This window comes from Physcomitrium patens, chromosome 6 (genome assembly GCF_059467195.1).
Source record: "Physcomitrium patens ecotype Gransden chromosome 6, ASM5946719v1, whole genome shotgun sequence".
NCBI lineage: Eukaryota > Viridiplantae > Streptophyta > Bryopsida > Funariales > Funariaceae > Physcomitrium > Physcomitrium patens.
This window is the reverse complement of record NC_143415.1, coordinates 2,518,707-2,590,795: the sequence shown is the minus strand read 5'-3', so window position 1 is coordinate 2,590,795 and position 72,089 is coordinate 2,518,707. Positions and strand designations below refer to the sequence as shown.

At 35.5% G+C, this 72,089-nt stretch overlaps 4 protein-coding genes across 7 annotated transcripts; 3 read left to right on the top strand and 1 right to left on the bottom strand.

Annotated features, from left to right (window-relative positions):
* Positions 1–35,853: 35,853 nt before the first annotated feature.
* Positions 35,854–38,779, top strand: LOC112283344 (peroxygenase). The gene is made up of 5 exons (XM_024521931.3): positions 35,854–37,070; positions 37,422–37,571; positions 37,841–37,926; positions 38,124–38,218; positions 38,341–38,779. The coding sequence occupies exons 1-5, from the start codon at positions 36,785–36,787 to the stop codon at positions 38,624–38,626; spliced, it is 903 nt and encodes a 300-aa protein (XP_024377699.1). The 5' UTR covers positions 35,854–36,784; the 3' UTR covers positions 38,627–38,779.
* A 1,528-nt stretch (positions 38,780–40,307) lies between these two features.
* On the top strand, positions 40,308–42,426 carry LOC112284115 (uncharacterized). Of its 2 annotated transcripts, none has more exons than XM_024523692.3 (4): positions 40,308–40,626; positions 40,832–41,139; positions 41,392–41,833; positions 42,158–42,426. In XM_024523692.3, exons 1-4 carry the CDS (start codon positions 40,499–40,501, stop codon positions 42,195–42,197), a joined length of 918 nt encoding a protein of 305 aa, XP_024379460.3. In that variant the 5' UTR covers positions 40,308–40,498; the 3' UTR covers positions 42,198–42,426. The 2 variants fall into 2 exon arrangements, with proteins under 2 accessions (XP_024379460.3, XP_090107040.1); XM_090250914.1 differs by lacking the exon at positions 42,158–42,426 and adding an exon at positions 42,047–42,098.
* LOC112284116 (uncharacterized) lies at positions 42,387–44,445 on the bottom strand. Its single transcript, XM_024523693.3, has 5 exons — positions 44,289–44,445; positions 43,967–44,112; positions 43,528–43,696; positions 43,087–43,267; positions 42,387–42,944 (listed from the first exon to the last, which is right to left on the bottom strand). The coding sequence occupies exons 1-5, from the start codon at positions 44,402–44,404 to the stop codon at positions 42,714–42,716; spliced, it is 843 nt and encodes a 280-aa protein (XP_024379461.1). The 5' UTR covers positions 44,405–44,445; the 3' UTR covers positions 42,387–42,713.
* Positions 44,446–49,512: 5,067 nt separating this feature from the next.
* LOC112283801 (ABC transporter G family member 28) lies at positions 49,513–56,973 on the top strand. Of its 3 annotated transcripts, none has more exons than XR_016503202.1 (13): positions 49,513–51,418; positions 51,575–51,657; positions 51,777–52,037; positions 52,204–52,267; positions 52,414–52,560; positions 52,810–52,844; positions 52,981–53,057; positions 53,221–54,104; positions 54,278–54,989; positions 55,190–55,338; positions 55,499–55,788; positions 55,917–56,047; positions 56,240–56,973. XR_016503202.1 is itself a non-coding variant. In XM_024522979.3 (13 exons), the coding sequence occupies exons 1-13, from the start codon at positions 51,039–51,041 to the stop codon at positions 56,403–56,405; spliced, it is 3,444 nt and encodes a 1,147-aa protein (XP_024378747.1). In that variant the 5' UTR covers positions 49,513–51,038; the 3' UTR covers positions 56,406–56,973. The 3 variants fall into 3 exon arrangements, 2 of the variants coding, with proteins under 2 accessions (XP_024378747.1, XP_090107039.1); XM_024522979.3 differs by having other exon boundaries at positions 54,278–55,054; XM_090250913.1 differs by having other exon boundaries at positions 49,626–51,270; positions 54,278–55,054.
* Positions 56,974–72,089: the final 15,116 nt, after the last annotated feature.

Sequence of the window (72,089 nt, the reverse complement as noted above, 5' to 3'; positions counted from 1 at the left end):
TACCATGAATCTTCAAATACTCATCAAAATGCCTTGACAAATACTCACCTCCATTGTCTGTATGCAACATCTTGATCTTGCACTCACATTGCTTCTCCACAAGTGCCTTAAATTCCTTAAACTTTGAAAAGCATTCACTCTTGGATTTAAGGATGAAAATCCACACCTTCCTTGAAAAGTCATCAATAAATGTAACAAAGTACCTTGATCCTGCCATTGATGGTGTCCTCATAGGTCCACAACCATCAGAATACACAATCTCCAACAATTTGGTTGCACGTGTTGCAACTCCACTTGGAAATGAAGCTCTTTGTTGTTTGCCTTGAATACAACCTTCACAAGTAAGATTTGTGCATGAATGACCAAGATCTAAGCCACTAACCATGGATTGGAGCTCCTTCATACTTTTGGCGTTTAGATGATCAAGGCGTCGATGCCAAATGCCAAACTTGTCTTGATCTTGTGGAAATTCAGCAAATGCCGCCACTTCAACTCCATTCACCTTCTTACAATTGATGAAGTAAAGATTGCCATCTCTAAAGCCTTTCAAAAGATTATCTCCATCCATTGTTTTCACAAAGCATCCATTCATATCAAATTGCACCTTACAACCATGAGAAACAAGTTTACTTACCAAAAGAAGGTTCTTCTTCATCTTTGGCACATGTAACACTTCTTTCAATCTGATCTTCTTCCTTTGATTCTTCACAACAATCTCCACCACAATGGAGCCAATTCCAATGGCTTGCACCATGCCATTATCTCCTAACCATACTTTTGTTGTTAGAATAGTCTCATAAGTATCAAATGAACACTTGTTTGGAGTCATGTGCTTGGTAGCACCCGAATCAATGATCCATTTGGATGGCAGCCATAGACGTGCCTTCATTTGCCATGAATGCATAATCATGTCCACCAACTTCATCACATGCATTGTTAGCATTTTCTCTATTTTCTTTCTTGGCCTTGTAGCAATTTCGTACAAAATGACCTGGTTTTCAACAAATGAAGCAAGTTCTTGCATTGCTTCTCACATTGTCACGTTGGTTGGAATAGGTACCTTTGCCTTGTCTTGAGAAGAGAGCTGAATCTTCACATTGATGCTCCTTCTCTTTCCTTTTAGTTACTTCATGTACAAGTCTTGATGTCACATAGTCCATTGTAAGCTCCTTCAACCTCAAAGACTCCAATGCCACAATGAGGTAGTTGTAGGACTCGGGAAGACTCATGAGTAGAGTCATGACAATGTCACCATCCTCTAAAGGCTTATCAACAATTGCTAATTGATTTGCAAGAGCCTTTACCTTATTAACATGTGCCATGAGGTCTTCACCTTCTTCCATCTTACAAGTGAAGAATTTCCTTCTTGTGAAGAGGATGTTGGACAAGTTCTTGCTCTCATATATGTTGCAAAGTGTCTTCCATGCTTCCGCTGGTCCTTTGCAATGGATAATGTGAGAAAAGTTGGCTTCATCCAAATTTGTGGCAATCATGCCAAAAGCCTTCTTTTCACGTCTTTTGAAGTTCTTGTGGTCCTTAGGGCTTGCATCTATGCTTGGAGGGTCTTCACTCTCATCTACAATATCCCAAAGGTCCAAAGACGCCAACAAAAGCTCCATTTTGACCTTCCAATGGTAGAAATTGTTCCCTCTAAACTTCTCAATCACTCTCAAACCTTCACCCTCACTAGAAGCCATGTCTAAGGAGGAGTGTATCAAAAAATATTGAAAAAAGGAGTCTCTAAAAGCTTAAAATCACCAAACGAAGTTTGCACTAGCAGAATCTCAGAATGCCCTGTTATGAACAAAAGAGTGGTATCTCACTGGAAACACTTTCAACTCAACTTGTGAAGCTTTCTTCAAGTAATTGCACCCTCATGGAACTCACAATCACTCGTCTTAATCACTTTCTCATCAAAACACTCAAGGATAATGAAGAAACTTCACCAACTCAAAAGACACTATCAAGGTCTTTCTACAAAGTCTTAACCTCACAAAGCAAGGAGATAAGAACCCACAAAGCAATGTTAGAGATGTACAAGCTTAATACCAATAGGCTCCTTATACCAAAAAACCTAACATCAACAAATACCATAAGATCTAATCCACACAAAAGCAACAAAGAGAAAATGACTTCAACTTACTTGAATAGCACAACAAAGAGTGTGTGGGCCCATAACCTGTTGAGAAAAAGAACACTATAAGCATAACACAAGTAAGTAGAAATCAGCAAGGTTGCACATAAGAGAAGTGTGGAATGAGATGGTTCTCTCTTCCAACTCTCATTACTTATACGTGATGGTTGCTGCCCTAAAAGGACTTCTTCCACCATTTGACTTTTACACATATGCTCCTTGGATCCTTTGGCTCATACCACGAGGGTATCCAAGGATGCTATGGCATCTTGCATACCACGAGGGTATCCAAGGATGCTATGGCATCTTGCATACCACGAGGGTATCCTATGCCATATACTAATTACTCTTACCTAGTTCTTTGGATATTCCCTAGGACACACTTTATCCTCTTGACTTTGACTCTTTGTCCTTAACCGCATCTTAAGTCCATAGGATGCTTTTTCTATATGCCAAGAGTCAAGCCTTTGACCATTAGCAACTTACCTAAGGTAATATCTTTTACGACATAACTTATTTTACTTTAACTATTATCTATTCATCTGTATCTTTTACCTCAACAGAGGGAAGCATCAAGGAGCAAAAAGACTTCAAAAGACAAGAGAAGAAGGCTTTTGGCATAATTGCCACCAATTTAGATGAAAGCAACTTTGCTCATGTCATTTCTTGCAAACGAGCTGCAGATGCATGGAAGACTCTTTGCAATGTCTATGAAAGTAGGAATCTCTCCAATGTGCTATGGTCAAGGCAAAAGTTCTTCACCGTGAAGATGGAAGAAGGTGAAGATCTCATGGCTCATGTAAATAAGGTAAAGGCACTTGCAAACCAACTTGCTGTTATTGACAAGCCTTTACATGAAGAGGATGTTGTGATGACATTGCTCTCAAGCCTTCCAGACTCCTATTCCTCCCTCATTGTGGCATTAGAGTCCATTTCAAGGAAAGACCTCACTTTGGACTATGTAACGGCAAGACTAGCCCATGAAGTGACCAAAAGAAAGCAAAAGGAGTCTATTGGGGAGCAATCAGCACTATTTACAAGACCAAGTAAGGCAAGTGCCCCTTTTCAACGTTATCCTCCTAAAACTTGTTACATTTGTGGAAAACCAGGCCATTTTGCTAGAAATTGTTTTAAGGCAAAGAGAGGAGAAAGAGAGAATGCCAACAATGCTTTTCATGATCATGGAGGTGAAAACTTTGCATTCATGGCAAAACAAACTCCTTCCATGTTTGATATGAGCAAATGGATTATGGATTCTGAATGTACTAAACACATGACTCCATAGAAGTGTTCATTTAACACTTATGAACCAATTCAAGCAACCAAGGTTTAGTTAGGTGATAATTGTATGGTACAAGCCATTGGAATAGGCACCATTGTAGTGGAGGTGGTGGTGAAGGGCATAAGTAAGAGAATCACTCTCAAAGATGTGTTGCATGTACCAAAGATGAAGAATAACCTCCTTTTGGTGAGTAAACTTGTAACTAATGGGTACAAATTGCAATTTAATATGAATGGATATTTTGTGAGAACCATGGAAGGCAAAGAAGTAGCAAAAGGGACTAGGAATGGCAATCTCTATATTATCAATTGCAAGAGGATCAATGGAGTGGAGGTTGCTGCTTTTGTTGAATTTCCATCAAATGAAGAGAAGATGGGCATTTGGCATCAAAGACTTGGGCATTTGAAAGCCAAAAGCATGAAGGGGCTTCAATCCAAGGTAAATGGCATAGACCTTGGCCATTCTACCATGAATCTTACTTATGAGGGATGCATTCAAGGCAAACAACATAGAACACCATTTCCTAGTGGAGTTGCTGAAAGAACAAACCAATTGCTCGAGCTTGTCCATTCCGATGTTTGTAGACCCATGAGGATACCATCTTTGAGTGGTAGTAAAAAGTGGGAGAATTGTCTAAGTGGGAGTAGTGGTGTGTTTGTGGACACATCTTCAATTCCAGCAAACAAACAATGAGATGAAGAAGAGCATTCTCAAAGTGAAGAAGAAGAGGAAGGTGCCATGATAGAAGAGCCCAATACTATGAAGACTTCAATTCCAGCAAGATACAACAAGGACCATGAAGAGAATGAAGATGAAGAATACCAACCAATGAGTAAGAGAAAGCACTCCATGAGCCATACAAGGCAGCAAGAGGTGCAAGAAGGCTCATCTTCTTTGCATGAAAGAAGATATCCAACACGTGAGAGAAGACCACAAGGTGAATGGTGGAAGGACCACATCTTTCCACAACAATTGCATGTAAGTGGGTGCTTAGAACCAAGAGAGATGCAAACGATTGAAGGTCAACAATAGGCTATGTATTCTTTGTTTGAGAGGGAGCCATATCTTCGAATTGCAAGACACAACTAAACATTGCAAGGTCCACAATAGGGGCGGAGTATTTGGCAGCAAGTCATAAAGCAATGGAGGCAATTTGGTATAGGTTGTTATTGGAAGATATTGGACTGGTGCAATTGGAGGCTACTCGATTGAGGTGTGACAATCAAGGATGTCTTGCTTTTGCAAAGAATCCAAAGCATCATGCAAGAACTAAGTACATTGATATTCAGCATCATTTCATAAGAGAGAATATAGAGATGGAGGTTATTGATATGATGTATTGTAAAACCAAAGACATGTTGGCTGATTTGTTGACAAAAGCCTTAGTTAGAAAAAGACACAACAAGTTGAGTAAGGCCTTAGGATTGATAGCTAATTGATCAATAGCAAAGTGGAAGTGTTGAGAAAAGTACTCTTTAAGTAATTGCTAATGGTCAATAGAGTACAAGTGTTGTTAGGGATATCCCATAAGGTTAGGTGCTGGTCTATAGTGCATTAGAGTACAAGGGGAGGGCTGGTCCTAAGAGATATCCCATATCGATTGTAGCACTTGGTACCTTGGTACTAGTATATAAGGAAAGGGTTGGCATGGGAAGAATTATGTCATACCACACTCTATTTGTTAAAGTGCAACCTTGCTGGTCCTAACTTACTTGTGTGGAGTATGCTTTCTATGTTTCAACAGGTTATGGGCCCACATTCTCTTACCAAGTAAATTGTTTGGCTTGTATGCATCCTTCACATGCAAGTTGTTTTGCATTATGGCTTGTATTTTCAAGATCTAAGCCACTTAGCATGGTCTTGAGCTCTTTCATGTTCTTCACATTCAAATGGCCAAGGCAATGATGCCATATATTCAATTTGTCTTCGTTTGATGTAAACTCGGCAAATGCAACAACCTCCATTCCATTCACCTTCTTACAAATGAGGTAGTACAAATTTCCATCTTTCAAGCCTTTGAAGACCTTGTCTCTATTCAATGATCTTACAAAACATCCATTCATGTCAAATTGAACTTTAAAACCTTCCATTACAAGTTTATTCATCGAAAGAAGGTTTTGCTTCATCTTAGGCAAATGAAGGACATTTTTGAGTTTGATCCGATTGGTATGTCCATTCACAACCACCTCCAACATAATAGAGCTAATTCTAATGGCTTCACATGTACTACTATCTGTCAACACCATGTTTGATGGTGGAATAGCTTCATTAGTATCAAATGAACACTTATAAGGTATCATATACTTAGAACAACCTGAATCCACAATCCATCTTAACATGGCAGCCATAGAAGTCCCATTTGTTGCCGTAAAAGCATAATCTTGTCCTCCAAACTCGTCTTGTATACTATTTGCATTCTCCTTCTTCATCATTTTGCCTTTGTAGCAATTTCGAGCAAAATGGCCTATTTTGCAACAAATGAAGCAAGATTTGACATTACCTCGTTGATTTGGATAGTTGCCTTTGCCTTGACGTGAATACAATGCTGAAACTCCACTTTGGGGCTCCTTTTCTTTCTACTTGGTTACTTCATGGACAAGTCTTTGTCCTCACATAGTCCATTTTAAGTTCTTTTACCTTGATGGACTCCAATGCCAGAATAAGGTAGTTGTAGGATTCGGAAAGGCTCATTAGCAAGGTCATGACAATATCACTTTCTTCTAAAGGCTTGTCAACAGTTATAGTTAGTTTGCAAGAGCCTTTACCTTGTTAACATGAGCCATGAGGTCTTTACCTTCTTCCATCTTGCAAGTGAAGAACTTCTTCCTTAAAAAAATAATGTTGGATAAGTTTTTGCTCTCATAGATGTTGGAAAGAGTCTTCCATACTTCTACTGGTCCTTTGCAAGAGATAATGTGAGAGAAGTTGGCTTCATCCACATTTGTTGTAATCAACTCAAAAGCCTTCTTTTCATGATGTTTGAACGCTTTCTCCTTCATATCAGCATCTTTGCTTGAAGCCTCTTCACTTTCATCTACAATATCCCAAAGATCCAAAGATGCCAACAAAAGCTCCATTTTGACCTTCCAATGGTAGAAATTTTCACCTCTAAACTTCTCAATAACTCTTAAGCCTTCACCTTCACTTGAAGCCATGTCTAGGGCAGAGTTGTACCAACAGAGGTTGTAAGAAGAAGTCCTAATGCTCTTAAAATCAACAAAATAAAAAACTTTATCTTTTTATTATTAGCAACATACTATGCTTAAACTTTATGTGATTGTAACTAAGCAAGTACTTGCTGTTCTTCAACAAAGACTATGATAAGTGGCTTAGATCTTGGCAATATAAGCCATATTTCAAAACAACTTGCATGTAAAGGATGCATACAAGGCAAATAATAAAAGGGCCTTATTTCTAAAAAGTGTAGCCATACGTACTACCAAGTTGCTGGAGATTGTCCATTTGGATGTATGTAGATCTATGAAGAATACAAGTATCTGAGGATCAAGATATTTTCTTACTTTCATTGATGATTATTTAAGAAAAATTTGGATCTACATTCTTAAAGCCAAGAGTGAATGCTTTTTGAGGTTAAAAGAGTTTAAAGCACTTGTTGAGAAATAAAGTGAATGCAAGATCAAGGTGCTGCGTACGAATAATGGAGGTGAGTATATATCTAAGCAATTTGATGTTTATTTAAAGAATGAAGGATTTTCTAGACAAACCACAACTCTATACACTCCACAACAAAATGATTATGCTGAAAGGGCAAATCAAACCATTGTAGAGATGGTAAGGACCATGCTTCATGCTCAAAACCTTGGCTATGAGTTTTGGGCAGAAGCTGTGGTGAATGTAGTGTATATAAGAAATAGGTGTCCAATAAGTACTCTTGCATCAATGACACCACAAGAAGCTTGAAGAAGAAGACAACCTTACATTTGCCATATGAGGACCTTTGATTGCATTGCATATGCAAAAACACCAGATTGTATGAGGTCTAAACTTGATGCAAAAGGTACAAAGTGTGTGTTTCTTGGTTATTCTTAAGGTACTAAGGCAAATAGGCTAATGATCTTGGAAACCAATAAGATCCTCAAAAGTCAAGATGTTGAATTTTCAGAGCACTAGAATACTTGTGAGTACTTGGAAATGTGTCCAAGTGGGAGTGATGGTGTGTTTTTGGATACATCATTGAATTCAGCAAAGAAACAAGAAGATGAAGATAATGAAGATGATAAAGATGAAAAGCCAAAGAAGGTTGAAAAGATGAAGGCTCCTACAGTTGATAAGATATACAACAAAAGAAATGAAGATGTTAAAGATTGGAATGATGATAATGATAAAGAATACTAACCATTGAGTGAAAAACGATAAGTTTTAAGAGTTGAAAAAGAACAAAGAGTGCAAGAAGGTGAATGTTCTTCTATAAGTGAAAGGAAATATCTTTTGAGAGAAAGAAGTCAACCTGGCGAGTGGTCGAAGGATCACATCTTTTTTCAAGTAAGTGAAGAACATGCAAATGTTGCTCTTCTTACTAATCCATTATCTTTGTGTGATGCTATGAAATGTAAAGATGCAATCAAGTGGGAGAAGGCTATAGAAGAAAAATTCCAATCTCTTATGGACAAAGGTACATGGGAATTGGTACCTTTTCCAGCAAATCGATCTAATGATGGTTGTAAGTGGGTGTTTAGAACTAAAAGAGATGCAATGGGTGTGGTGTTGAAGCACAAATAAAGATTAGTTGCAAAAGAGTACTCAGAAGTTGTTGGAAATAATTTCAATGAAACTTATGCACCCATTGCCAAATTCACCTCCATTAGGATCATTGTAGCAATTGGGGTAGCAATGGATTTCGAAATACACCAAATGGATGTGAAGACGGCCTTTTTGAATCAAAAATTATAAAAACACATCTACATGGACCAACTTCAAGGATTTGTACAACAAGGCAAAGAAAATCTTGTGTACAAATTGAAGAAATTGTTGTATGGATTGAAACAATCACCAAGAGCATGGTACCAACAAATTGACACCTTCTTTGTCAATGAAGAGTTTGGGAGAGGTGACGCTGATCATCCATTATATGTGATGTAATCTAGAGAGTTTTTGCTGATTGTAATCCTTTATGTGGATGATTTCATCATCTTGGCTAACAATATAGAAAAGATGGATTGGATGAAGGCCTAATTAGAGAAGGAATATGAAAGAGTGATTTGGGAGAGTTGCACTATTACGTGTGAGTAGAATTTGTAAGAGATCTTGTTAACAAGAGTATTATACTGAGCCAAAGCAAGTACATTGAAGAAGTATTAAAATATTTTTTCATCTAAGAGTGCAACTCCATTGGAATACCCTTGGAGGTGAATTTGAAGTTGATGAAGGTCACGGATGAGGAGTTTGTACAAGTTGAAGGTGAGATGCAAAGTATTTCATACAAAGCAATAGTAGGCTCAATCATATATGCAATGGTTATTAAGAAAACAAGTACTTAGAAGTCACAACACTTAGCATCAGCAAGGTTGCATACAAAGAAAGTATAGAGTAAGATGTCTCTCACTTCCAACACCTATTACTTATAGGTGGTAGTTGTTGTCCTAAAAGACAATGTCCACTCTTTGACTTTTACACACATGGTCCTAAGATCCTTTTGGCATCTAACAAGTCCCAAGGGTATTCTATGTCCAATACTAATTATTCTTACCTCTTACACACATGCTCTTAGGATCCTTTGGCATCTCACCAACTACGAGGGTATCCTTTGACATACACTAACGAGTCATAATTAATTAGGGGATATTCCCTTGTTAATACTTTATCCTTTTGACTTTGACTCTTGAACCATGACTTTGTCTTATATCCGTTGAATGCCTTTACCATATACCAAGAGTTAAACCTTTGACCAATAGTAACTACCTAAGGTAATATCCTATAGAAGATAATATTTTCTACATTTACTTTAACACTCCCACTTTGCTATTGGTCAAATGTCTTTTAAGCCTAATACCTTTATCAACATGTGGTGTCTATCCTTTACTAATGCCTTTGTCAACAAATCAGCAAGCATGTCCTTCGTTGCACAATACTTAATATCAATCACTTCCATTTCAATCTTCTCTCTTATAAAGTGATGTTGAATGTCAATGTGCTTGGTCCTTGAATGATGCTTTGAATTCTTTGCAAATGCAAGACATCCTTGATTGTCATACTTCATTGGAGTTACTTCCATTTGTACATCTTCAATGTCCTCTAAAAGTTGTCATAACCATATTACCTTCATTGCACCATGGCTTGTTGCCATACACTCCGCATCCATTGTTGACCTTGCAAAAGTTGGTTGTCTCTTGCAGTTCCATGAAATTGCTCCTATTCCAACAAAGAATACATATCCCGTTGTTGACCTTCTATCATTTGTATTTCCAGTCCAATCCGCATTACAATAACCATGCAAACTAATGTTATCACCTCCAAGGCATAATTTGAAGTTCAAAGTGCCTTTTAATACCTCATGATTCTTTTGATGGTTGTCCAATGGATTGGTCTAGCCTTTGACATGTGTTGACTCACAACACTCACTGCATATGCAAGATCTACCCTTGTGCCAACCATTGCATAAATAAGTGAGCCTACTACAACCTTGTATGGAACACCTTGCATTTGACCTTCAATTTTAGCAAACTCTTCATCTGTGAGCTTCATCAACTTCAAGTTTGCCTCCAATGGAGTTCTAATAGGCTTACACTCCTCCATATTGAATCGTTTTAATATTTCTTCAATGTATTTGCTTTGGCTCATTGTAATGGTCTTCTTAGCATGATCACTTACAAACTCCACTCCTAAACAATAATGAAGCTCTCCCAAATCACTCATTTCATACTCTTTTTCTAACTTTGCCTTCAACCAATCCATCATCTTCAATGTATTGGTTAAGATGATCAAATCATCAACATAGAGGATGACAATCAATATGAATTCATTTAATTGCATCACATATAAGGAATGATCAGCCTCACTCCTAACAAATCCTTCACTCACAAAGAATGTATCAATGTGTTGGTACCATGCCCTTAGTGATTGCTTTAGCCCTTACAAAGATTTTTTCAACTTACAAATAAGATGTTGTTTGCCTTCTTCAACAAATCCTTGAGGTTGATCCATGTAGATGTCTTCTTTCAAACTTCCATTTAAGAAAGCTATCTTCACATCCATTTGATGCATCTCCAAATCCAATCCTGCCCCAACTGCCACAATGAATCTAATAATAGTGAATTTGGCCACGAAAGCAAATGTCTTATTGAAATCTACACCAGCAACTTGTGAGTAGCCTTTAGCAACCAATCTAGACTTGTATCTCATTATATTACCCATTGCATCTCTTTTGGTTGTAAACACCCACTTACAACCAATTGAAGATCGATTTGGTGGAAGTAGATCAATTCCAGTATTCCATTGTCCATGAGTGATTTGTATTCTTCTTCTATAGTATTCTCCCACTTCAATGCATCGATGGATTTTATTGCAATACATAAACTCAACGGATCAGTAAGAAATATAATATTGGCATGTTCTTCACTTACTTGAGGAAAGATGTGGTCCTTCCACCATTCACAACATGGTTTTCTTTCTCTCAAAGAATATCTCCTTTTATTTGAAGGAGACCCTTCTTCTTGCATTCCATCCTTCTTTTTCCTCAATACTTGTCTTTTCTCACTCAAAGGTTGATATTTTTCATCATCATCATCATCTTCAATATCTTCATTGTCTTCATTGTTGGTTCTACTAATTAAAGGCATACTATCATTTACCTTCTTTGGCTCTTGATCTTGACTTCTATTTCTTCCATCCTCATTGTTATCATCAAACTTCTTCTTCTTCTTTCTTTGTTGAACTTGAAGATGTGTCCATAAACACACCTTTACTCCTACTTGGACACTCTTTTAAGTGCTCAAAAGCACTCTTATGCTCCAAAAATTCTACATCACGACTTTTGATGATCTTCTTGATTACTAAACACATTAGTCTATATGCTTTGGTACCTTCACAATTTCTAACAAATATTCATTTTGTACTTTTTGCATCAAGTTTTGACCTCATATAATCTAGTACCTTTGCATAAGCAATGCATCCAAAAATCATCATGTATGAAATACAAGGATTCTTTCCACTCCAAGCTTTTTGTGGAGTCATTGTATAAGTATACTTATACGGCACCTATTCCTTTGTTGTGAAGTGTAAGGAGTAGAGGTTTGTCTTGCAATATCTTGAATCTTCATAAATCCATCAAAATACCTAGATATGTATTCTCCTCCATTATCCGTTCTCAATACTTTGATCTTACACTCACATTATTTCTCTACAAGAGCCTTAAATTCCTTACACTTTGAGAAACATTCACTCTTAGCTTTAAAGATGTAAATCCATACCTTTGTTGAGAAATCATCAATAAATGTAATAAAGTTCCTTGCTCCTCTAATTGATGGTGTTTTCATTGGTCCACAAACATCTGAGTGCACAATCTCCAACAATTTTGTTGCACATGTTCCAACTCCACTTGAAAATGAAGCCTTTTGTTGTTTTCCTTGTATACATCTTTCACAAGCAAGTGTCATGGCATTGTGGCTGAATTGACCATGATTCAAGCCACTTACCATGGATTGGAGCTCCTTCATGCATTTGGCATTCAAATGACCAAGTCTTTGATGCCAAATTCCAAACTTGTCTTGATCTTGTGGAAAATCAGCAAATGCTGCCACTTCAACTCCATTCACCTTTTTGCAATTGATGAAGTAGAGATTTCCATCTCTAAGACCTTTGGCAACATGTTGGCCATCCAATGTCTTGACAAAACATCCATTCATGTCAAATTGAACCTTATAAACATGTGATACAAGTTTGCTCACCGAAAAGAGGTTCTTCTTCATTTTTGGCACATCTAGGACTTCTTTCAATCTGATCCTCTTCATTTGGTCCTTCACAACAATCTCTACTACAATGGAGCCAACTCTAATGGCTTGTACCATGCCATTATCTCCCAACCACACTTTTGTTGCTGGAATTTCTTCAAAAGTGTCAAATGAACACTTGTATGGTGTCATATACATAGAAGCACCTAATCTATAATCCACTTTGACATGGCAACCATGGAGGCTCCTTACTTTGCCATGAAAGGATACTCATCTCCACCAAAACTATTACTAGCATTGTTTGCATTCTCCCTCTATCCTCTCAACTTCACATATAAGACTTCTAACAAGTCTTATACTCTATCTGAACCTCTTGTATAAGCTTTGCCACTCTTCAATCATCTCTCTTTTCTCACAAAATACTTCTAATTCCACAAAAAAAAAATCTTATGAAAATAGAATAATCTCTTAAGAAGTTAAGTATATGAAATCACAAAGTTAGAACATCAATGATAAATTTCAGTAAAGAAATATAACACTAGAGTTCTAAAACATCATTATATGGAGTTTAACATCAACAAAGCCTTTGAGTGCACTTAACAATAAATAAGAGCAAAATTACATCAACAACTAGATGCATAAGAAGGATTAAAAGATAACAAATTCAAACTACAGCAATAACCATAAGATCTACTCCTTACAACAAGAAAGACTTTAAAGTATTTCAAAACTCACAAATAAAGGAGAATGGGCCCATAACCTATTAAAAAAATAAGTACTTAGAAGACACAACACTTAGCATCAGCAAGGTTGCACACAAAGAGAGTATGGAATAAGATATCTCTCACTTCCAACACCTATTATTTATAGGTGGTAGTTGCTGCCCTAAAAAACAACGTCCATTCTTTGACTTTTACACACATGGCCCTAGGATCCTTTTGACATCTCATGAGTCCCAAGAGTATCCTATGTCCAATTCTAATTACTCTTATGTCTTATAGACATGCTCTTAGGATCCTTTGGCATTTCATGAACTACGAGGGTATCCTATGATACACACTAATAACTCATACTTAGTCTTGGGATATTTCCTTATTAATACTTTATCCTTTTGACTTTGACTCTTGGTGCATGACTTCGTCTTATATCCATTGGATGCCCTTACCATATACCAAGAGTCAAACCTTTCACCACTAATAACTTATCTAAGGTAATATCCTATACAAGGTAAAATTTTCTACTTTTAGTTTAACAGATAATGTGAAGGTACCAAAGCAAATAGGCTTTTGTGTTTAGAAACCAAAAAGATCATTAAAAGTCGTGATGTAGAATTTTTGGAGCATAAGAGTGCTTTTGAGCACTTAAAAGAGTATCCAAGTGAGAGTAAAGGTGTGTTTGTGGACACATCTTCAAGTTTAGCAAAGAAAAAAGAAGAAGAAGATGATGATGACAATGAGGATGGAGGAAATAGAAGTCAAGATCAAGTGCCAAATAAGGTAAATCATAGTGTGCCTTCAATTGCTAGAACCAACAATAAAGACAATGAAGATATTGAAGGTGATGATGATGATGAAGAATATCAATCTTTGAGTGAGAAAAGACAAGTATTGAGGAAGAAGAAGGATGGAATGCAAGAAGAAGGGTCTTCTTCAAATGAAAGGAGATATTCTTTGAGAGAAAGAAAACCACGTGGTGAATGGTGGAAGGACCACATCTTTCCTCAAGTAAGTGAAGAACATGCCAATATTGTATTTCTTACTGATCTGTTGAATTTATGTGATGCAATGAAGTCCACGGATGCATTGAAGTAGGAGAATGCTATAGAAGAAGAATTCATATCACTCATGGACAATGGAACATGGGAATTGACTCAACTTCCACCAAATCAATCTTTAATTGGTTGTAAGTGGGTGTTTAGAATCAAAAGGGATGCAATGGGCAATATTATGAGATATAAGTCTAGATTGGTTGCTAAAGGCTACTCACAAGTTGCTGGTATAGATTTCAATGAAACAATTGCTTCCGTGGACAAATTCACCACTATTAGAACCATTGTGACAATTGGAGCAGCAATGGATTTGGAGATGCATCAAATGGATGTGAAGACGGCTTTCTTGAATGGAAGTTTGAAAGAAGACATCTACATGGATCAATCTCAAGGATTTGTTGAAGAAGGCAAACAATACCTTCTTTGTAAGTTGAAGAAATCCTTGTATGGGCTAAAGCAATCACCAAGGGCATGGTACCAATGCATTGAACATTCTTAATGAGTGAAGGATTTGTAGGGAGTCAAGCTGATCATTCCTTATATGTGATACAATCAAATGAATTCATATTGATTGTCATCCTCTATGTTGATGATTTGATCATCTTAACCATTACATTGAAGATGATGGATTGGTTGAAGGCAAAGTTAGAAAAAGAGTATGAAATGAGTGATTTGGGAGAGCTTCATTATTGTTTAGGAGTGGAGTTTGTTAGTGATCATGCTAAGAAGACCATTACAATGAGCCAAAGCAAGTACATTGAAGAAGTATTGAAACGATTCAACATGGAGGAGTATAAGCCTATTGAAACTCCATTGGAGGCAAACTTGAAGTTGATGAAGCTCACAGATGAAGAGTTTGCTGAAGTTGAAGGTCAAATGCAAGGTGTTCCATACAAGGCACCAGTAGGCTCACTTATGTATGCAATGGTTGGCACAAGGATGGATCTTGCATATGCGGTGAGTGTTGTGAGTCAATACATGTCAAGGGCTTGATCAATCCATTGGACAACCATCAAAAGGATTATGAGGTACTTAAAAGGTACTTTGAACTTCAAATTATGCCTTGGAAGTGATAACATTAGTTTGCATGGTTATTGTGATGCAGATAGGGCTACAGATGCAAATGATAGAAGGTCAACAATGGAGTATGTATTCTTTGTTGGAGTGGGAGAAATTTCATGGAATTGTAAGAGACAACTAACAATTTCAAGGTCAACAATGGAGGCGGAGTATATGGCAAGAAGCTATGGTGCAATAGAGGCAATATGGTTAAGACAACTTTTGGAGGACATTGAAGATGTGCAAATGGAAGCAACTCTTATGAAGTTTGACAATCAAGGATGTCTTGCATTTACAAAGAATCCAATGTATCATTCAAGGACCAAGCACATTAACATCCAACATCACTTTATAAGAGAGAAGATTGAAATGGGAGTGATTGATATGAAGTATTATACAACGGAGGACATGCTTGCTGATTTGTTCACAAAGGCATTAGTAAAAGATATACACCACATTTTGACAAAGGCATTAGGCTTAAAAGGCATTTGACCAATAGCAAAGTGAGAGTATTAAAGTAAAAGTAAAAAATATTATCTTGTATAGGATTTACCTTAAGTAAGTTACTAGTGGTCAAAGGTTTAACTCTTGGTATATGATAAGGGCATTCAATGGATATAGGACGAAGTTATGGATCAAGAGTGAAAGTCAAAAGGATAAAGTATTAATAAGGAAATATTCACTCTTTGTTTTACGAATGTACATCTAAATTTTTCTTGAAGAATCATCAATGAAAGTGAGAAAATACCTTGATCCTTCAAATTGAACTTTAAAACCTTCCATTACAAGTTTATTCACCGAAAGATGGTTTTGCTTCATTTTAGGCACAAGAAGGACGTTTTTGAGTTTGATCCTATTGGTTTTTCCATTCACAACCACCTCCACCATAATAGAGCCAAATCCAATGGCTTCACATGTACTACTATCCACAAATATCATATTTGATATTAGAATAGCCTCATAAGTATCAAATGAATACTTGTAAAGTGTCATATGCTTGAAACAACCTGAATCCACAATCCATCTTGACATGGCAGCTATAGAGGTCCCATTTGTTGCCGTGAATACATAATCTTGTCCTCTAAACTCATCTTATATACTATTTATATTTTCTTTCTCTTTTTTTTGTCTTTATAGTAATTTTGAGCAAAATGGCCTACTTTGCTATAAATGAAGTAAGATTTGATATTACCTCGTTGATTTGAATAATTGCCCTTGCTTTAACATGAATAGAGTGCTAAATCTTTACTTTGAGGCTTCTTTTCTTTCTTCTTGGTTACTTCATGAGCAAGTCTTGCTATCACATAGTCCATTGTAAGCTCTTTTAGCTTGATGGACTCCAATGCCACAATAAAATAGTTGTAGGATTTGAAAAGGCTCGTCAATAAAGTCATGATAATATCACTTTCTTCTAAAGGCTTGTCAACAATTACTAGTTGGTTTGCAAGAAACTTTTCTTTATTGACATGAGGCATGAGGTCTTCACCTTCTTCCATCTTGCAAGTAAAGGACTTCTTCTTTGTATATAGATGATGTTGAATAAGTTCTTGCTCTCATAAATGTTGTAAAGAGTCATTTATGCTTCCGCTAATACTTTGTAAGAGATAATGTGGGAGAAGTTGGTTTCATCTACATTGATTGTAATCAATGCAAAAGACTTCTTTTTATAATATTTGAACTCCTTCTTCTCCTTTATATGAGCATCTATGCTTGGAGCCACTTCACTTTTATCTACAATATTCCAAAGATCTAATGATGCCAATAAAAGCTCTATTTTTACCTTCTAATGGTGAAATTTTTACCTCTAAACTTTTTAATAATTCTCAATCCTTCATCATCACTTGAAGCCATGTCTAAAGAAGAGTTGTATCAAAAATAATTGTAAGAAGAAGTCTTAATGCTCTCAAAATCAACAAGAAGGTTTTGCTGTCTTAGAATCACAAAATCCTTCTTTGTAAACAAACAAGTATTTTTACTACCAAAAATACTCTCAACTTCACTTCTAAGACTTTTTAAAAATTTAAGGACCTATCTAAGTGTCTCAAATCTGATTTGCGACTCTAATATATCTCTCATGCTCACAAATCACCTCTATACACCATAAGAGGTCTTTTAAGCACAATCAACAATTTTAGGACATGAAACTATAAAGTTGGATCATCAAAGATCTATCTCAGTAGTAGCACAATGCAAGTGTTCTATAACTTTGCCTTAAGGTGAAAAACCAAATATCAACACCAAAATTCTCTTAACCACAAGTAAGAACAAACCAAGATCTACATCTGAATCTGAAAGTTAGGTACTTCTAAATCCTAACATCAGCATTAACAACTTGATCTACTCCACACTTACACAACCACTTCAAAGAACTTCAAAAAATACTCATGCAAATGTGAGTGGGTCCATAATCTATTGAAGAAAAAAAATCTAAAAGCTTCAAACACTTACCATTAACAAGATTTGTATATAAAGAGAAGTGTCGAGAAAGAAATTTCTTACTTCCAACACTCTTTACTTATAGGTGGAGTTTACATGCCAAGTACATGGAGTTCATCTAGAGGCTCCTTCATCCTTCTAATTAGATCTAGATTCATCTTAACCTAGCTGCCAACATAGTAATTTCTTTTAATTTTTTTCTACCTTTTGACTATTAGCAACTTACTACGATTAATCTTCATGTAGTGGTAACTAAGTATAAACTTGCTAATCTTCAACAACAATGACTCAAAAAATTATTTCAATATTGACATATTTTGAAAAGAATGGTATATTAAAGATGAATTATAATGAATAATAATACATGATTTATATAGCAAATAAAATATTCTTTTACAGCTATCAAGTGAGTCAAAGTTGAAAAAAAATACATTAAGTAATTGCGGAGCTATGACCAATCTAATTTAGAATAGTATTAAAATAATTTTTTGAGTGTCGTGTTTAATTTTTAGATTCTATCAATTACTTAATATAACAGTAGCTTATCATCATCAAATTTACTATGACAATATTATTACTAATCTAATGATAATATTAAAACTTATTAGTAGCTATAAAAGTACTATTAATAATCACAATTCTTGACATAGACATATTCCAAATTACCACATTCTATGACCTTCTAGAATCTTTTTTAAATTTTTAGAATCTTTTAGATATTTATAGAATCTTCTACAATCTTTTAGAAAGTTTTATAAGCTTCTAGAAGCCTCTTTAGACTTTTAAAATCTTCTTTAGACTTCTAAAAACTTTCATAGAAAGTACCATAGACTTCTGTAACTTTCATTATAATATAAATAAAAGTCTTTGAAACCACTTTTGCTATCAATTTCATTCTTTGTCTTTAATCTTGACATATTTTTTTGTCATATTCTTGTGTCATTGATAATTTTTTGAACAACTATGATGTCCATTTCTTATTCTTTCTAAGACAACATCACCTTTGCTCTTCTTTATTTCAAAAATCTTATGGCCAAATTACTTCTGAACTTGGTTGTAATAAAGATACTATCTCTAAGCTAATAAAAAAGATTACTTTTAATAAGGAAAACCTTAAACTAAGCAAATCTAAGAAGCTTAGTGTAGTAGATGAAAGAAAAATCATTTGTCAAATCAATACTAGAAAGACTAAAATTTTTGTTGAGGTTGCTAAAAACCTTAATAATATTATCAATAATCTTTTATCAATCCAAATCATTCAAAATATTTTCAAGAAATGGGATATGAAAGTCGTAGTAAAGAAAAAAAAACCACTACTATCTACATTCTATTGGAAAATGCTTAGATTTTACTCTGAAGTACAAAGAATGGACTATGGACGATTCAAAGAGGATTATTTAGTCAGATGAGACAAAAATCAACAGATTTGGAATAAATGGTAGAAAATGGATGTAAAAACAAAAGAGTGAGTCTTTCCTTAACAAAAAGATCCAAAAAATAGTTAAGCATGGAAGTGAAAATATAATGGTATATAATTGTATGAAATAGAATGGGATTAGGAAGATGGCAAAGGTTGAGGGGAGGATGGATGCTAAGCAATTTATAAAAATTCTTAAAAAAAACTTACTTCCTAATATTAAAGAATCTAGCATTTTTGAGAAAAAAGTGATTTTTCATCAAGATAACGATCCCAAGCATATTTCAAAATTAACATAGAAGTCATTTGATTATCATGGAATTAAAGTAATAGATTGATCTACTCAATCTCTTGATTTTAATTCTATTCAACATCTTTGGAAGCACCTCAAATGACAACTCAACACTTAGAAGATAATACAAAAAAGAGTTTGAAAATTATGAAAAATAATAGTTACAAATTAAATAATATTGAAGCAGTTTTGTACCAAAAATTAATAGAAAGTATGCTTAGGAAATTAAAAGCAATTATTAAGGCTGAAGAAGGTCCTATAAAGTATTGATATGTAATTTGATATCATACTCAAAAATATGTTTCAATACTATTTCAAATTCGATTGATCATAGCTCTACAATTATCTAATGGATTTTTTCAACCCAGATTCATTTGGTAGCTATAAAAGAATACTTTATTTGCTATACAAACTATAAGTCATTATTCACTATAATTTATCTATAATATGCCATTTTTTTCAAAATATGTCAATATTCAAACAATTTTTTGAATCATTGTAGATTGATGTAATAGAAACCAAAAAAATCATTAAGAATTATAATGAAGATTTTTTGGAGCATAAAAGTGCTTGTGAATACTTAGAGATGTATCCAAGTGAGAATAATGGTATGTTTGTAGAGACATCTCAAATTCCAACAAAAAAAAATAAAAAAAAATGATGACAATGAAGATGGTAAAGATATAAGTGAAGTTGACAAGTCAAAGAAGGTAGATCAAAATATGTCTATAATTACTAAAATTAGTAATGAATATAATAAAGATGTTAAAAATAATGATGATGATAAAGATTATCAAATATTTAATATGAAAAGATAAGATTAAAGAAAGAAGAAGGTTGCAAGAGACCTTAGAGTGTAAGAAGATGAATTTTTATGAAATAAAAAAAGATATCTTTTGAAAAATAGAAAAGAACTTGATAATTGGTAGATGAATCATATCTTTTTTCAAGTTAGTAAAGAACATGCTAATATTACACTCTTTGCTAATCTATTAAATTGATATGATGCAATAAAGTCCACAAATGCTATGAAGTAAAAAATTACAAAGAAGTAGAGTACAAATCTTTCATGGATAATGGAATTTAAGAATTGATTCAACTTATACCAAATAGATCTTCAATTGGTTGTAAGAGGGTTTAAAAAATCAAGAAAGATGCAAAAGATAATATTATAAGGTATAAGGCTAGATTGATTAACAAAGCCTTTTCACAAGTTTTTGGTGTTAATTTCAATGAGGCATTTATTCCCATGGCTAAATTCAATACCATTAGAATCATTGTTGCAATTGAGGTAGTAATAGACTTGGAGATGCATCAAATAGATGTGAAGATGGCTTTCTCAAATAGAAGATTGAAAGAAGACATTTATATGGATCAATTTTAAATATTTATTGAAGAAGGTGTGAGTCACTAAATTCACTCAATTGAGTATTTAGTACAGAAAATGGATTCATTGTATTTAAAATCATAGGTTTTATGAGTTAGTAGTAGAATTTTTAGGAAAAAATAAAAAATATATTATTCATAGTAGATATGTATATATGAGTCACATAAATTGATCATAATTGGTGGATTAATTAAAAACATAGTTTTAAATCATTTAATTATACAAATATTAAGATCAGAGAATGTTTTTGACGTTCCAAGTATTTTTATAATTTAGAAGTATTTATAAGTTGTAAAAGTCTTATTAGAAGGAAATTTATGAAAATAGAATCTTATTAAATCCTGGAGGCAATTATCTTAGTTAATTTAGTATTTTTTTATTATTAAATATTAAGAGTTAATTATTGAGACCAATGTCTTTATTGGCTTTTTATCTAAATGTATTACTTATAAAATCCTATCAATGATTATTTAGTAGTTAGAAAAAGCATGAAAAAGAACTTCATGACTTTTTAATTAATTATATAAAAGATAGGATTTTTAGTAGATTTAAATTGATTTTATTACTATAAAAATTAATAAGATAGGAAAATATATCTTTATATAGATATTAGTATTATAGAAATATTACAAGATTTAATTAAAATAAACTTAAATTTTATTTAGAATTTTTTATGAATTTTTAGAGAAAATTTTAAGACTTTGGTAAAATTAAATTTTACCATCTTGATATTTATGAATACCATAGTGAAAAAAAATATGAAAAAAAAAAAAATAGATTTACTAGTAAAAAATAGGAGGACCAACAGCTAGTATAGTCCTTGTAGAAAGAGAAGTGCACAATTTCCATATGGGTAAGTAGCACCTTGGGTATACATAAGAAGATAAGACTAAGGCATCAAGGCCTCTTTAGACAACCAATATATACTACTTACGATCCTTGGTGAGACTCAAACTGTTGATTTCTTAAACAAGTTATCTTTGAAATAAAAATTATTCACTTAACTTTTTTATTATTTATATTCTATTTTTAATCTATCATAACTTACTCATAGTAACTTAGAATTGTATGATTTTTATGTAATTATAAAGATAAAAAAATATATCTATCTAAAAATATTTTTTAATTTTTTAATTTTATTTTTTTAGATTAAAATCCAATAAACAGACTGTGACTTAGTTTTGGGTGTTGTAATTACTTGATCTCATTTCTTTCACTTGTATTGTGGTTGTTCCTCTTTGGTCTTTTGCCAATTACTTACTTAACTTCACACCACCAATTACAAGCAACTCTTAATTGAAGTCATCTTATAATTGGGATTGAAGAGTGAAATTTAAACTCATAAAAATCTAGGGTAGAATTTATTAAGACAAATTTCCATGATGAATAGGTTTTTTGTAATTAACGTTAGATGATGGCTAAGGGAAGTAGTCTTCATGGTATATATATATATATATATATAAGATAAAACAAGATATATATATATATATATATATAAATAAATAAAAGGATCAAAAGAGTGGAAGGAAGAAGGAGAAAAAGAAGAAGAGAGATCAAAAGAAGTAGAAAGAAGAAGAATGATGAAAGAAAAGAAAAAACAAAGAAGGAGAAAGGAGTAGAGAAAGAAGACAGAACAGAAGAAGAAAAGAAGGAAGAAAAAAGAAAAAAAGGAATTAAAAAATTTAAAAGGTGATCATGGTGGCGAGAGGCTGCCACTGAATGGCGGCAGCCTCCTCGTTGATAGGTCAGGCCGCCGGATCCCTGTCTCTCATTTTTTTTCTCCTACTCTTTCATTTTTTTGGGGTGGTGGGGTGGAGAGCTCCGATCGCTCTGGAATTTCTTCCGGAGCGTGGTTTTTCTTCTGTATGTGTCAGCGAGACTGATCTGTTATCCCTTCATTCTATCAAGGCGCTGTGGTGCAGCACCTTGTTTATTCCGATGATCAATATTCTAGCACAAGGATTTTTTGTTCCCCTTCTCTGCGATTGGAACTACCTCTACAAGATCAGTCCGCTGGAGTTGGTGGTGTCGACGGAATGTTGTTCAGGTGTCGGCGGCCCTGCTGGGGAGTTTGGTTACACAGCAGCGACGGTGGTGAAGTCAACCACCCTAGCTTGACTCAAAGCAGTCCAAATTAGATCACTATTGCAGTGGTGTTGCAGTGCTACGGTGAGAGATCGAGGGGGCTCTAAGTGGCCAAGAAGCTGTTGTCGCTGGATGCGTGGACGCCGTAGTCCGTTCAAACAATTTTTTGTGCTCCATGTTCCGTGGAGGTGCTGTGGTGTCGCACCTTCCTTTGTTTTGTTGTGATCGGGACAGGGCTCCGAGAATTCCGAGAAGCTCCGAAGGTGGTGTAGCTGCTGTGTGCAACAATGTGCTAGGGTGAGCCGCTGGTTGTGCTTCTTCTTGTCGACGGCTTTGTAGTGAGTGTCATATTCAATTTCCACAACCTCTAGGCATCCGAGATCGAAGGATTGTACATTGCGGTGGTGTCCCAAGTTTGTCTTAAATGTAGTAGTGTTTTTTCGGAGGTTCTTGTACTGCAACAGTTGCTGTGGTACTAGGGTTGCCCTTCTTCGCTTGTTGTGCTGTAGTGGAAGTAGGAGTTGTTTATTTTTTTTTGACGACAAAAAAGCTAGTGTCAAGAGGCAGCGTTGTCGTCGTGATTGGGCTGCAATGCAGCCTTAGTTTCCTTGGTGTCGAGGCCTGGAGCTTCGGCAGTTTTGTTATGTTTGTTTTCCTCGGTTGCTGCGAGGGATCTAGTAGTGTCTTTCCACTTTTCTACTTCGGTTGGGTTTTGGAGGTCCGAGATTTCGGCGTGGCTGTAGTCGCTGGAATTCACATTGATTACCTTGCAGTCGGTGTAGTGGTTATCAACCATTTCATGGTTGTTGGAGTTGGCGGTCTAGACCATCCTCCTCTTTTGTTGTTGATCGCGGTACCTGCGCTGGCAAAAGAAAAAGGGAGGTTGCAGTGGCAATCTACGGGCAAAACTCGTTGTCTCCAACTTCGTCGTGCCCTTGATCTTTGGCTGCAGTGTCGTCAATTCTATACTCCTGGTATTATTAACGTTGACGATGGCTGCGACGATAGCATGGAAGCACTCTGATTTCATCCAGTTCCTCAACGGCAACGCGGTTGGTAAATTGTGACCCATTCCTGGTAGCGACGTGTGATTGCGGATCCCCTCACCTAGTTCTTGATGATCGGAATTGGATGAAGTTGAAGGATATTTTTGTGCGACGCTCCGAGTTGCTATGCTGCTTCCAATAGCGATTTTCAATCAAGTCATAGCTACACCAGGGAAGCTAAACACAAGACTGGGGGGCGGTTCTAGTGCGAGACAGGTAGTGGTTCTAGTGGCGAATACAAGGAGTGGAGGCTGCTGTTTTTTTTAATCCGACGTTGACTCTTCACCAAGCTCTTGTTGAGCAATTTCTATTTTTCCATTCAAAGATTCTATGGTTAGTGAAGCTGGTTGGAAGAACTTTTGCAAGGCAGTGCCTTGCTACTACCAGAGAAGGAGCATCAGGAGTGGACAACAACATCCAAGCGGAATCAAATACACTTAACATTTTCACGTAAGAATTGGATTCTTTGGAATGACATCCAGTAGGATGATGTTAGAGTTAGACAATGATGTTAATTTTGAATTGGATGAATTAAGGTTGGATGAATAATATTTTGGATAATATTTCTTAGATGAGAAATTACAAATCATAAGTTATTCTTGGATGATAAATTATTAATGGAGGAATATTAATTAAAATAACAAATCAATAATAATAAATAGTAAACACAATAAAAATAAAATAAAACAAACCAAATAAAAAAGAATTAAATTAAAAGTACAAAAAAGCTTTTTTGGTATGTATTTGAAAAAAAATTATTATTATAAGTATAAATCAATAGTAGAAGTTGGGATTGACTACTCAAGTATTAAAACTATTAGGGAGTGATTTAATTAGGAATTAGATAAGAGCTACAACTTATGGAAGTTGTATAATTCATTCACTTGTTGTGAACTAGAATAAACTTCCAACTAATAGAGGTATATTTTAGCTCACAGAAGGCAAATAAAACTTTGTTTGTAAATTGAAAAAATCTTTGTTTGAGTTCAAGCAATTATTAAGGATCTAGCATCAATATATTGACAATTTTTTTTTGAATGGAAGATTTGAAAGAAGTAACGGAGATCATTCTATATATGTGATGCAACTAAGTGAATTTATATTGATTATCATCGTTTATGTAGATTATTTAATCATCTATATCGATACATTAAGAAAAATAGATTGATTGAAGAGAAAGTTCAAAAAAAAGTATGAGATGAGTGATTTGAGAGAACTTCCTTATTTTTTAGGAATAGAACTTATGAGAGGTTGTACTATGAAGACTAGTACAATGAGCAAAATGAAATACATTGAAGAAGTATTGAAACAATTCAACATACAAGAATGTAAGTCTATAAGTATACTTTTGGAAGTTAATTTGAAGTTGATGAAACTTATCAATGAAGAATTTGTTAAAATTGAAGGTCAAATATAAAACATTCCATATAAGTCAATAGTGAACTCATTTGTGTATGCAATAGTTGACATAGGGGTGGATCTTGCATATGCAATGAGTGTTGTGAGCCAACACATGTCAAAGGCTCAACTAATCCATTGTGCAACCATCAAAAAGATCATGAGATACCTAAAAGGTACTTTACATTTCAAATTATGCTTTGGAAGTAATAATATTATTTTGCATGGTTATTATGATAGAGATTGGATTAAAGATGCAAATGATAGAAGATCAATAATGAGATATATTTTTTTTATTGGAGTGGGAGCTATTTTGTGGAATTGTAAGAGACAATCAACAATTGCAAGATCAACAATGGAGGCAAAGTATATGGTGACAAGCCATGGTATAATAGAGGCAATATGGCTAAATCAACTTTTGAAGAACATTGAAATAATACAAATGAAAGCAACTTCAATAGAGTGTAACAATAAAGGATGTCTTGCATTTGCAAAGAATCTAAAGCATTATTCAAGGACCAAGTACATTAACATTCAACATCACTTTGTAAAAGAAAAAATTAAAATAGGAGTGATTGCTATGAAGTATTGTATAATAGAAGACATATTTATTGATTTATTTATAAAGGTATTAATAAATGATAGACATGACATATTGACAAAGGCATTAAAATTGAAAGCCTTTGATTAATAACAAAGTGACAGTATTATAATAAACAAATAAAAATAAAAGTAGAATAAGTTACATTATAAAAGATATTACTTTAAATAAGTTGCTAATGATGAAAAGATTGGCTTTTGATATATAAGAAGGCCAAGAAATAAAATAGATGAACAAAAAATGAATCTTAGTGATATAAAAAAATATGCTAAAAGTATATTTTTATAATAGATAAGATAGTTATAGATAGTCTTGATAGATTATTGGATGGATGTATTCATCAAAAGATGGAAGTTGTCTCTTAGAACAACAGCCACTATTTATACGTAATAGATGTTAGAAATCAAAGAAATTATATTCTATACTCTTTTTGTAAGCAACCTTGCTAGTGTTATGTATTACTGACTTCAAAGTTCTTTTTCTTCAATACTTGTTTTATACTTTTATGTACTTAATTTCCTAATAATTTTTTTTATAATAATAAGAAAATAATTATGAGATTAAAAATATTTTTGTAAGAGGTGAGAGTGATTAAATTATAAAATCACTAATTTATTCAAAAAGAAGGTATTTTGGATTTTTTGATGTAATAATATCTTTTTGTTTATTTAAAAAGTTTTATCTTTTTATTTTCTTTTTATTTTTTTTAATATACATCTTCATTAGATATGGCTTTTAGTGAAAGTAAGAACTTAAGAGTAATTGAAAAATTTAAAAGTGACAATTTCTACCATTAGAAGAAAAAAATAGAGCTTTTCTTGGCTTCATTGGATTTTTGATGATGATGAGGAGTATCAACTATTAAATATGAAGAGACAAGTTTTAAGAAAGAAAATATTTGTAAGAAATCTTAGAATGTAAGAAGTTGAATCTTCATTAAGTGAAAAGAGATATCATTTGAAAAATAAAAAACAACTTGGTGATTAGGAGATGAATCATATCGTTCTTGAATTAAGTGAAGAACATATCAATATTACACTCCTTCTCGATCTATTGAATTTGTGTCATGCTAAGAAGTCCACAAATGCTATGAAGTGGAAGAATGCTATGGAAAAGACTACAAATAGTTTATGGACAATGGAACATTAGAGATGACTCAACTTCCATTAAATCAATCTTCAATTGGTTGTTAGTCGGTGTTTAATACTAAGAAAGATGCAATAGATAATATTGTAATATAAAATGCTAGATTGATTGCCAAACGCTACTTATGAATCATTAGTGTTGATTTCAATAAAATATTTGCTCTTGGGACAAAATCCAATACCATTAAAACTATTGTGATGCTTAAATAGATGTGAAGACAATATTTTTAAGTAAAAGGTTAAAAGAAGACATTTTCATAGATCAACACTAAAGATTTATTGAAGAAGACAAATGACATCTTATTTTTAAGTTGAAAAAATCCTTATATGAGGTTAAGCAATTACCTAAAGCATGGTATTAATATATTAACACATTTTTTATAAATAAAAGATTTGAAAAGAGTTAAGTTTGATATTCTATGTATTTAATATAATCAAATGAATTTATATTAATTGTCATCTTTTATGTTAACAATTTCATCAACTTAATCAATATCTTGAAGATGATAGATTGATTGATGATAAATTTAGAAAAAAAATATGTGATGAGTGATTTGGAAGAGCTTTATTATTATTAAAAATGGAATTTATAAGAAATTGTGCTAAAAAGACCATTACAATAAGCTAAAACAAGTATATTGAAGAGGTATTGGAACAATTCAAGATGGAAGAGTATAATCCTATTAGAATACTTTTGGAGATCAATTTGAAGTTGATGAAGCTCACAGATGAAGAATTTGCTGAAGTTGAAGGTCAAATACAAGATGTTTCATATGAGGTAATAATGGACTCACTTATATATATGGAATAATTAGCACAAGGATAGATCTTACACATGCAATAAATGTTGTGAGCCACCACATGTCAAATATTAGACTAATCTATTTTGCAACCATTAAAAGAATCATGAAGTATTTAAAAGGCATTTTACACTTCAAGTTGTACCTTGGAGGTAATAATATTATTTTGCATGGTTATTGTAATGCAGATTGAGTTGGAGATGCAAATGATAGAAGATCAATAATTAAATACATATTACATATATAAAAAATGAACTATTTTATTGAATTACAAGAGATAAATAATAATTATAAGATCAATAATGAAAGTAGAATATATGGCAAAAAGCTATGGTATAATAGAGGTAGTATGGCTAAAACAACTTTTGGAGGACATTGAAGTAGTACAAATAGAAGAAATTCTAATAAAATGTGACAAATAAAGATATGTTGTATTTGTAAATAATTCAAAGCATCATTCAAAGATCAAATAAATTGACATTTAATATCACTTTATATAAAAAAATATTGAAATAGAAGTAATTGATATGAAGAATTGTGCAACAAAAGACATGCTTTTTGATTTATTGATAAAAACATTAATAAAAAATAGACATCACATGTTAACAAAATCATTAGGATCAAAGGCCTTTGATCGATAGAAAAATAGAGATATTAAAGTAAATAAATAAAAATAAAAATAAAATAAGTTACCTTATAGAAGAAATTATCTTGGGTAAGTTTCTATTGGTGAATAAGTTGGCTCTTAGTATGTGAAAAGGCCTACAGATAAGATAGATGAATGGACAAAGGATCTTAAGATTTTTGAACATATGCAAAAGATATGTCTTTGTAGTAGATAAGATATCAATAGAGAGTCTTAGTAGAATGTTAGATAGATGTATTTATCAAAGGATGGAAGTTATTTATTAGGATACTAGGTGTAACCTATATATAATACATAATGGAAATAAGAGTTATCTTATTCCATACTTTTTTTGTGAGCAACCTTAGTAATGTTATATGTTTTAATTCAAAGTTCTTTTTTTTCAATACTTCTTACATATCAAGACATATCTTTTGACTATTAATAATTTATCTAAGATAGTATTTTCTATAAAATAACTTATTCTACTTTCATTTTTATTTACTTACTTTAATATTCTTATGCTTTAAATATTCTACATCATGATTCTTGATGATGTATTTGGTATCTAAATACATTAGTCTATATGCTTTGATTCTTTTATAATATTAAATAAATACATATTTTTTTATCTTTTTTATCTAATTTTGACCTCATATAATTTGATATTATTATATAAGAAATAAATCAAAATATCCTAATATGTAAAAAAAAAAAAAAAAAAAATTGCTACTCCAAGCTTCTAATGGAGTTATTAATTTAAATATATTTTTTATGATTTTTTCTTGTATTTATACCTAAGGTTTTATCTAAGAAGTATTTTTCTTATCATTTCTATAATAATGTGATTTATTCTTTCAGCAATTCCATTTTATTGTGGAATACAAGAAATAAAGGTTTTTCTTACAATGCCTTGAATCTTCAAAAATTTATTAAAATACTTTGATATATATATATATATATATATATATTCATGTCCATTCTACGTGCACAATAATTCTATCTTCTACTTATATTACTTCTTTGCAAGTATCTTAAATTCTTTAAACCCTAAAAAAATATTCATTTTTGGCTTTAAAGTTGTAAATCCATTCTTTTCTTGAAATATCATCAATAAATGTGATAAAGTACCTTGCTCTTCTAATTGATTGCATCTTTATTGGTCTAGAAACATCATAATGTATAATTTCTAATAATTTGCTACCTTCTTTTGCAACTCTATTTGAAAATGAAGCTTTTTGTTTTTTATTTTATATATAATCTTTAGAAGTAAGTGTCATGGCATTGTAACTAAATTAACTAAGATCCAATCTACTTACCATGGATTGAAGCTCCTTCATGCTTTTGATATTTAAATAACCAAGTTGTTGATACCAAATTCCAAACTTATTTTGATCTTGTAAAAATTCAATAAATGTCGTCACTTTAATTCAATTAATCTTTTTATAATTGATGAAATAGAGGTTGCCATTTCTAAAGCCTTTGACAACATCTTATCTATCTAATGTCTTCACAAAATACTCATTCATGTCAAATTGAACCTTACAACCATGTGATACAAGTTTGCTCAATAAAAAGAGGTTCTTCTTTATCTTTGGCACATATAAGACTTTCTTCTTGATGTGATCTTTCACAAAAATCTCCACTAAAATTGACCTAATTTCAATGGCTTGTGCCATGCTATTGTCTTCCAATCAAATTTTTGTTGCTAGATTTATTACATAAGTATCAAATGATCATTCGTATGATATCATGAACTCACTAGCATTAAAATCTATAATCCACTTAGATATGGTAACCATGGAGGCTCTTTTACTTACCATAAAAGCATTGTCATTTCTACCAAAGTTATTACAATCATTATTTGCATTCTCTTTATTTTATTTCTTAGCTTTGTAGTAATTTTTTATAAAATGACTTGATTTTCTATAAATATAGTAATTTTTTATAATATTTTTTAAATTATTACTTTGATAAAAATAATTTATTTTACCTTATCTTGAATCATTAATTTGAAGCTGCTTCTCTTTCTTCTTTGTCACTTCATGCATAAGTCTTGTCTTAACATAATTCAATCTATGTTCTTTCATCTTAATGGACTCTAATACTACAATCAAGTAGTTATAAGACTCTAAAGGGCTCATGAGCAATATCAAGATAATGTCATTATTATCAATTATCTTGTCAACACTTATCAGTTGGTTTGTAAGTACTTTTATCTTATTGATATGAATGACAAGGTCTTCTCTTTCTTCCATCATTATTTTTAAGAACTTCTTTTTTATCCATAGAATATTAGAAAGGTTTCTACTCTCATAAATGTTATAAAGAATCTTCCATATTTTTGCTTGTCTATTGCAAGTAATTATGTGTGAAAAATTGGCATCATTAAGATTCATAGCAATCACCTCAAAAGCATCCTTTTCATGACATTTATATTCTTTCTTCATATTGACATTAGCATTATAGCTTAGAGGTTCTTTTCTTTCACCAAGAATGTTCCAAAGGTCTAATGAAGTCAACAAAAACTTCATATATTTCTTTCAATTATAGAAGTTTTCACCTCTAAACTTCTCAATCATTCTTAAGCCCTTATCTTCACTTGAAGCTATGTCTAAGAATTAAAAAATATGAGATATAATTTTCAAAATCAAAATAAATATGTTCTTACATTAGAAATCAAAAATACCCTCTTTGTGAATATACTAGTAATTTTATCCTTTAATCACTTTCATCTTTATTTTTTAGACTTCTTACAAATATTATATTCTATCTAAACCTCTTTTATAAGCTTTGCTACTCTTTATTCACTTATAAACTCATAAAATACTACTTATTATTATAAAAGGTCTTTTAAGAACTTTAGAACATAAAAGCACAATGTTAGTATACCATTAATGTTACTTAGCAAAGAAACACAATATTAATGTTCTAAAATATCATTCTAAGATATCTAATAACTACCTAAACCATGTATAAACTTAACAACATATAAAAGCAATACTACATTTACAACTAGATGCAAAAATAGGATTATGAAATATCAAACATTAACATCACCTATAATCATAATATCTATTCTTCACAACAATTAAGACTTTAAAGAACTTTCAACTCTCAAGCAAAAGTGAGTATACTTATAATGTATTGAAGAAAGACAACTTTGAAGTCACAACTCATAGCATCTAGAAGGTTACATACATAGAGAGTATGGAGTAAGATAACTCTTACTTCTAACACCCACTACTTTTTGGTGGTAATTGCTGCCCTTAATGACAACTTCTATCTTTTGATGATTACATCCATCCAAAGATATATTAAGTATATCTTTTGATATCTTATTAATTACAAAGATATACCTTTAGCATATTGTTTATGTTTCTAGGATCTTTTATCAAAGATATATATAGCATATACTTTATACTTTATCTAATTATATACTTTATACTCTTATCTAATTATTGGATATTTTTTAGTTGATTCTTTATCTTCTTCACTTTATCTCTTAATCTTTGACTTAGTCTTTTATTCATATGATGGGCTTTTCGCATACCAAAACTCAATTCTTTGATGATTAGTACCTTACATAAGATATATCTTCTATAAGGTAAGTTATTCTACTTTCACTTTTACTTATTTATTTGGATAAGAATTTATTTGGAAATTTTTCAATTCTTAGTATATATGGATGTGAAAGTTGAGAGATTCTTTTGTCTTAACAATGCATGTCTTGTGGTCTAGTTTGTCTGTCTAGTCATGTTTTTGTTCTTATATTGTGTTGCTTCGTAATAATATTCTTATATTTTGTTATTTTTTTTAGGCTTGTGCAAGTTCTTTCAATTCATTTGTAATAGTGAATAACACAGAAGAATGAACCTTGTGAAGATAGACAAACACATATACACACAGAGTGAGGACAAATTAGATCGTATTCGTAGGAGTGCTGCAGAGGAGCCGAAACGCCATGAGGCAGCAGCCGCTAGTCGACAAGAGCAGCAAAATGATGTCATTTTTGCTCTGCAGGTTCTTGCATTCCGGAACTCTTAGCACATCCGTGGGTATTTTGTGATTAGTAACACAGGTTAAAAACGCTGATCATGTCCTGATTGGGAATGTTAATACGTCGTATGAGCTTTATGTAGTCTGTACGATCCAGTGACGCATGATTTTCACCTCATGTACCCGGAAGTGTTCGCCTACTCTGATGAGTTGGATTGCTTCAAGGTCCTGCCAAACAGACAATCGCTTGATTATTTCCTCAACCACTTAGCGTTAGATTTGGGCAGCTGAGGTAAACTTAGGCAGACATGCAGAGAGTTGAGATATGAGAAGGTATGCTATGTTGATGATTCTTGGTGTTGAAAGTACTTTTCTACCAAGGAACCACTGTTCATCCTAGGGATTGTTTCATGCAAACTATGGAGTGCGACATAAAAAGGTCTCATTCTTTTACTTCAATGTTGAACAATACTCTTCACCAACAGTATATTTGATAGGATTCCGCACCTTCCATTTTCTAGTTGTGTGCCTCCGACTTTATCACTGGTAATTTGCAAAAGTGCTTTCCAAAGCATGTGCTAGTGATTGAGGAAATAATCAAGCGTTTGTCTGTTTGGCAGGGTCTTGAAGCAATCCAACTCATCAGAGTAGGCGAAAACTTCCAGCCTGCACATCCGAAGATAAAGACATCACGTGAACGACTGGTATCTTGTGGAGAAGGGATACTTGAAGACCGAGTGGCAGAGAGGGAAATATTTGAACAACCATAATCAATTGCAGTTCCTATACTTTTTTCATCGGCCTAAATGAGATTGCGCTTGGTCTCAATCTATACGCTCTTACAAGTATAAGCCAATTCCCAATCTGTGCCTAAGACCCTGGGCAGAAGCAACCATCATGAATGGTTGGTCAAGTTTGAAACAAACTCATAGCTGACAGAACAGCACTTAAATTGGCCGCACTATCTGGAGATGAAGATACTTGAAGTTCAAACAAACCAAAATAGAGTAAAAACATTTGATTAGAAAGCCATTTGAAAACCTGAATTTGTAGAATTTTTCGTAGCCATTGTCTTGCCTCAACATGAGAGAAAATACGCTACCCCAGATCCCGGAGGACAAAGCCTACAGCAATAAAGAGCTATTGCTTAGGAATACAAGCTCTTTGGACCTGTGACAACATGTAAGGAAGGTAGTAGTCATAACAATGAGGCAACCTGGTTTGTGATGTACCCAAAGTGGCATGCAGATGACAGTTAAATTTCTAGCAGGTTGTGTAAGATTGCATGACATTGAGGTGGCATCCTGGTTTGTGACATACCCAAAATGGCTTACAAACCAATGTTGAATTTCTAGCAAATTGTGTTAGCTGCAAGCTCTACTGTTGTTGACACTTGCCTTTCAATTCTTGTATAAAATTAAAATCGAGGAGAATCCATCTCTACATATATACCCAAAGACACTATGTGTAGTAGATATTTATTTTATTCAAGAATTTGGATATTTCAATTTTTTTTTAATATACTTGCTTATCTTAGTAACTCAAGGGTAATGAAGGCCAAAGTGAAGGCACATTATTTATAAACAAAGTAACAAACATTAAATGTATTAGAAAAAGAAGAATAATGTGACTCCCACTATTGTCAAGATTCAAACTTGGAGTCTTCTTTGCCACTTCTACAATCCACTCTAGCTCTAGATGTACTCCCTAAATTTAGAAATAGATGTGCAAGAAAAAGTTATCTCCCTTATCCATTGTGTTTCAAGCAGAGGGAATATGTGTGAGCCAGGATCTTCTCCCCAAAAGTGCTTCTATGGATGATAATCCATAGATTAGTATTGATCTATGGGGTCCAATTTAGAATTAGTTCTATTGAAATGCAATATGAGTAGAATTTTTTTTTTTTCATGTTTGAAAAAAAGTTAAAAAAAAAACAAAAAAAAAACAAAAAAAACAAAAAAAAACATTGCCAAAATTCTTTGGTATCAAGAGTTGCAAGTAACTGAGTGACAATTTTTTTTAAATGTAAGTAAGATGGCTTAGTTTCATCCTTGCTTTCCTCTATTGCTTTGCTTCTTTTCATTTTCTTTGCTTATTTTCCTATTTTTTGTTATTGCAATAAAAAATTGCCTTAATGAATGCTGAGAAAAATGACTATTTCTCATTTGTGCTGCTTCTGCAAATGACCTTGTGGCCTTTAACCAATCCACCCTAACCCTAGCAGGTGCTAAAGAAACATAGTTGCTTGATAAAGCAATTTACACTTATCACTGTATCAACATTAAACCTGCTTCATGATTATGTTGGTTTGGAGAGACACTCAATGGGTAATCAAATTCACATGTGGTGTTAGGTTGTTGATTTGATCTAGACCACCTGCATGAAAATCACAATTAATTTGACAATGCTTGTAAGGCTATTTTAATGTGCAGTAATAATCACAAGACAATCACCATCATCATCATTTTTTATTCCTCTAGTCCACTGGGTATAACACAGACTGGAAGTTGATGTTTAGATGTTGGAACAGAAGTCACATGGAATGGGCCAATAATCACCATGCTCCTCCATGTTCAAAACATAGGACAAGTGTAGGGTTAAGGATGGTTGTGGTGATGGCGACAATGATAGTAATGGTGCAGTTAATAATGAAACCTGCCCTTATAATAAAAAAATGTGTGTGGTGGGTGATCTGGTAAGGAGTGCTACAGTGAAGAGCACCAGCAGCAGAAGAAGGAGGAAGTGGTGGTGGTGGTCCTGCAACAACCAGAGACTCCAATCTTCTTTCCCAGGTGTCAAGCCTGCATGTCCCTGGATCTTAGTGAGTAGGGAGCATGGCAGCTAATTTGGGTGGCAGCAGTGGTGGGGGTGGAATGTCCCTGCTGAAGTGCTACCCTCCTCCAAAGCAAGCAACCAAGCAACCAAGCATGGGGTAGATGTTGGGGGAGGGGGGGGGGGGGTGCATTCCATGCATGGCAGGTTTGACAGTAGCAGCAGCAACAGCAATTGGTGGCTGTGGTCCTGCAGCTCATAGAGACTCCAATATTCACAAGATGGCAGGCCTGCATGTGTTGGGCTCCCCTGCCTTTCTTTTTCAGTCTCCTTTTCATATTTGTTAATGCAGGGTTCCCTCCCTCCCTTCATTTCTTCCCTTCTAATGCAGAAGTACCTATTTGTAGCCCCTGCTTTTTCTCTACTGCTTAATTCCACTTAACCATTTCAGGGCCTGTGGATGGGTTGCTTCCTTGTATTCACTTGTAACATGCAGCCAGAGAAGACATGACAACACAAACCTATTCCTTGTGAAGATAATGCATACATGTACTCTAACCTTGAAACCCAATGCTAATAAGTACTTACATCTTTAAACTCTGTTATTATCATTGAGATGTAAGAGTTCAAAGAATGCATGAGAAGTAACTGAGGTCTGCTCACTCAACTTGTGTGTAATGCTTAAGTCTTCTCCTCCGGGCCAACAAGGAATGATGATATACGGGATAAAATAATGGAAACAAAATGCACATGTAGGATGAAAGGCGATGCAGAGTCTAATGGGGGAAGCAAGCAAGCGAGTAGGAGAGAAGTCAGAGAGAGAGCGAGAGCGAGGGCGAGAGAACGAGAGAATGAAAGCAAGAGGAGGGTGGGGGAGGAGCATGCACCAAAGCGCAATGCGGAGAGTTCGTGAGTTACCTTTTTTTGCTATTCGGTGCCTCATTTGTTTCCTCGTACATTCCAAGAGCGTTGCAGGGGTAGTCCCTTTCAAACTCACCACTCTCTCCATGTGCAGCCTCCTCCGCCAATGCTACCAGGAACGTCTACAACACTATATATACTGCTAGAAAAGGGAACGTTTAGAAAAAGAAATATAGACAAAGGAGAAAAATAAGATGCAGTCTTCTGCATGAGCGTGGTCCCAACAACATCAACATCCATATCAACAACAAATGCAGCGGCAGCATCATCATCAGCAGCACACTTCCTCATCTTTCCTTGCTTCAATGTGTAATAGTTTCTTCAGTACAAGTCACAGATATCAAATTAGGAAATCCTCCAAGGAGAAAATTAATAAATATAAAGAAAAAATTAAAAAACAAAATAAAACAAAAACACAGAATAGAGAAGGGTAGTGCAGTGGAGTGCAGTGGTGAGAAGAATTTGGAAGGTGGGGGGGACAGGGATAGCAGCGGTGGTGGCGTGAGGGCGTGGACGCCACACTGCGGCCACGCTGCCAATCGCTTGGCACGTTGCTTGCTCGCCAATTGTCCCCTTCGCAACCCCTCCTCTCTGCTCCGCCCTGCCCTGCCATGACCCTCGTCCATTCTTCCGCTACACTGCTGCGCCTCTCTCTCTTTCCGTCGGACTTGTGCTGGAGATAAAAGCCCCGGGTTGCTGTAACTGTATTTAATGGTCCGAGTTTCTCCCTCCCCTGCCAATCGCCGCACCATCTTCGCACTGTTTTTACCCTTTCCTGTCCCTAGTCCTCTCTCTTGTCTATCCCTCGCTCCCTCCGATTTCGCGATCCTTGCTCTCTGCCTCCGTTCCTCTTGTGCTAGCGCTGACATGGCTGCGGCTGCGGCCGAGACCGCTGAGACCGCTGAGGGTAATGAAGCTCTGCAGACGGTGGCCCCCAAGGCTCCCGTAACCTACGAACGCGTCGTCTCCACTCAGAACCTCCGTTTCCCCAAGCCTCGTTAGTCCCACCTCTTCTCCCTCTTCTTTTATCTTCTTCTTCTCACTTTGATGCTCGTCTTTCATGATAATTCGTCTTAAAGGGTACGGCATTAAACTAGCCACAGCGATTCGGTCTCATTTCAAAATCATTCATATTATGTGTTGCTTGATTATATCTTCTACATGTTTGAATATCCTCAATTAGGGTGTTGCTACTGCACCTACAACTTGTTTCCTCGAGAGTATGATGACCCTGTATTATTCTGTCCACAGTCTTGAATTGCTGCAAGGCTGGAGTAATGCAACTACTCCAACCATGAAAGAAGCCCCATAGTTAAATACTAATCGTGGTGACAACATTAATGTGCAGATGTGCCTCGGGCGTTGGAGGCCGTAGATGATGACCATCCTCACGGTACTCCCGGCTACAAGAACAACGGGTATTCTGTGCTACAGCAGCATATTGCCTTTTTTGATCGTAACAAGGATGGCATTATTTACCCGTGGGAGACTTTCGCAGGTATGTGTTTGCCCCTATTACCTCCTAGTCCTTACACTGTAACGATTTTCTTTGCGGTAGGTTATCATGGAGAGATTATCAGAAGTCTTGCAGAGCTTCATGGCACTAGATGGTGGAGGATCAACGTAGCGTATTTCTTGGTCCAATCACGGTTGCAGTTCAGTTGGCAGGAGAAACAGCGTTGAGGATTTGTCTTTCGTTCATTCAATACCGTAGCTGTAATCCAGTTCTGTGTGGATGCCGTGTTTCTCATTATAAAACATTTGCAGGGTTTCGAGCGATCGGATTCAATTTTCTTATCAGTTTCCTGGGTATGGTCATCATCAACGGTGTTTTTAGTTACGCTACCTTGGAGGTAAGTGAAGTTTGTCATGTCACCAATATATCCATCAGATGTGAAGATTGCTCAAGGAAAGTCCCATCTATAGTAGAACTGCAAATTCTGTTCGAAAGTACTTGGTCCGTGTTTGAGTTTTCAACTAGTCATTGAAGATTTGTTCTCACCGCATTGTTAAGCATGAATTGATGGACGTTGAGTTCTGCTTTGTGCAGTCTTGGATCCCGTCGCTCCTTTTCCCAATCTACATCAAAAATATTCACAAAGCCAAGCATGGGAGTGACTCTGAAGTGTATGACACAGAGGGCAGGTAAACATCAGTTAGTCAAACTTTGTGTGCCCATGACGGTCACAGCTGAAGAAGGATTGATTGTAGGGGGTGAAAGTCATGATTGAGTAGTAATCGGATCTTGAAACTGGATGTGCTTTTAGGTTCGTACCGGAGAAGTTTGAGGAACTGTTCAGTAAATTTTCCAAGACTGACAGATCTCGGCTACGTTATGATGAACTGTATTCACTAACAAGCGCGAACAAGAATGCGTATGATCCGTTTGGGTGGACGGCAGAGAAGCTGGAGTGGGGTATCACATACCTGCTTCTCAAAGACAAAGACGGGTTTGTCTCTAAGGAACAAATTCGTGGAATGTATGATGGAAGTATTTTCGAAACCATCGAAAGACAAAGGGAACTGAGTAAGATGCAGAAGAAGAAAATGTGAATACGTGCTGGAAAGTTGGTAAACGTGTTTGACTTGGATATAATTCCCTGCAAAGCCTTGAAGTAACAAGACACTGGCAATATTTTCCTAGATACATCCTGATGTACATTTACAATTTCGTATTATGGCAGGTTCTACAGTTTTATATTGTAACTGTTGGCCCTTTTATGGATGAGTGCTTTTGTGGCATGGCACTCTGTTGTATCTCACTAGCAGCAGCACATGCAGAGCAGAGGAAGCAGAGTGTGGGATATATTATGTGGGGATGAGACCCTCGGGGGGTGGGTGGGGATGTGGGGAGTGTCCAGCAAGCTCGCTAGTTCCATGCCTGTCCATCCAGTCATGGGATTGTCTCCATTTCTCAATCTCTCTCTCTTGCATGAACATTGGTGAACATGTTTTCAAAACTTTTTCCATTCTTTAATCATTGTGTCTCTTTTTCTCTACAAGAATGGATACACATGCATGAATGCCTGCATTATATATACACACATTTCTTTGTTCTCTTTTAACACTTTTGAAATCTTCAGTAACATAAACTACAAATAAAGTATGACATACTGCATGACAATTGCTCTTACCATTTAGTCATTGGTATATTGCCATAATGTTGTGTTGTAATTATTACCTGTGTGCATGACAGAAAAATAATATTTAAACTACAACTTAAATTGTTCATGTTAAACGTAATTCACAAAAGTAATTACTAATTTTTGACAAAATAAATAATTTTTTACTACACATTTTACTTAGTTACACATTTTAATAATAGTAAAATATTTTGCATCTACTTAATTCAATTAATTCTATCAATTTTTAGAAAAACGTCCATTAAAAATGAAAATTGCACACATTTTTTGTTATTTTATTCTTGTTCTTTTGTAAATCTATTAACAACTCACCAGTAATAAATATTTATTACATTCTGGTTTCATGATTTTGCAACTTATCTTAAACAATGGTTGGATATTATTTATACAGTATTTATATAATGTATTTATTATTTTCTTAAAACCATATTTTTTTGGGGCATATTTGCAACTCATTATGAGTACAATTTCTTAATGTAATCTTCTAATTCCAAAACATGGCTAAAATTTGGAGATTGTAACTTTGATAAATAAATTTAATAAAAAAATTGTGCAGTGTATATTTATTTTAAATAGTATATAAATAGCTTGATGCAATGAATTTTCTGCAAAACAAATTGATACTAATTTTTTAATGTTAATAATCTTGGTATTGAATATTATGTAAACATATGTTACTAAATAAAAAATATATATATATATATATATATAGTCTTGAAGAAATTTCAAATTTTGAATAAAATTAATGCTAAATTATAACTAAATAATTTTACTTACAATAAAGAATGATACAAATATCATAATATGAATTGTACAATGGCATTTCTACAATGAAGATGCTTAGAAATAAATCGAATTTTCCAGATACCTAAAGAGTTTTTTAAACACTAAAGTCGTTTTTGGTGAAATGAAAATTCAAAACTAGGATAAGTGATTCGACGATCTAGAGTATTTCAATAATCACATTACCCTTGGGCTGGATACATAGCCTCCTGCTCACCTCGGCCCGCACAACTTTGCTTCGGGGACTCTTCCTCCTCTGCCCCCTCCAGCTGCTTGATTCTTTACCACCCCCGCCTGCTTCTGTCTGCATGACATTGCTCACCCCTGTGCCTCCATTTTTGCTTCAGGGTCTTCATCTTCTTGGATTCTCCTACTCAAAATCATGCAGCAGATGGTGCCATGTGTTCTTTTCATCCTCCCGCGTCGCACATCGCTCTGTAGCTAAAATCCTTTGCTAGCTCACCGCCCGACTCGAAAATTACTGCATGGGACCTGCGCAATGGGAAGTCATGTGCAGGTTTCTCATCCTCCAACACCTCGGGAGAAAATTATTGATATTGAGAGGCGCCTTGTTCGACCGATGTTTAGTCAGCACAAGGTTCATCTACCGAGGCTGTACGAGATGTTGTAAGTTCAGCTATATCCTGTACTCATAGAGTTTTTGCACCAGATTCAACAAATTGAAGTATGTACTTTATATTTTTAGGAGCACAGTTACATGATGTATGTAACATCCCCCTCAAATTTAGGAGATGTGCCATGGATAGTACCTCATGAGTTTAAAGAGTATTAGCTTCTCGCGTGAACTCTGGTGGATAATTGAACCTTGCAGTATGGAAAGAATGACAAACAATTCGTATCAGCTCACCGCGTCACAGACTACTGAGAGAAGGAAGAGTTGCCGGAGGATAAGTTACCCCAGTAAACAACGGAGTCGGTCGCCCTCCTGTGAGGCGGAATTTATAGTCCATGACTACGGAGGCTTTCAAATTGCGTACAATGATAGCGCACATTTGCTATGGTCCACAGAGAGGAAGAAAAGAAAGAACTCGGCTGGCGTGCCGGCATCTGTAATGAATTGGCCTTCTCAAGAGCTAAAAGAGATGAGAACGTACTCTAAAGTGCCTGATTTACTATCAGGTAACATCCCTCTCCTTACTACCTACAAAATAGACTTTGTAACATGGATTGACATTTAGATTGACATTTGGTCACCAAGCTATTTCAGTTTGTCTCGTAATCTTATGCATGCGCGAGGCTGTAGAATAACTTCGATGCGCCGAATTTGCTCCGGAAGATCGTGCCTATCATGTTGAATCCATACAGAGGTTTATTGCATGGTCAACAGGTTAGAAGGGCGTCTGATAATTAGTCGAATTTGCTGCATCACAGAAAATATGGCAGCAAATGGAATACGAAGATCAGATAATATTACCAGCAGATTTTGTGAGAGAGAGATCTCACCAAATCCCTCCTATTATGTCCATACTAACAAACAGTTGGCTGAAAGCAACTCCGACACAAAATTCAGAGCTAAGCATATCGACTTCACTGAATTGAAAGCAACACCCCGTCCGAATACATCGTGGAGCAATCGTTTGGGATCAAATTTAACAACTCGTTCTCAACAAGTCAGCTGGCCAAAAACAGTTAAAGTGCACAACATGAAGTTTGATCAAGGCCCCTCCAATACTGTGGCGACAAATAATTTAAATAGAATGTTTCAAAAAAAAACGGAGATCTGGCTTCGTCACACTGCAAACTCTTCACGAAATAAGAGGATCAAGGTGCAAACAAACGACCAAGAGATCACTCAAAGTAGTTTCGATTTGATGTGAGTTTCAAACTTCTCAACCCATCATCGATCCAAATTTCCATGAAGAACTAAGCACCATAAGTAGTTCAGTCAGGATTACAAATTTGTGATTCACGTAGCTCTACAAAGGAAATCGCTGTTTTCAGCTCCCACGTTAGGTCGAAACATGATCACAAACAGTTTTGTCCCATTCGTGCATTTGCTAAATTTCTTGCATCTGAAATTTCTTAGGTCGATGACAGAGGTCACCAATATATGGAAGTAAGTGAGTCACAGTCAAATGGCGGCAATCATTCCACAAGGCAAGTACAGTAGTTCAGATTTTTTTTACTCTGCTTGCAGATTGCCAAGTCAAAGCTATTTTACGAATAATTCAGTTTGAAGCTCATCTCTTTTGACGACATTCGTGCATTTATTGCCACGACAACGACAGATTCTAGCCGGACATTAATTAGTAAAACTAGATGCGTTATCGAGTCTCACACAAGAAAGAGTTAATCACACAGGTAGGCTACAACATTTCACATGAATATTCACAAATAGTTTTTTGGGCCAGTAAACTCCCTAGAACTCAATGAAAAGGCTGGATTTAATGATGGAGCCACATTCTATATCTCGAGTATCATTGCCTCTTTCAATGCCAGTAAACAAGCCAGAGGTGAGGTGAGTATACATAACCCAGCGCGGTTTAAGACTTGAGCACTAAGGCCTTGTAACAAAGTTAAGTGTGTATGAGCTACGGGCCTACATGTAGAAGAGCACATCAGATACCTTCATCTTGTCTCATGTCCAACACGCGCACAGATGGACATTTATCCACCTTTTCCCAGCATGGCAACGTTTCGTCAACAGAGAGGAAGAGGACTCGAACGCTAAGAGCTACAGAAACCGACAACTGCTACACATCCGGATCATCATCAGTAAGCCATTTGATATATCGTTGGAGAGAATATTCCACCCTCGCTTTGCCGTCCTTCATAACTTCATAGTTCCAAAACCCTCCGTAGACGCGCTCAAATGCCCAGGGCTCCAGTCGTGCCGCGATGCGGTGGACGTGGCTGGCTGACAAGGGAATGTAATTGGGGTAGGAACGCATGACACTCACAGTTGTATGGTCTAGCGCATTCACCTGCACACAATGAATGCAGCAATACATGAAACCTGGTCTTCACGCTCCTTGGAGATCGATTCCCCTCGCCATGCTCTTAGTTCTCTATCGGTGCCATTAATCAAGATCATATCTGCAAACTAGTGTCAAGTGCAGAGCTTACTTGTATGATATCCCCTGATAACAAGGCGCCTTTGCCATCAACTGCCTCGGCCCAATGAAGGATTTGACCTCCTGCGAAGTGGCCTCCCAGATGTATCAAAGTCGCACCTTCCAGCACACGAAGCGTCTCCCCACTCCAGAACTTCACATTCTCGTGCTCCCACATCACCCATTTCTTATCCCTGTGGCATTTGTGGCATTTTAATTCTGCAATTTTTGAAAGGAAGCAATGAATTCCGGCAAATAATCCGCACAGCCACAAATTTTTAATTTTCCGTTCCTCCTATTCAATACCAAACACGCCCTCTCCCTCCCCCTCTCTCTCTCTCTCTCTCTCTCTCTCTCTCTCGCTAACAATAACACAAACAATCACATGGAAACTGTCATTAGAAGGATTGCCACAAAGATGCAAACAATCACGAAACATTCCACGAGTACTTACTTCTCATGAATATAAACGGGTACATTTCCAAAAACTGAGCTCCACTGTGCGTTATTTGCATAATAATGAGGATGTGAAATAGCAATGGCCTTAAGGCCTCCTAGTGCTTTCACGATGTCAATTGTCGCGTCATCCAGCAGCGATACACAATCCCATAAGATGTTACCATCTGGAATCAATAACAGAGAAATTGTCAGTCACGTGCACCTGGTATTGACTGCGGAGCTCAACTTTATCGCACGATGGCACTCAGAACTTGGGAGACCCTGGAACACTTGCGCCGCCACTTACAACACATCACTCTGAGGGTTAAGACATGAGGACTCGCAGAATTGCCCCCACAAACCGAAAACCCTAGACAATGAAAGTCTAATCGCCAAAACTGAAGACATCTGAAAACAAGCCTCGCTTTGCAAATGCAAGAGTGTAGAAAAGTTACGGGCTGTCTGGATAAGAAAAGCACGCTGCCCAATTCCTACTTTTGGCTCCGTATTGAAAGCATACAAGCCCGGTTCATACTTAGTCCACTTATTCATATACGGGCCATTCTTCAGCTGCGTGTGAGTCGTCCATTGTTGCCCATCCCTGCAAAGTATCATAAAATTCACGCTCAGCAGCGTGAGATCACCATCTGCGAACCATCTTGCTTTTAAAAGAAATTGTGGCACTAGATCACCAAAAAATGATTTCAATACGACTCAGAACAGTTGGGGCTAGTGGAGCATCCACCGGCTGCAAAATTCGAGTTTGAGGGATCATACTTGGGAACAGCTTGGCGTTCGTCGGAGCAGATGGGACACACCGAAGGTAGATTCTGATGCGGCGAGAACTGCACACCACAGGCTTTGCAGATGTGCGCCTCCTCTGCTCGATCCATGGCAGGGGGGATGGCGACGATCTCCTTAGAATCCACATTGAAGTCTCAGGGATGCAGATGCGGATGCGGGTGCAGCACCCGGTGAGCACAGTGCTGAGCCCCACTGCGGCTGCGTGGAACCTCGATCCAAGTCCATGCAACGAACGACAAATGTCTCGTGCATATTGCCGCAAACATCCATGCCGCGCCCACGCATCCGGATAAGCCTCGTAAAGCGCGTCTCTTAAATTTTGGCAAGAAGGAACTCTTGAGCTGCTTCATAGTTGCTTCTCTTGCCATTGGGTCGTCTTGCGCTGCGCACATCTCGCATTCTTCGTCTCGAGTTCTTCTCCTTCTTGTTGATTTCTATTCCGTGCTTTGTTAATGAAAGTGAGTCGAGCATAATTCGGATGGTATGTTTGTACCTCATTCCATGTGAAATGTGATTTCTAACTTTTGTTTAAAAAAATTTCTGGTGAGAAGATTAGTTGTCATGATTAGAAATCACATTAGAGAAACAAATAAACATGCAACAGCAAGTGAGGTGAAGAAATATTCAATCAATTATTATTTTTGATCACTATACCTTTCTACAAAATCTAAACAGAAATAAATAGGTTAAATGTAAACTTCCACCAGACTACAGGACTCATTAAGATAATCTTAGAAATTCCAAAAGAGAAAAGAAGATTTCTTAAATTAATGAGAATTAGTATTTGTTAATGCTTTTTAAATTCAAACATCAATTATATATAGTTATTATATTTACACAAAAAAATAGTTGTTGTAAAAATAAATAATATAAATATCAATAATATTTGTTGTAAAAATCAATATAAATATTTTTTATTTTTTACAGCTATTGTCTGTTTGTTTCTTACCCAATTAATGATGTCTCTTGACGTCCATGTTGTTTGTCACCTAATTGAATAACACTGTTTGCAATGTAAACTTTCTTCTTCTTCTTCTTCTTCTCTTGATTTTCTCTTTTAATACTAATTTTAATATTTCAATTTAGTAAAGACTGTGACTATGGCCATACCTGCTAATACTGCTACAACATCTATTTTTATTTTGGTCACATATTTTTTGTCCTATTAGACAAAAAAAAAAAAAAAACAAAACAAAACAAAACAAATCAAAACAAAACAGACTTTCTAACGACACAGCATTAACATTGTTGCAATTATGGTTCCATCTCATTGCTTCATTCTTTTTGTTGTTGCCCACATTCTTGTTAATGCCATTAGCATCCACCAAAGTATTGCTAGCACATACTCTCCCTTCATCCCATTTCAACCACCTCCAACAATCCTTATGGAAGTAACATATGCTTCAAGAAAAGAAATAATGAGAACTTTCAATAAGTTAGTTGCAAATAAAAGCTATGAAATTGTAACAAAGACATCTAAACAACAACAACCTTCTAATCTTTAGAAGCTTTACTACAAATGCATTCAAGATAAGAAGAACCATATCCACCACAGATTGATATAAGAGACTAAGAAACACAAGACTTCTAATGTTTTTGAAAATTTCCTCTTTAAATGGTTCAAACATAATATACAAATAATTATTAGCTTTTTGAGATTCCAAAGCTTTAACAAAACAAAGATGCTTCTTCTAATTATTGTAGATATTTAGGTTTTTTTCATTTTACTAAAGCTTAGAAGATAACTATTCAAGAGATACTTAACAAAGATGTAAAAGTAAAAAATATTAAAATATAATTATAAAACTTAGAAGATGGAACTTTCATCTCAAAGAAGAATCTCTCTAAGAATATTAATGCAAAAAATTGCAAGAATAGCATAGAGTCGGACCAATACAACTACACAACCTATATATTTTTTGTTGATCTTAAATCAATTAAACTCATATTCATTTATCATAATATATATATTTTTTGGAGCCTACTTATAAAATCAATAAATTAGAACATGCCTTTTTTTTATATTTTTGGTATCACTAGGCTATATACCACTTTTTCTATCATTTTTTTAATGAAAAATTAAAGTAAAACATTGCTATTAATTATATTTGGCATCTACTTTATAAAGACCAAGTTTCTAATGTCTTTGATGTGGATTGTGAATTTGCCTTCATAGTAGTAGCTTTGAGGTAGTATTTTTCCATCACAAACAACTTTCTTTGCATATAGCACACAAAAAATATTTGTAAGGAATTATGAGCCAAAGTTTCTTAGAAGATCTAAAAAAGACTATCAAACTTTATAAAAGCCTAAAGAGTGTTAATTTCTTTGTTCCTAATTTTTAATTTTATAATGTTTTATAATATATCTTATTAATTGAAATTTCAAATTTTACAATAACTTTACCAATTATTATTAATATATATAATTTTTAATTTTATAATGTTAATAATTTTATAAAAGATCAAAACATATCTTATTAATTGAACTTTCAAAATTTACAATAACTTTACCAATTTTTTCACTTATCAACAGCAAATCATAGTATAAAAATTACATAAATTATTTCAATCAAATCGAACAATTCAAAGAATTTGATTTTTAATTCAATTGTTACAATCAAATTAGACACTGCAAATACTCTAAGATACAAAGAGTTTATAGCTATAGCAATAATTATAAGAGATACAACAAATTATGTAATTGATCTTTTTTTATTTGCTATTCCCAATTTAACTAATTAGTCTTCTTAGATTTTAATATTTTTGTATTTTGGCACCAATATGACAAGTTGTTGCCAATGTTGGAAGTGAATATGGCAATGCCAATAGAATTAGCTTTTCTACCTACAAATAAAGACTTATAACTTATATTTAGATAAGCAAATGGAAAAAAAAAAATGGTATAAACAAATCTATTGCTAATAGAAATACAAGCTCAATTTTAAAAGAGACATTTAAATGAAAAAAGATAAAAAGAATCAACTAATATTTTCATATTGATAGAAGTTTGAAATGTGCAGATATAAAAGTTTTGTAAGATTTAAAATGGATAGATATTAAATATTTAAAAAAAAGTGGAGACTACAAAAAAACATATATTAGTAGGTAATATATTAGCCACTCATTGCACAAGTTATTCTTGCTAAAATTTAGAACAAGTTGATGATAAACAAAAAACAATATTGTCAAAAAAGTGTTGCCACAAAAATAATAAATGTGGCCTCAATTACTACCTTCAATAAAAATATGTTTAATTTCTTTACTTAATGATGTTAGTTGTGTTATATTATTCTTTGATGTTATAAAACATATTTGGATGACCTTTTTTTTTGTATGGTTTATTGAAAATCAAGGAAATAAAGAAAAGCATATTTTTTAAAAAAATTAATAACTACATATTGATTTTTTATACAATTTTTTTGGAAATATATTTTTTTATAAATCAAATAGTGGTTAAAATCAATGGCTTTGCCAAGATTGAGTGTATTTTTGGCAACCATTTTTTTTTTTTTTTTTTTTTTCAAAAAAAAAAAAAAAAAAAACACACACACACACACACACACACATACAATATACCTCAACATTCCATCAGTGCTCCTTTCTGCAATTAAAAAAAAAAAATAAAAACAAAAGAAAGTAGCACCACATCAATTATATTAATTAAATGCAAGTGAGGTTCATTTGTGCTGCTGTTGTTGCCAACGCCGTTGCCAACTTGGCCCATTCCATCCTCTAATTGTAATAATTGGATAACTTGGCAGTAACTATACTAAACCATTATCTAAATTTAGCCACTCTATTGGTCCAACCAATGAGCTTTTTTGACACTCCAGCCAAACCTAGGCTGGTCAATTTTTTTTATATAAATAGATAATATAAAATAACTCCATCAAAAATTTGGCTCATACAATGATTTGATTTTCAAAAGATAATTATATATTAATTATAAAAAACTATAGATATTAAAATAAATATATAGTTTTATTTTTATTTTCAAGTTATGATGTATTTATATGAATTTATTATTACAATTTAAAATTTGAATTCAAGTTTTTAGACATGTTTCTTATTATTATTTTTAATCAATGTTTTAGAGAATCTACATGATATATATGGATATTTATATTTAAAGAAATATATATTCATTCTCACATATGTATATATATATATAATACTTTTTATAAATAAATTGTTGTGTTTCATGTACGTTGAAATTTTGATGTTAACTTAACTCCTGATTTATTCATTATTATAGCTTTCTGCCAATTAGTTGGATTTTTTTTTATTTGTTTCTAAAAACGTTTAATAAATATTATGAAAGTAAATAATTTTTGATCATACCCTAGAAAATCAAAAGAACATAAACACAATAAAAATATGTTAGTTCAAAAATTATGTTAGTTCAAAAATGAATTATACTTTACAAAAACTATATTTTTTTGGTAGACTGTAACATGTTGGTTTTAGAATGGAGTCTTGTCAAACATGTTAAAAAAGCAAACATCAAATTTGAGCTTTCATTATGAATTGGAAAGTATCAATATTAAAAAAATAAAAATAAAAATGCATGATTGATTTGAAGTAAGAATTCCAATACTTCAGGTGGTGACATACTTACAATCATTTTCAGATAGAATTTGAATTAATTCATAGTTCCATCTCATAATTCAACATCAATATGACACAATCATCACAAGGGTTTATTCAGAAAGTGAGCAATAAATCAATTTCTTAAATAAATAAATAAAAAAATAAACATGTATTTGTATGTGTATATCTCTATGTGAGTGTGAGAGTGTGTTTTTGGATCCTGAGCTACGACGCAAAAGGATGGCGAAGTTGGGGGAGGAAGAGCTAAAGAGTGGAGGCACAGAAGACGAGAAGAAGCTGCGAAGAATAAGGAGAAGAAAAAGAAAAAGAAGGGGGAGGAGAAGGTGGGGCACTCCCAACGCCCTTCCCCAGACGGATGGATGGATAGAGAGAGAGATGTGAATGGATGGATGGATGGATAGAGAGAGATGCGGATGGATGGATAGAGAGATGTAGATGGATGGATAGAGAGAGATGCGGATGGATGGATAGAGAGATGTAGATGGATGGATAGAGAGAGATGCGGATGGATGGATAGAGAGGTGGATGGATGCTTCCCCGACAAAAGGAGGGGGAGAGGGGGGGGGGGGGGGGGGAGAAGCACCACTCGCATTCCTCGGCCACAGCGCTGCTGAGGAGGAAGAAGAGGAGCAAGCACACGAGCATGAAGACCAGGTAAGTTAGTAGACCAGGAAGAGGAGGAAGAAGTAGAAAAAGTTGCATGCAGAAGTAGTAGCACTAGCAGTAGTTGAGGAGGAGGAGCACTGCCAGGGTGGGGCCCATGCGGGAGTGCTTCGGCCGCATGAAGCAGCGGCGCAGGTTACTCGTGAAGTTGGAATTCGTAAAGGCTCCAATATCGGTCCATGCAGCTGCTGTTTCGTCATGACTCTAGCGAAGGATTGTTTAGAAAAGTGTCACAGTCAACTCCCAAGCGCGTCCGTGTTTTTGCTCCACCTTCACCACCACTACTTTTCCATGAATTTTAATTTGTCTGTAGAATGGATGACTCCTACGTTGCTGTGGCTGTCTCTCGCGACTAGTGACTATGACTTCCTCTTCCATCTGGTTGCACTGGCCCTCACACTTCTTGGTTCTCTTCCTTGTACGCAGCTGATTCTGTACCAGGATAGTTGCCAATTCCCACCGTAGCCCAGCACTCAGTCCATCTCTCATCGTCTAGGCTCAGCCAGCGATGCTGCTGGTGTGTGGTGGACAACATCATCTCCTTGTTTCATAAATTTATCTCTACTTGTCTTGCACTAAAACTCTTGTTTTTACGGATCGGATCCGCGTTTCGTCTGTGTCAATGTGATGTGATGTGATTTGAAGGAATTCAAGCATTGGGGACAAGAGGCAGATCAAGCAACCTTTCAATTGGAACGTAGATATTTTCAACTCGTGCTAGTAACCAGCGTGATGCCTCTAATTTTGTTTTCAGTTTTGTCAGTACCACTGTTTCCAGTGCTCATGAGCGGTGTCTAAAGGTTGCTTGATCTGTGCCGAAGTGAGCCTGATAAATCTTGTAGTGGCGGTCAGAGGGGTGTCTATTTTGGTTGTGCAGGGGAGAGGGTACTATTGTCGAGGAGAGGAATCTCAGTGAAGCAAAGCGGCAATCGGAGCTTGGGGGAAAGAGCGGGGCCAATGATCTGCTTGGCAAATCCTTTCATTTGGATGCTCATATTTATCCAATAGGAAGTCTCAGAAAAATCAAATGGTTGCTGGACGTGGTACATGTGCTGTATTTCAGACAGCCGTTGCTCCGATCGCCGACCTGCATATTTCAGCATTGATTCGCAAAAGAGACGGAGTTTTCCAATCCACCCAATTTTCGTGTGCAGTAAGAAACTTCGCGTTGTGACAGTGTTAGCGAAGACGATTATGAAGATGTGGCCCTTCGCACAGAAGAATATAAGAGTTTGACGGTCCAGCAGACACAAGCGGAGCAGTTTGAAGATTCAAGATCAAGAGACCCGTGGGAGGGTCATAGGAGATCAAATTTGGAAGGGAACATTTAAGATTCTTTGAAAATATTGCATCCAGAGAATTAGGGCCGGTTGATTTGATATTCTCATGAGATTGAAAGCATATTTTGAGGCACTCAATTCCAGGCGATCTTAGAACGAGACTAGCAATGGGGATAACATGGAAATCTTCATTTACTTACAACAATAGAAAACTTGTTCAGTTACCATGTCGGTTCAGTGAATTTTACATTCTTGTACTTTGCTGCGTGCTGAGTGTGCTGAGTGGCGCTCAAGCACAGTTGCTTGGTCCACCATCAGGGTTCTCTTTCCCGCCACCAGGTGCTGCTCTGCCTCCTCCAGGTGCTGCCTTGCCTCCACCAGGTGCTGCTTTGCCTCCAGGTGTTGCTTTGCCTCCTCTTGCGGCGCCTCCACTTCTTGATAACCAGGTGCTGAATGAAATTGACAATTTGGACAAAGAAATTCGGGCCCTGACTCGGAATGCTGCGTTGGAGCTTGAGAAAAATTTCAGCTATTGCATCACCAATGGGTGAGAAGAAATTTTCTGGATCTTGGTGTGCACATACATGGCAGCAGCAGAGACGGGGTCACACATTCCTGAGAGCCTGAATGTGCCGGATGCATGACAGAATTCAATAGTGATGAGGGATACTGTTTGATGTGAGTAGGTTGCTCTTGTGTGCAGAGAGCAGGAGTGGAACGCGGTGTACGGTTTCAATATAAAAGTTCAAAGGTTCGTGCAACAGTGTGTCATGGACATGGGAGCAGGTACCCCTTGGAACAGGATACTATATTATTTTTCCTCCTCAGAGTTACACTGGTCTGTAAATTATAGAATTCACTGATAAATTGAGAAAGGTGATAATAGATGCGGTGGGCTTTCTCAGATGGCACAGCTTCGCAGCGTCTGTGCAACAAGGGAGAACTCGAGCTTTACTTCAAAAACATATGGGATCTGGACTCCCCTAAACCCAATGTGAATTGTAACTCCTCATCATGGGGTATTGAGTGCGATTCGGGATGGTCAGCTGCGAAACAAATCGACTCCAATCTACACCCCAGCAGCAATGTGGTGCCATCTCGTCATCTGTTTCCCAAGGCTTGTTGTCAGGGATTTTTCTGCCCAAAGGGCCTCACTTGCATGTTCCGTAAGTGCTGCTGTCGGTTTCATGGCATAAGCTAGTCGATCGTGAGTTGTATCCTCCCGGTTTCAGTAAATAGACTGCTCTGATTGCACTCTAATTTTAACAGTTCCGTCGATCACATGATTCTGACCTTAAATATACTGGTTTGTATGTGGGCATTGTGTTGCAGCATGCCCGTTGGGTGCTTTCTGTCCTCGAGCAGTACTAAACGAAACAACTGGGTTGTGTGAACCGTGAGAAATACCACCTAAGATCCCTCCCTTATATTACTGCCTAAAATTCACTCAGTAGATGCTTATGTATATATATAACTTTTTATTTGTTTGAAAGCATTTCCCCACCTTGGAAGAATTGAGGTGTGTGGATGGTATGAATGCAGATATGGGTACCAAGTGACGCAACGTGAAGGGAATCGCCAGTGCGGGGGAGCAGAGAAGTGGTCCATTGTGCAGGCTACTCAAGAGATTTTCTGCCCCGCTGGCGTGTTCTGTCCCTCGACTGTCGATGCTCACATATGCACCAAAGGGTGAGTTGGCATCACGCTTATACTCCAATCCGATCATATTTAAAATCAATCCCTGGGAATGAAATGTGGTTACAATATTGCGAGATGGCTGATTTGGTACCTTCCAGTTGACAAAATATGCAAGGGAACATTTGTGAGGGATCTAGGAGCAAGTCCTGCCAGTTAATTGAATACTATTGCAGTGAGAGTCACTCTTGATGAGCAAATTATGACTGGGAACGTTGCGCTGGTGTGGTTGTGTGTTGGCAGACACTATTGCCCTCTTGGCTCCACGCGGGAGTATGGTAAGTACCATAACCATTTGAGGCTAAAAAATGCAAACCATTTCTTCCATCTTAACTAATCAATCGATTTTCTTGGTGAAGACAATTCTCTATGCATGCACCGGGTTAATAGGTCTGGATTGGTGGTGATAACCAGCCTGCTCAAAGCTTACGACATGCCGAAGCGAGCGACTCGAGAAGCAGAATCTCACCAGTGTTGGGATTCTCTTCGTTGTAAGGCTGAACTCAAATTCTTTCAGATCTAATCAAGCTTTACACCATGTTAAAGTCAGCATTGGCCAATCCTGTCTGCTAGTGAAGAAGTATGTACAATAATTATTCCTGCCACCACAACGTCTTAAGTTCTAATGTATGGAATGACGATGCGAATTGGCAGGCGATCTTGGCAGCCACCTTGTTACTGATCTTTGCGTGTTCGGACTGGATCATGGACATTCGTATGAAGAGCAAATCTAGGGCCCGAGATTTGGCGCAAAGGCAAGCAGCGACTGTGAGTGCTTCAGAATTAGAGGGGCTTGTACCCATGAAAGAGTCTGTCGAATGTGAGGCTGCTATTCTCACCCGCAAGCTCAGCAATACCGAGTTCCGGGAACGGCCAGGTTCGAACGGATCGGAGGAATTTCAGGTGATTGAGTTTGGCTTGAGCATTTTTGGTGAAACACCGGGTCAGCTATTGCGTCATGGATCGATGTCAATGAGGATTGCCGAAGATGGCAGCTCCGTCGGCACATCCATCCCCCTTTGCCTCGTCCCAGTCACCCTAAGACCTCGGGATAGGATTGATGTCGAGAGCTTCGTTGAAGATGATGCGATGCGCTCCTTCACCGAGCTCCAGGAGTCCCAAACTAAGATCGAGAAGGAGATAGCAGCAGCATTGGAGAGCATGGATCACAAAGTCATGAATAGGGACGAGGATTCCGAGACGCGACACAACATGCGGCCTCCCATTGAGGTGAGCTTTGAGGATCTCTCGTTGTTCCTCAAAGGCTCAGGCAAGAAGATTCTCAGCAATGTGACAGGGAAATTGTCCCCTGGGCGAGTGACTGCGGTGATGGGTCCCTCGGGGGCCGGGAAAACTACCTTCCTGAATGCGCTGGCAGGCAAGGCAACGCACAGCCGCACTACTGGAGTAGTGCTCATCAACGGCAAACCTGACTCTATTCAATCCTACAAAAGCATCATTGGGTTTGTGCCGCAGGATGACATCGTCCATGGCAACCTTACTGTTGAGGAAAATCTTTTGTTCAGTGCCAATTACCGGTTCGTACCGACCATAGGCTCCACATTCATGTGTCCTTTGTCACCTCCACTTCTGGTCCTGCATTGTGAATCTCTTTGTATACCAAGTATAATGATGAAAATGTGTAACGATGATTGAGGTAAGAATAGATCAATCATGTTAAGTTTTCTTTCACTGGATTGCGTCATTGCAGGCTACCGGTTGGCATGAGCAAGCGGGACAAAGTGTTGGTAGTGGAGCGAATCATCTCCGCACTGGGCCTAGGATCGATCCGGGATTCCAGAGTTGGCACGGTAGAGAATCGTGGGATATCTGGCGGGCAGCGAAAGCGGGTGAATGTGGGGTTGGAGATGGTGATGGAACCGTCACTGCTGATTCTGGATGAGCCCACCTCTGGTCTGGATAGTACGTCATCGCGGCTGGTGTTGCAAGCCTTGCGCCGCGAGGCCAACATGGGTGTGAACGTTGGGGTGGTACTCCATCAACCGAGTTACGGGCTGTTCAGAATGTTTGATGATGTGATGTTCCTGGCCAAGGGCGGCCGCACGGTCTACCTGGGGCCCGTGAGCGAATTGGAAGCGTACTTTGAAAGCTTAGATTTGGTGGTGCCGGAGCGAATTAACCCGCCGGATCACTACATTGATGCGCTGGAGGGCATCGTGAATCCCAAAAATCAGCCAGGCTTTGACCCCCAAATCTTGCCCCTGATGTGGATGGTCAACAAGGGTTACAAAATTCCACCTGACCTGGCTGCCCTAGCATCAGACCTCCAATCTGGTACGATGCGCGGCAAAAAGTTCATGCCAGTGAGAGAGCCCAAACGCACCTGCATCCAGGATTTCTGGACAGAGCTGCAGGTGTACGTATGCGAGCGGAAAGACTTGCTTCTCAGTTCTTTTTATAAGGTTGAGAATAAATCTGGTCGTACCACTCCTGGCTTCTTCAGCCAATTCCTTACCATTCTGCGCCGGTATGATCATGCAATCACCTCCTGTTGAAGAGGCGATACCTAATTGTGTTGACACATTCTTGATGCATTGGAGCTTATGAAAGTTTTCCACATAGTTTGTTGTAACTAGTGCTGTGCGCTGCTTTGAGTTTCCAGGTTGTCGACTCAACGGTTTCGAGAAGCCCGAGTGCAATTCCTAGACTACACCATTCTGCTGATGGCCGGGACATGTCTTGGTTATCTCTCGGACATGAAGGACACCTCCCTCGGGTCGAAAGGCTATTTTTACACTCTCATTGCTCTCTGTAAGCGGGGTTCTCTTCAGTACTGCACAATTCAAAACCAGCACGAAAGCAACAACAATTATAGATTCCTTTCTAGCGTGTGAATGGTTTAGTCATTAGATGCGGCAAGAGGCTTTGAAGTCTCCAATCTGTTAATTGGAATTGTTTGGCGCTGCTGCAGCACTGTTGGTGATGATTGCGTCGCTTCGAACATTTTCAAACGACAAGCTTACATTCTGGCGAGAGAGTGCATCGGGAATCAATCGAGTGGCTTATTTCGTAGCCAAGGATGTGGTTGACCTATTCAATGTGACTATCAAGCCATTCATATACCTCTCGATGTTTTATTTCTTCAGCAACCCTCGATCAAGTTTTCTCAGTAATTTTACTGTGACTTTGGTTCTGGTATACTGCGTCACGGGCATTGCGTACATCTCTTCTATACTTTTCCAACCTGCTCCGGCACAACTGGTTTGTTCTCTAAATCCGTTTCTCTTAAGCCTGCTGATGCTGTTGATGCCGGGGAATGTGCAGCTTGAAATGAATTCGATGCTTTCTCCATTCATAAATAAACACGTTTTTCTCTTGATTTTTTGCAGTGGTCGGTGTTTTTACCCATTATGGCGACGCTGATAATTACCGTGAAACCTCATGGGTTCTTGCTTAAGCTGCAGTACCTGAGCTACGCCCGATATGCCAACGAGGCCTATGTTGTTGCCAATGCTGTAAAGTAAGCCACAATATCAAAAGGTTTGCGTAGAGCGGCTTTGCTAATTGCTCTAGTGATTCCACAATCAATATTTGTGCACGCATTGCTTATCCTCTCTCATTCAGGACCATGATCAGGTAGATGATGAGAATGCTGAATAGCGAGGGTATGAGAGGTTTGGGGGGATGATGTGGTGTGACTTTGGTGTTGCAGTTACGGAGGAGTGTGGATCACAACCCGCTGTGCAATGCTGAAGACCTTGAACTACTCAGTCGAGCGCTGGATGCCGTGCCTCGTAATCCTGGTAATGTATGGGGTTGTAGCACGCGGCATCGCCCTCATTTGCTTGTTCACAAGCAACCGTGGCAGACAGAAGTAAACAGCGAGCATTTCGTTAGACCCCATAATCTCGACTAGGGAGTGGCACAGCACACTCACCGGGACTGCTCAAGAGGTAGCGATGGAGTGCGCGTGCTCCAGCTCCACGAAGTGAAACACGCGGAATCGTGAGTTGTGCCATGCAGTGACCAGTTCCACATCGTGGATGCGCAAGAGTGTGTGCTTTTGTGTGAGTGTGTGGAGGTGCCCCTCTGCCAACTCTTGGCAGTGCCTAGAGACTCGTCATCAGGTTGCCTAACCTTCATGAAACGTGTCCACCATCCTCTGCACCACATGGATGAGCACACTCTCGTTGCTTTCTTTGGCGATGAATAAATGGTGACCCCCCCCCCCCCCCAAAGGGATGAACAGATGACAGGTATAATTATTGACCAGGAACAGCTGAAAGGGCCTTCATAGCAGTGCCCAACAGAGTCGTGACCTTAACTTACGCAACGAGGAATGAAAACCAATTCGATTTCCCAGTGGAAGGAGGATCCTTTGTAAACTCAGACTTGAATACAAAAAGAAAAGCGTCATCAAACTCACTTGTGAGGCAATTCATGAAATTCTTGCACTTAAATTCCATCAGTAAGAAAATATATCAGCAGAATGCTGAAGTTTCATTATTGCACATACTAACAATAATCATTTTGATATTCAATCAATTTTGTATCACATAGTTCCTGAAAAAAAATGGCAAATTATCGCGTACAGCGCAACAATAGACTGTCAAAACTGGTTGTCCGTCATAGCTTCAGGTAGACATCTCTGCTGGTGGGCTACAATTCATCGTAGTGTAGTGCAAAACCAGCTCTCCGCTTCAACAACTTCCCTTTCATTCTATACTCCGGAGGTCTTTCAGAGTGCAAGGTCTTAGTACCTGAGCTGTTTCACGTGGTGTCTGTTGCAAGCATTGCCAAATCAATGGGTTTCAAAGCTCGTGAAGCTGTAGGTCCCTTAGCACTTTCTTCGCTGTTGGATTGTTGGGTGGCTGCACCATTGGTTAGCACTCCAGCTACGGCCTCCAGCACTTTGATGCGTAACACTTCAGAACGGATGAAATCTCCTCCTCAGCTGAAAGCGTCTTATCCTCCTCCGCAACAGAAGTCTCCGAATCCTCCTGAAAAGAAATCTCCACCTCCTCACAAGCACCACCATACAGAGTCCCTACCACCTCCCAAATGCTAGGTGTCTTAAAAAGTTCGACTCTTGGAAAAGAGATCTTGTTCACATTCATGCCAGGATTAGCCGATTGCACGGTACGAAGCTGTTCACTTCGGTAACAGCATTTTGTTTGAATGGAGCTTTGGATGAAATCCAATTCCTTCTCATTGGGGTTCATTGCTCCTACTGGTTGAAAATTAACGTCAAAACGCATCGACAATTTTCTTAACGGTGGATGGTCAGATTAACTATATTTAATCGTGAGTCAGGTTCAGCTGCGCAGCATGGTGGCGTAGTTCGCTGGCTGAAACGAAGGATTGCAGGCGCATGGGAGGAAGACAAAGAGTCATTCGGTGGAGAATCTCGTTCTCAATGGGAAATCCGGCTCGGTGGAAATAAACCAACATTGTCGAGTTACGGCAGCAGATGTCTGATTCAGGGAATTATGAGAGGCCTTGGACTTTGTGTAGCTAGCAAGTCGAGCATTACCTATATGTAGACACCTAAGACACTTTACTAAGCGAGGACAGAAACTTTTTTGAGGGATGCTTGAGACGCTTGACATTTGGGAGTTACCATGCATTCCTCGATATGGGGGTGTGGTTGACGAACCATGACTGACTTGTATACTGTCAATAAACAAGACGTTTCCGTGCTCCTCCCCTGCTCATATCCAGCGCTATAGCCTTCAAAGAATACTGTGCAGCAATGGCAGAAATGGGTGCTGTTGGTGACAAAACACCACGCGCGCTCTCTCTCTCTCTCTCTCTCTCTCTCTCATGAAGGCCAATACTTGAAGACGTATCCGTGATAGGAAGTCATGCAATAACAGCTCCGCTTGTTGGAAACACTGTCCGTCGCCGGGCTCCACAATCACTCAAACCTCTTCCAATTGGGATGGAATCGAGCGCGTCACCGCAAATTCTGAGCAACCCCAGCATTCTGATTCGCAAGATCAGATGGATGATATTTATTCTTATTTCGATAGACGTAGACCATCCATCTATATTTGTGCATTTGGTGTCGAAATGAAGGTGTAAAATTACAAGGGTCTATTCAAAAGCATTTTCCACTCAAGTTTAGTTGAAACAAAGATTCAATAGTAATAGTAGAAAAAACAATGGAAAACAAACCCTTGTTTACATTTTGGAAACGCTAGGGTGCATTTTAATATGGATTAGAGATTTTTATTTTGATTTAAAAAAATTTAAATCTATATATATATATATACAAACCAAAAGAGAATTTTTTTTCTCATTGTTTTTGGGGTGGAATTCAATCACATAGTAGCCATTGGAACTATAGGGTCGATGGAACTATAGGGTCAAAACATTATTCCAGAGTGGAATTTGAAAGCCATAGATTGAAAAGCTCCTTTAGTTGGATGACATTATAAATAAATAAAATTGAACACAACTATTATTTTTTTGTCTTTTTTGATTGTTTGTTTTGCCCGAAATGCTTTGTGCAGTACCAACAAGTGGAGGGAGTAGATCAAATCCAAAGCTTTGGCCTACAAATAGAACCGTGCAGCAGTCTAGCCATTCTGTCTATTTCCATAGATGTCTTTGTGCCCCTCGTTGATGTAATATATTATTATTATTATTATTTATATATATATATATATATATATATATATATTTCATAAAATTTGATAAAATTTTCATCTTTATTTATTTTTTTATTTTTATTTTTTTTTGCTAATTGAATTTTTCTTAACTTATTTACAACTCCAATTTTATAAATATTTTTTTTGAATTAAGAACAAAAAGAATGCAAGATATAATCTAGGTTTCTAAAATATATTATTATGTATGATTTTTTTTAAATACTTAAATAACCTAAAGTTCAAAATATCTTGGACAAATGCAATCACATCTATGTTACTCATACATAGCTTTATAACATAGTATAATTGATTTGAGGACTTGTTAAAGCCATACTCCAAGTTTGTTAAAACCACACCTCCCTTCCCACTAAACGATTGATTTTGTACAAGTCCCATGTCCTCAATTCCATTCCCATCCCACATCCCCTTATTTCCATCCATTGACCCCACCCCAACCTCATTTCCTTGTCTTGGCCCCGCTACCCCATCCCCACTCTTCTATCCCAGCCTCCAAATGAGAATTTTATATATAAACATTTAAAGACATTGGAGCTTGAAATTGTTTCATTCATTAGACTTTTTCAATCAAATAAATCATTTACCTATAAATAAAATATTTTATAAATTCTTATACAAAGAAGTATTTAAAAAAAAGAAAAAAAAAGAAATTGGAAGTAATTTAAAAAATCAATCATTATAATTTATTTTAATGACATCCATTTTTATTTTTATTTTATGAAAAAAATTTCTTCTATAATCTAAACCATATAATCTAATAATAAATCAATCATAAAAAATTAAAAAAAAAATATGAGTTGAAAATGAAAAAAGAAAAGAAAATCAAAAAAATATATCTTGGATACTTAAGAGACCATTAAGTATTTTAGAAAATGATATTTCATTTGATATGATGTATTCAAAATATAAAATAGAATAAAATAATTATATTTTTTCCATAAGTTTAATACATATATTAAAAGCTCAAACTTTGTAAATATAATATATCAACAAATAATTAAATTTAGTTTTTTTTTATTTTTAGTTATTTTTAGTTATTTTTTTTAATATATTTTTTATATATATTTTTAATACAATTTCATACTTAAGATATTTTATTATTTCTAACTAGTTGGATTTTATGATTTCAATACTTAAATAGTATTTTAAAGATGTAAGAGTTATTATATAAACCAAATATATAAAAAAATATATTTCTTAAAGACTATATCAAACAATATAAGTGTAGAATAGATATTAGTTCGTTTTTGTAAGATATTGGTAAAATAAACTAATAGTCCATAGAATAGTCAGTTTAGGAGGACAGATGGTTGATTTAGTTATTAAAAGCGGTTAATTACAAGATTACGGTTAGGATCTGGAAATCAGTAGCAATTATATAGGAGTTGTAGAAGTTTGTTGGAGGGCCAGACTGTGATAGTCATGAGTTGGGATTAAGCTTGGTGCTTCCTCTTTGTTTTTTTTGTTTTCTTTGTTGTTGAAGAGTAATGGATAGTTTCTAAATACTAAGAAGTAAGTCTGTCGAATAAATCAGAGATTGATTTATGAGTTATTGATTATGTAATTGGAGTATTATGTGATTGAATTATATGAGAATTTATTAGAAGATTGATTATAGATGGAAGATTATGATTGTTGTTTATTGAGAGTTGTATATGTGTGTTTCAATAGAAGAAGTCTGTGATTACATGAATTCTATGAATTTAGATTCGTTGGAATGAAGTCTGTTATTCTTGGTGTTGGATGGAATTTATTGAGTTTTGAGTGGTCTTTTGAGAGTGCAAGGTTGCATATTGTGGTTATCAATTGATGAAGGAGTATTGTTACTGGGAGGAAGCATTGTAGTGTTTCTTAGTATTTTAGTGGTTTGGAATACAGTTAATTGTGTGACCCTAACAAGTGAAACTTATGCGCTTAGTCTTTTCCTATGTTTGAATTCCCCTATACAGGTTTATTCTGGAAGGAATTGTAGAATAAGTAAAACGACAATCATATTTTGGCACCATTGTCGAGGAATGACAATAACATTGAGTGTTAGGAATTAACTGTCAGATGAGTAGCTGGGAAATAGAAAGCAAATTCAGCAGCATATAATGAAAGATTATGGTTATTAAAAATGAGAACACTACAGTAAAGAAAACATGTCAGTCGAAAGAAAGACAAGAGAGAGCACAAGCAAGAAAATCATTGCGAAATGAGAAAGAACGCAAGTTAAAAAAGAAGCGTCAACAAAGTTGGATTAAGCCATGGTTGCATGCCTGTCAACATATCCGAGCATACCCAAAAGTTGACCGATCTCTAATATTTCAGACATATATACCATTAAAAAAATTACCAAGAGCACTTACAGGAAATTTTATCAACAGTCCAGCGTATCTCTTAAGCTCGTTAACTGCAAGTGGAGGAAACACAGAAGAATTGGGTACTCCATTGGGTACCTTCCCAATAGCAAAAACTGCCGATTCTGTAAAAATTGGTTTCGTAGAATGGTATAAATTGCTTGCCAATAACGATCAATTCTACGTATTTCAAAATTTGTCATTTTTACCTCCAATTCAACCAATAAACTTATTCAAGGATAATAATAGTAAATTGAGGAGGTTAAAAAGTGTCAAAAAGATAATTGGAGAAGGCAGTGGTAATTTTAATAAGAGATTAAGCGGTACATTGTCCTCTTCAATGGCGACGGGTGGTCTAGCGATTCCAATAGCAGTATAAATAGATGATGTGAGCAATCGCATAACAAGCGTGGCTCCATTACCTACTTTTAGGGGCTTTTTGGATGTGGATCTCAATCAACATTTGTCTCAATTTTTGACAGCATGTGCAGCCAATAATAGAAGAACCGAAGATATTTGGTTATGATGGTTGCCAGCAACCTTAAAGGACATGGCGTTTGAATGATACAACTGCCAACCAGTGGGTCAATTTCCGAATTAGGAAGCATTGAAGAATGTATTTTTAATCCATTTTTGGCCAATAGGTTTTGAAGATCGTCTTCAAGAGTGGTTAATGAACAACAAAATGATCCTAGGGGAGGTAGTGGAATCATATTATGGCTGGGTGGCTGATATACTCAGTAAATAGCTGAATCACCAAATGTTGGAGGCATTTATCTTATCCATATTAATCAATGATTTGCAACTACCAGAGTTAAAAATGTTTGTGAAGGAAGATCAATCCATTACAGTGTCTGCATCCTTTAATAGAGCCAAGGTTTGGAAGGAATGCCATTATGATCAATTTTTAATTGCAGGAGCTATGATGATTCCAATTCAAGGCAGTTATCAAAATCCGACTTAGAACGGATCAGTGGGTGCTTATCCATGGATGTTAGATATAGGGGCCAATTTCAGTGCCAATATTCAAGGGCCAGTTAATGTCATCCCATTGCAAGCTATGCCACTGAATGTGACAACAGCATATGCTCTGTATTTTCCGTATCAACAACAAGCATTAACTGTGGTAGAGTTATCAATAATACCAGCCCCAAAAGATTCTAATGAAGCCTTGTTGTTGACCCTGATAAAGAAAATGGAAGAAATGGCCATCAATATGGCCAAAGATAAGGAGAAGAGGCAAAAGCCTACCAATACTAGGATCAATATTTGGTGTAGTAATTGTAAAGGCCATGATCATTTGGTAACAGAATGCCCTTTACCTTCACAAATGATAGATCAATGTACATTTTGTGGAGGAAAGCACTTAACAGCTAATTGTTGGAATTTGCAAAGATAACAACAATTCAATAATTAGACCATGATCCCACCAACTCATTGGAATATCAATCAAGTTCAATCGAGAAATACGTTTGGATGGAATGGAAATCGATCTAATCGACAAAATCGAGCATTCAATAACTTTCAAAGTTCCAATTTTAATCAGAGATCCATATTAAACCCCCAGAATTACGGGAATGAGCAAAAGAGGTATTAGCAATATGCTCCACCAACGTCATCAAACCAAGTTCTCTCTGTTCCAACGGGACAACCAGGATCATTTTCTAACCCTATATGGAATAAGCCTAGTAGGTATATATTGGTGGAGATATCCAATATGCCTGATGCGGGCGCAAGAAGATCACTTTGTTGTTTTTGTTGCAGATAGATTGGCCATTATGCCAATGAATGTTCCAATCCCAGAGCCAATGATGATTATGTGCCAGTTTGTGGAAATTGCAAGCAATCGGGGCATACTTATCAATAATGTGATGCTCCATTCAATTTCAATGATCAAGATCAGTAGATCCAAAACCAAAGAAAAATGGAGGAGATAAATGAAGGTCCTCAAGATTTTCTGATAAATTGAGTGGAATAAGTCCAAGCCGTACTTACCAAGAGTCAGCAAAAAAAAAAAAGGATAAATTTAATATTTGGGTGATCTTAAAGCAAAGGACCAATGTGATCCAATTATGGGGACATCCAATTCAGGTCCTGTTATGGGCCTCTTACCCAGTATGAGACCTGACTTGGTTGGGCTACCTAATGAAGTACCGATTACTGAGGCTTCGGATCCGCTTCAAGCTGTTTTGTTCTCTATGCCATTCCAGAAAATGTTCTTTTTGTTGAAAGATCCTCTCAAAGGCAGAAATTCCAAAGAAAATCCATCTGCTGTTCCAATTCCAAGTCCAGGGCAGAAGAATATCTTACATCAAGGAGTTAAACTCCAACCAATGAAAAAAAAGAGGGCATTGGACATTATCCTAAATATGGAATCCTATGACATATTGAAGGAGCTGGATGCTATTCAGCCTTCTATTTCTATGAAGCAACTTCTAGCGGTCACACTCGAGTACTATTCTATATTGAATTCATCGTTAACACCACATATGCAACATAATAAGGAAGTTTGTGAAGTCAGTTTGAATCCTGACTAAAGTGCACCAACCATTGATGTTTCGATTGACGGTGTTATGATCTTGGGTGTTCTGGTGGATGGTGGTTCCAGTGTCAATTTAATGAATGGTGATACAATGGATGCTTTAGATTTGGAACACTTAGTACTTATGACATTGGTATTACAGATGGCAGATCATAGCCAGGTTAAACCAATAGGTATTTTACAGATTGTTTAAACTATAATTATTGGTATTGCATATGTAATTGACTATATCGTCTTTCGACTACAACGTTCAACTTTATTGTATGTAATTTTATTGGGACAACCTTGGCTTTATCAGATGAAGGCCAAGAACGATTGGGGTCGGGGTACTTTGATAATTGGCAAGGGCGACAACAAAATGGTATTACAAATGTATTCAGTATGCTATCACGGGGAGTCTTAATTGCCAACATCTAAATTGATGTCAGACGATGAGCTTAGCTCTGATGATGATGTAGTCGCATCGATTACGGAGGCATCCATGGAGGCAGTGCAATACCCTAGAGTGGTGTACCAATGTGGAGGTCCGGGGGAGTACTTGATATATCCAACGGATTTAGAAAGCTCTAATTATGTTAATATTGATTGGATGACGAAATATGATGTGCACCATGTTAGTGCCCTAGACAGAGGATTCAATACTTCGCACATGTCGGACTTACTTACTGATTTTCAACCAGCGCAGGGGTTGAAATAGAACATCGCCGTTGCACCTTTATGTCAAACTATTAACTTGGCCACCACAGCAGAGTCACAGACAATTAAGGTTTATGAAGGTATTAAGGACTAGAAGTTGACCTGTTGGACAGAATTTTTCTTACATCATAAGTCCGCTTTTGCTTGGACTTATGCTGATTTAAAGCGTATTTCCACTGACGTCTATGAGCATAGGATCATTTTAGAAGAGAACTCTAAACCGGTATGGCAAAGGCAACATCGCCTTAATTCTAAATATTCCATTATGGTGAAGGAGGAATTGGACAAGCTTCTTGCGGTTGGTTTTATTTACCTGATACAGAATAGTGAGTGGATTTCTCCAATCGTTATGGTGCTGAAAAAAAATGGAAAAATCCGCATTTTTTAGGATTTTTGGAAACTTAATACGACCACCAAGAAAGATTACTTTCCATTACTTTTCATAGACACAGGATAGACCTAATTATGCTATAAGTGTGTTATGGTGTAGAGGTGGCTGAAAGGATAGTTAGTAATTATTAATGTGTCAAATGAGACAGAGGTGAGAAACGGACAGTATAGGTAACATGTTGTCATGATCACCGGTAGTAAGAGAATAGGAATGGGGCACGAGTTAGAGGTCATTCTGTATTGTCGTTCTTGGTTGTTTTTTGAGATTGCTATTTCTTGTGTTTCTTACGTTTTTAAGTGTAGTAGTTCCAGTTAAGAATTTGAGAGAGGAAGAGTCATGGCAATTGAAAGTGCTAAGCGAGCTATAGACAAAGAAGATAGTGGCCGAAATGTGAGAGCTAGATGCGCATCAAAACCACCTTTTGTGATAATTGTTACCAATTTGAAGCCGATGAAGTTGGATATGTGCTGGACGCCGAAAAGAATAAAAGACTTTAGGAATGTGTAATTGTTTTAGTTTTTACACGTGTCAGATCGCTTACCATCAATTAATGTGTTATTAGTGGAGGAATATATGGCGAACTATGACTTGGAGGATGGATCGAGTTTGGTACAAGGGTGAATTATCGAAATTGATGGAACAATCCTGGAAAAGGTGTTATATCTTCCCATTAGAGAAATTGCGGTAGGAGTTGATGACTCAAGCAACTTCAGTCCAGGAAGATATTTCAAGCGAGGTATGTCGGCCTTTGAGAGGAGCCAAGGTTTGTGGGTTGCTAAGGCAATTTTACCAAAACTCGTGGAATGGTTCCGTTTTGTGGTGAGGCGATTAAGATTGTACTAACACCCCACATATATATCCAGACGGTTATTGTATGCAGCAGTAGGGGCGCTAGAAGGGATGGTGTTCAACTCGACAGCGTACGTAGCCACTCGTATTCATGCGGAGATAGGAGCTAAGTAGAAATTGAGGAAATTCACTTATTTACTTTGTTCCAATTATGTGTATGCTGTAATCGCACATATATTGCATCAAATGATGTTAGTAGAGGAAAGTCTTGTACCAGTGTCAGTGCCTCCGCAGAGAGAACGAAATTCATTAGCACAGAATGTCAATACAGCGGATGTAATACATGAAATTGGAGAGTCAAGTCGTACAGTGGCACAAGGGGTCGTTCCAGTTATTGAATCATAATGGATTCTAATTCGTTTAGCGGTGGAGGAGGAGAATGAAATCCCAATTTCGACAGATATTAATCAATTGGTATTTCTACAAGGTCGATTGCCCAAAGGAATACCTCTTAAGAATGCTTTCTTGAAGTACATTTCACAAATACATTGTATGGTGCGAGCAATGGATGTAGAGGGGAGTAGCAAATGAGATTTAGAAGACAGTAAGAACGTGATATCAGAGCAAAACCGAAGAATTGAAGAGCAAGAATGGACGATAAATATAATTTAGGAATCCAAGCTAGTATTGGAGCGGAAATGGATTCACCAATATGAGTCTTGGATGAAAGAAAAAGAACACATCTTACAGATTGTGGAAGGATAACGGGACGAATTGATCCAGAATCGTAAGACATAGGATTTAGAACAGGAAAAACTCAAATGCCAATTATAGACAGAAGGAGACAAGGCAGAGTTATTAACGAAAGAAAAAGAAGCATTGAAAGACTAATCCAGATACGAAATGGAGAAGTTGAGGTCAAAAATCAAAGTTTTACAAGCTGAGGTGGCAAAATTGATGGAAGAGTTAACAGTGAGAAGCTAATCACAAGTATCAATTGAAGATGTTCCAAAATGGATGAGTCAGTAGTAGCATCAATTGGAACTCCGGGATGTCCAAATCTTGAAACTAGAGGCTTAAGTCCATGTATTGGGTGAGTATAATGAAGATCTATCAAACCAGTTGAGGAAGGAGCCGATGGATGGATTGGAGGAGGAGAAAAATTTGAATTTAGAACTAGAATTGATAGAACCTACATTTGATAATGCAGCAAATGATTAATTGGGTGGGCCAAAGGAACTAGTAATTTTATAGAGTTTTGTTAAGTAGTTTTTAGATAGGTATCCATTGTGTGTTTGCGAGGATGCTGCACAGCTAGGAGTGGGGCTATGTAGAATAGATATTACTTCGTTTTTATAAGATATTGGTAAAATAAACTAATAGTCCATAGAATAGTTAGTTTAGGAGGACGGATGGTTGATTTAGTTATTAAAAGCGGTTAATTATAAGATTACGGTTAGGATCTGGAAATCAGTAGCAATTATATAGAAATTTTAGAAGTTTGTTGGAGGGCCAGACTGTGATAGTCATGAGTCGGGATTAAGCTTGAAGCTTCCTCTTTATTTTTTTTGTTTTTTTTGTTGTTGAAGAGTAATGTATAGTTTTTAAATACTGAGAAGTGAGTTTGTAGAATAAATCAGAGATTGATTTATGAGTTATTGATTATGTAATTGGAGTATTATGTGATTGAATTATATGAGAATTTATTAGAAGATTGATTATGGATGGAAGATTATGATTGTTGTTTATTGAGAGTTGTGTGTGTGTATTTCAATAGAAGAAGTCTGTGATTACAGGAATTTTGTGAATTCAGATTCATTGGAGTGAAGTCTATTATTCTTGGTGTTGGATGGAATTTATTGAGTTTTGAGTGGTCTTTTGAGAGTGCAGGGTTGCACATTGTGGTTATCAATTGATGAAGGAGTATTGTTACTAGGAGGAAGCATTGTAGTGTTTCTTGGTGTTTTAGTGGTTCGGAATACAATTAATTGTATGACCCTAACAAGTGAAACTCATGCGCTTAGTCTTTCCCTGTGTTCGAATTCTCCTATACAGGTTTATTTTGGAAGGAATTATAGAATAAGTAAAACAACAATCACAATAAGCAAATTTTTAAAATGATTTTTTTTATTTCTATTTTTTAATTATTTTATTGATCAATTTAATTGCTTGAAACATATCTTATCATATTAATGTTGATCATTGAAAGAAAAGAAAATAGAAAACATGCATGAAAAACTAAAGTAGGACTTATTTAAATTTTAAAATACTTTGTGTGGATTGGAGATTAAGGGGTAGGGTTAGAGTGGCGGTAGAGATAATTAATAGGAACAAGGAGACATGGAATGGAAATGGAGTTGGGGACATGGCATTTGTACAAAATCAATCATTTAGTGGAAAGGGAGGTGTGGCTTTAACAAGTCTCTTGATTTATTACTTTAGTTATTTATATTAAATTTAATTATTTATATAAAAAACAATAATATACAACAACATTTTTGTGTTAATTTATATAAAACTTAATGCAATATATATTGAAAGAGAGAAAAATATTTAAATTATGAATCTATTTTTAAAAGAATATAAAAACAAAAAAAAACTTACAATTTAATATTTTGAATTATTTATAAAAATAAAAAAATAAAAGATATTATATTTATATTAAATTAAATAAAAATAACCTTCTAATTGCATATGAAATATATATTCATAAAACTATAGAAATAAATGTTAGCATACTAACCATAAAAATATAATTATTAATATTTGTGATTTAATTCACAATTATTCAAAATATAATTTGAAATTTCTTATAATATAGAAGTTTAGAAGAATTGATGCTCAAATGATACATTATTTAAAATTTTCATGAAACTTCTATAATATATTAGCTGACATAATGATATATAAAGAATTATTAATGCTACATTTCTAATTGATATTGCTACATCTTAATTAATATTTTTCATAATTATAGAGGTCATAGAAGGTGCAACACTCTCTTGCAATAGTCTTATTAATTGATCAATACACTACAGCAAGGAATAGCATCCTTGTGAGGATTTCCAAAAGTAGAGTCTTTTGAGCAAAATTATTTTTTAAAACTATATTTCTAAAATTCAATTTCAAATTATAGAGATTATTTTTTATAATCCTTGTCTTTAAAAAAATATCTTCAAAATTCTCATATTATTAAGATATTTACAAATTTTATTTTAATAATACCATGGATGATATCAACAATCTTCAAGAAAAGTTGTAATATGAAAGAATGACAATATAATAAATAGAGAGAATAAAAATACAATTAGTCATAGCACCATCATGAATTTAGGATAGAAGTGGTGATTAAAAAACTTTTTAGGCATTATAAAAACCAATAAAAGAATACATGGCTCTCTCTCTCTCTCTCTCTCTTCAAAATTTGTATATTTAATAGTAAATGTTATAAATATAGCAAGCTTGATTTTTATGATTTTGAAAGCATTTTGGCTAAGAAAAATGATGTAACATTTTTACACTTAAATAAAAAAAAAAAAAAAAATCATTATGTATAGGATATTTATGAATTTGATTGTATTGTAAAAAAGTACTATAATAAAGGAAGTATTTATATTTGTGGTACATCTTAATATCATAATTATTGTTCCATAATAAGCCATTGACTAGCATAATTTGAACTAATATATATCCAACTTGACCATAGTCCTTACATTTTTTTCTATCTAACCTCATGATCCTCTACAACCTCAAAAAATAAAGCATCATGTTATATAAATGATGCTAGTATATAGTTCAAAGCTCTAATAAAATATCTTGGCTATTAAAGAATTATATTATTTAGAACATAAAACTATTACAATACTAATTGCATAAATCTTTTCTAACTATTTTCAAAGACTTATGTCATATAACTTCTTATCATTTTTTGCAAAAAATTGTCCATTTTTTATATAAAAATTTGAATTTACAATGTGTCATGACTATATTATCACAAATATATATATTCACTCTAGTAATTATCTATACGAAATAACATCTTTTAGAAAATCTTTTAAAAAGATTTATAGACATAATTTTGACTTTATTTATATTTATAATTGACTTTTAGGTTATAAACTTGTTCCACAAGCTATCCACAGATATAACACGTGTCTAACTTCTTGATTAAGTTTCTAATCTAAAAGTCAATTATAGACATGTATAAAGACAAAATTATATTTATAAAGCTTCTAAAAAGCTTTATTAGAAGATATTGATTTATTTTTATTAATTTTTTTTTTTATCTATTTCTACTTAATTATATAAGTAATTATTAGAATAAGTAAAAATATTCTTGATAATACGTTTGTAACATTATTCTTCCTTCTAAGAAAAAGTCCCATAAGGCACAGTCATCATATATTGAAGAAATCTAAGATGCAACAAATTATGTTTGCCACATATTTTAATCTTTATTTTCTTTAAAGATGGTTAATAGGTCGTCTCATCTATTCATAATATCTTATATTAAGGTGAGAAGACCATCATATTATTTGATTGTTGTTGAGGAGGCCTTTATAACTTTTTTCTAATAAAACATTTGAAACACTATCATGAATTATTCTTATTTCTAATAAAATCACTAAACATCAAGAGCCTCTTCCAAGGTTGTGATATCAAATACATTGTATCTTGCCATTTATTTGAGAAAAAAACATATTTTTTTTTAGGATCTTCATTTCAATTAAGTTATCTTGAAGGTTGAGACAATCATAATGTTTCATCTGATAAGTTAGAAAATAATAGCTCTTCAGTTGAATCTACTAGTTGTTGGTTTTCCATCTCCTTAGTACCACAATGTAGACAAAAGCTACAAATAAGGATAGAAGATAGAACTTATCTTCTCTTGATCTTATTTTTTTTGTAGCAAAGATTTTTTATTCTTTATCTAGATTTTGATGGATGTTGTTGATGAAAAGCCTCCATCTTCTTTCTTGTATTTGCAAGATTTTTTGTTGGCTCTTATGTGTATTTATTAATATTATATCTATGCCAATGAATAAAATATTCTAATATATTTTGGTGCTACTTTGAATCTAAGACTTCTTCCACTTCAAATTCTTCAATATTATTTATTTTTATAGGAAGAGGTGGCATCTATTTTTTTTCTTAATATATTCATTATCTTGTATGGTTCAAGAAGGAACATGTAGAATTTAGGATGGATTTTCATTGAATTTGGAAGGTATAAATGATAGGCAATTAGATTGATTTATTTACGAATAGGAAACCATAGATTCAAGTTTAGGATAGTTCAACTTATCATAAGGACAAATAGTCTTAATATTATAATGAAGTAATCATACTTTATCACCTATATTGAATTGTAGTTATTCCTTGTAATAGGCAGCTGAGTTTATCTTTTATTGTTCTTGAGCTTCTTTTTAATTGCGCCTTTATTATTGCATGTAGCTCTAACAAACGATTTGTCAAATCTTTTGCTATAGGATTATCAACTCTTGAAAAGTCAAAAGCATCAAATTATAGATGATAATCATAATTAGTAAAAAAGATATTTAATAGATAAAAGAATATACCATGTTATTATAAACAAACTCTGCCAATAGCAACAGAATTGTCTAATCATTTTCTTAATAGTTAATGGTACATCTCAAATATTGCTTCAAAACTTGATTAACATATTTTATCTATACATTAATTTGAGGATGAAAGGCCAAAGATAATTTTATATCTACTTTTAGAATCTTAAAAAAGATTCTTTAAAATCTTAATACAAATCAAGTCTCTTTATTTAATATAATATCCTTAAGTAATCTATAATAGCTATACATATTTTTTTAAAAAAACTTAGCTATATTTTTACATGTGATAGGTTTTGTACATAATACAAAATGTGCTATCTTGGAAAGATGATCTACTATCACAAATATAGAATCATATAAACTTGAGATCAAAAGTTCAATGATGAAATCCATAGAAATAAAAGACCATGATTGTTTGGATATGGATAATAGTTAGAGAAGTCCATAGGATCAGTGATAAAGAATTTTTGACCTTAAACAAATGTTATACAATTTAACAAAGTCTTTCACTATCTTTTATATTTGCACCTACTAAAAATCTCAAAATAT

Coding starts and splice junctions, on each gene's coding strand:
- LOC112283344 (XM_024521931.3), top strand. CDS start 36,785: ATGGTCCGAGTTTCTCCCTCCCCTGCCAATCGCCGCACCATCTTCGCA. Junction 37,071..37,421: donor CCTCCGTTTCCCCAAGCCTC/GTTAGTCCCACC, acceptor ATTAATGTGCAG/ATGTGCCTCGGGCGTTGGAG. Junction 37,927..38,123: donor TTAGTTACGCTACCTTGGAG/GTAAGTGAAGTT, acceptor TGCTTTGTGCAG/TCTTGGATCCCGTCGCTCCT.
- LOC112284115 (XM_024523692.3), top strand. CDS start 40,499: ATGGGAAGTCATGTGCAGGTTTCTCATCCTCCAACACCTCGGGAGAAA. Junction 40,627..40,831: donor CCGAGGCTGTACGAGATGTT/GTAAGTTCAGCT, acceptor TGAACCTTGCAG/TATGGAAAGAATGACAAACA. Junction 41,834..42,157: donor CAAAGTAGTTTCGATTTGAT/GTGAGTTTCAAA, acceptor CTCTGCTTGCAG/ATTGCCAAGTCAAAGCTATT.
- LOC112284116 (XM_024523693.3), bottom strand. CDS start 44,404: ATGGATCGAGCAGAGGAGGCGCACATCTGCAAAGCCTGTGGTGTGCAG. Junction 43,268..43,527: donor CCCGTTTATATTCATGAGAA/GTAAGTACTCGT, acceptor CAAATGCCACAG/GGATAAGAAATGGGTGATGT. Junction 42,945..43,086: donor TATCAGGGGATATCATACAA/GTAAGCTCTGCA, acceptor CATTGTGTGCAG/GTGAATGCGCTAGACCATAC.
- LOC112283801 (XM_024522979.3), top strand. CDS start 51,039: ATGGGGATAACATGGAAATCTTCATTTACTTACAACAATAGAAAACTT. Junction 51,419..51,574: donor AGCTATTGCATCACCAATGG/GTGAGAAGAAAT, acceptor TCTTGTGTGCAG/AGAGCAGGAGTGGAACGCGG. Junction 53,058..53,220: donor GTGTTGGGATTCTCTTCGTT/GTAAGGCTGAAC, acceptor GCGAATTGGCAG/GCGATCTTGGCAGCCACCTT.